This window comes from Sabethes cyaneus, chromosome 3 (assembly GCF_943734655.1).
Source record: "Sabethes cyaneus chromosome 3, idSabCyanKW18_F2, whole genome shotgun sequence".
Lineage (NCBI taxonomy): Eukaryota > Metazoa > Arthropoda > Insecta > Diptera > Culicidae > Sabethes > Sabethes cyaneus.
In genome coordinates this window covers 80317017-80389105 of record NC_071355.1, presented here as the reverse complement: position 1 = coordinate 80389105, position 72089 = coordinate 80317017, and the positions used below count along the sequence as shown (strand labels likewise).

Below are 72089 nucleotides of genomic sequence, written 5' to 3'. Positions count from 1 at the left end.
GACTACTTTCCACGAATATTATTTTCTAACTTGTTTTGTGTGTTACTTGGGTAGCCTACCGACTATCGCCAAATATACGATGGGTATCGCTACAAGCACTGAGTGTAGCTTCATACGTCTCCGCCACTCTCGGCTTCCAGTTTGTACTTCACCAAATATTGTCCGCAGCACCTACCGTTCGAACACGGCAAGGGCGCGTATGTACTCCATGAGCAGCGTCACTGCTTCAAGTCCATAAAGAACTACCGGCCTAACAAAGGTTTTATACATTGTCAGTTTCGCACGGCGGCGTATGCTTCTTGATCGGAGGTTTCGCGAAGGGCAAAGGGACCTCCTTACTAGTGTTGTTGTAGTGTTGCGGTCATCAGCGATTTCAAATACAGGAATTCATCTACCACTTCTAGTTCGTCACCGTCAACGGTTACGGTCCGTGAGAGAAATCAATACGAAAGCCTGTGTTATCGGTGACAGTCGGCGTAGCGGGATCTGGGAGAGTACCTTGTAGGTGGCGTTTACCCGCGATATGCCGCGGTTAAAGGGCTCAGCTAGCATTTTTATATTATTTATTTACTATTCGAAGGGGGTTTCATCCGTTGGTTGGTTCGCCCCAATATTTTTATATTATACTAGCTGACCCGACAAATTTCGTATTGCCACGAATTAACCTGTGTTGTACATAAATCATGAATCTTGGATGATCCTTGTCACAATATCGAGTTTTGCAAGTTTCTGAGGAGTTCAACCTTAGATGATTCATTTTGGCAGTTACGTAACTATGAAAGCATCCCAGGTATCCAATAAGCATCACCAATGCTATTCAAATGCAGGCCAATAAGCATTTAAGTCGCCTTAAATGCTACTTAAATGCTATTTTGGCAAAATATACAGCTACTTTACTAATAACCTTCTTATAGTGCTGACAATGCTAATTTACAGCTAATTACCGACACGAAGAATTTGAATACAATTTTGGATGCCAATTTACAACACCTATGCAGTCAGAAAGCTAATATACAACATCGTGCAGTATAACATGCCAGATATGCTGATTTGCTGCTTATGTTAATGCTTATTAGTTACCAGGAATGGGTAGTTTAACATACAAATTTGCAATTTTTCCTCACAGTAAAGTAGAAAACAACTCTCCTGTCCCCTCATTGTGTAGCCAGAAAGTGGATAGTAATATTCGCCATGATTGTACAACATTTCGCCGAATATCATTTTGCGAAAAACCTCAAGCGGAATGTACCATTTCATGGAAAACTTTTTCGTGGAAAGTACCATTTCGCGAACCTCTCCTTACTCGCTGTCGCTCGTTCCAGGAAACCTAGGTAGACCTAGGAAAACAAATAAACCTAGACAGTAGTAATTTCTGCGGGGAGTTGCCTCCCCCCAGTGGGCGGCGCTTCCGACGGCTGGTCGCCGGCAACACTCGCGGCCGTCTCGTCCTGAATGATCTAGTGTTACTATAGATAGTTTTTGTGGTCTTGTTATTGATTAATGTTTTATGGAAGAGTCTCGATTTTCACGAGTTTGAGTTTCGCAAAAATTTCTGTTTTACTTGTATGAGAGTCCATATCCCCCTACCACAGGGGTGAGAGGTGATTAGGGAGTGATTAGTTCTCAAGTTATAAGGAAATTTGAATTTCATTTGTATGGGATTTCTATGGGATAGGAAAATTTCTACCCTCTAAAAGCCCCACATGCCAAATTTGGTTCCATTTCCTTGATTAGTTCTCTAGATAAGAGGAAATTTGCATTTCATTTGTATGGAACCCCACCCTCTAAAAAGGGAGATGGGTCATAACTCGCTTTCTAAAGAGGAGAGGGGTCTCAATTCACCATAGAAAAATCTTGCCTCCAAAACCACTTACATATCAAATTTGGTTCCATTTGCTTGATTAGTTCTAGAGTTATGAGGAAATTTGTATTTCGTTTGTATGGGAGCCCCCCCTCCTAAAAAGGTAAGGGGCCCTAATTCATCATAGAAAAAATGGTTGCCTCTAAAAACACCCACATGCCAAATATGGTTCCATTTGCTTGATTAGTTCTCGAATTATGAGGAAATTTGTATTTCATTTGTGTAGAAGCCCCCCTCTTAAAGTGGGGAGGGGTCCTAATTCACCATAGAAAATATGTTATCGAGTTATGAGGAAATTTGTATATCATTTGTATGGAAGCGCCCCCTCTTAAAGGAGGAGGGGTTATAATTGCCCTTCTAAAGAGGGGAGGGGTCCCAATTTACCATAGAATAAATTCGTGTCTCCAAAAACACCCACATGCCAAATTTTGTTCTATTTGCTTGATTAGTTCTCGAGTTATGCAGAAATTTGTGTTTCATTTGTATGGGAGCCCCCCCCCCCCCCTCTTAGTGGGGGAGGGGTCTCTAACCATCACTAAAACCTTTCTTGGCCCCAAAAACCTCTACATGCAAATTTTCACGCCGATTGGTTCAGTAGTTTTTGATTCTATACGGAACATCCCGACAGACAGACAGACAGACAGAAATCCATTTTTATATATAAAATAAAAGTTAAAAAACAGCTTTACGTACAGATATACATGCTAATAAATCGTATTTGTTGCTCAACATTGGCATATACGTGCTATTTTAGAAACAATAATCGTGAACTAATTTATATATAATCGAATAATTATTCGTATTTCATCTGTAAACGTAGTTATATACGATAATATCCGATTAAGCGCGACTTCCGTCGTACTTCTATACAATTTTGTGCTAAAAATCGTATGTGTGTCAGTTATTACCAATATATACGATTGAAACTTACCTTGGGCGGACTTTTTTAAGCTTTAGTTACGATTCCGAATTTGTTAAGAGATATTTACGATACTTCTCGTATATTGATGTTCGATTTGGTGCTAGCTGGAGGTGTCCCACATCAAACTGCATTGCGGAAGAAACGCTGTAGAAAATTACCTATTGGGTATTTTCTCTTTAAAAATTTGGGTAGGACTAGTTTAGAGTGTATTGCTTATATTGTATTTTTGTCGCTGTTGACATTCTCCGGGGCTGTTTATCTTGTGCCACGGTAGCGGCCTCTCCGATGGCCAAGCATATTCTGCAGTGCCTCATCCAGTATTCGCGCGTAGTTCTCGGCAGATTGCAGGTTATCTAGCTGCCTGGTGTTCAACCGAGGAGGACGGCTTTGACATGTCTTGGATACGCATACGATTGACAGTATTGAACGCACATATACCGCAAATAGGTCAGGATAGGACATTTACGGCAAAATCAAATGGAAATGTCCAAAGTAGAGTACGCGCAACACCTGTCCAAAATAAATAAATCACCCTATTCATTTTTATTTTTCCACGCGGCTAGAATGTTGTCAAACTTCATTACCTTAGTCTAATTTTCATTGTGACTGGGCCATTCTCTACACAATTTAAATTAGTAAATTTGGTTGAAAATGTTGATGAAATCTGTTTTGTTTTCGATTGGAGTAGAAACTAGACTAAATTCTACAACGGGGCGGCTAACTAATTGGAGCTGAACTCTATGCGATCCCAATTATTCTATTCATAGAGCAGTGCACTAATGGTGACCTACATTTTATGAAAGCCAAACTACTCGACCTTAAAATAATGAAAATATTCCTGCTATAGCCACATGGCTTCAGCAATGTTCAGTTAGCGTGGAAAGCATAATACCAACCAGCATCCGGCTGGTCCTCTCATCCAAATGCCTGCCCGAATAGATAGTTCAAGTTAGGTTCAAGCTGTCCATTCCAGGTCAAACTGACCAAAATTAAATCTATTCATTGCTCTGTGCATAGCTGTGATATTGCAATTAAATGAGATAAACAGTACACACGTAATGCTGGCTTGTGTAAAAGTTCTGTTAATCATAATGATGTATTTTGATTTATTATTGCTAAAATTCACATATCAACTCCATTAAAATTTTCAAATTGATTGTGACAGATATAGTTTGGGGGAATCGCTTTATTAATCATTATTTTTGATTTATTCACATTTTTTCTCGCTTTGGCTAATAATTTTGCTTACATAAACTCTTCCGAAATGGCATGTTTCGTAACAATCCACAGCCGCGCAGGCCAGTTGAGTTGCAACCGTCGTCGAAATGGTAGAAATAAACCTGAATTACAGTTCGCGCTAAGGTCAACCTTTCTGGAAGCTACTGTAAACTCATTTGCAATGATAGATCATCATTTATCTAATTAGCAGCATTCGGTGGAAACTTTCGTCCAAACAATTAGATCAAGAGTCAGTCACGGTATAACCTCTCGGCGGGGATTTATGAAGCGCGCCGAACTGAACTGCTTCCTGGGAAGGGGTGTTACCAAATCGAAAATCGTGTGTCCAACGAAGAACCAGACGTCACGTTTCCTCTAGGTGCCTGTCAGTTTGTGTGAACCGCGCTTCGTAAGGTAACAGAAAAACGGTAAGATTTGTCTTTTCAGAGGGGGCCCAGGCGCCTAACTTTACCCATTTCTAGACAGCTCCAAAGTTCGGTCTGTACGTTGTCCAGACTAATAAACTACTTTTCGGTTGCAAACGGAAGGCTAACCAACTTCTGTTTAAGTGGATCGCTTTGTGCAATATTTTCAACAAATACCTATAGTGAAAACGGTAACAGTGAACATGAAAATTAACTACCTCACTAGCATAGGAAAGAACGAAACGGACTGATGAGCTCTGCTTTATTTGACGATCTTAAACGTAACCAATCCGCCGCCCGGTTCAATGTCCTCGGAAGGTGAGAGTAGCTAAAATGCGGCATAAATCAGAAGCTGCCTAGCTGATGAAGATGTCGTTTTCGTTCGTATGTGGGTGAAGCACTGGGCGGAAGTTGCGGTCGTTTGATCACGACTTCAATGAAAATGGCAGTAAAACGAAAGCTGCTGAGATTTTGGCGCAATAATTACCGGCGAGACGAGAGCCGGTCTGTTTTGTCGACGATCTATTTTAAGATATGTTTGCTTTGAAGTACGTTTCTGTGGTGGTTAAATGTAGCCTATAAATTTATTTGCTTGACAGTGCTAGTTATATAGCTTAATTGAGAAAAAATTGTGCAGTTTAATTGGGCATCGCAGTGACTTGAATTCTTACCGTAATCAAATCAATGCAAAAAGTATTCCTTTTTATTTAGCAATATACACTTTTACAAACGAGATGAAAAACCTGATTAAAGTTTCAATGATTTTCAACGATCATTTATGGTTTGCTCATTTTATGACATACATAAACTAATTGATTCCATATGGAAAGCTTTTTGCTTTCTGTTCTGAAGCACTCCATTTGGTTCGTTGACAATTGGATTATTTCGACAAAATGCGTTTAAAAATATGTGTTGCACTAGTGTAAAGCATTCTTGCAGAATTTCCGAACGAACGGAAAATATTGTCATCAAAGCTGTATAGAAAATGGTTCGATAAGTAAATATAAATCTAACGCAAGCCCTCGTGCGTCCTGCGGCGGTGACGAACATTCGAAACATTCCATTTTCGGTACTGATTCTGAAATGCGCTGCTACCCAAATTTCGTTTAAGGAGTATGTTTGATATATTTCTTCATTCAAAAATCGATAACAAAATCATGACACAAACTTTATTTTTTTTAGTATATCAACAAACTACCCATGCACATTGCAGAGCCTACAAGGGACATCAATCATCGGAGAGTGCACAGAAACTATGTCAATTTTCTAATTCAGGTCCGCGAGTTTCATGTAACGAATCCTGTAATGGTATTATCCTACGAACCGAACCGGGCCGAAACACTAGCACAATGGCAATTCTAAATCTAATTTCAAATTCAATAAAACTGCCTGCCGATACATTTGTCGGTACCACGGTTCGGTGCTAAAATATATTGACCATGAGACCACAAGCCGCCGCCGAATGGAGCCGGTCGCGGTCAGCATCCAACACGTAGTATCTACACTGGCGTGCCTAGGGTGGGGCACGCTGGGGCACGTGCCCCACTTTCTCAGCAAAATACATCCAAATTCAATCCAAATTCGATGATATCATATGCTGCTTTGAATCCAACGAACAAATGCTGCGTGGGAACTTTGCATTTACTGCGCTTTTGGAGGATCTGCCATAGTGTAAATATTTGATCCGTTGTTGACCATCCTTTAAGGCGGAACCGAAAGTGGCTAACGTTATTGTGTTAGTGCGACAAACACTGTACTGTACATCTCATGTGTTCGTTAAAAACCTAAACGTTTATTTGAATATTGCATTAGTATTGGTAATATATGTCAAATAGCGGAGCTTGCAAACTTAAACAGCTGATCCGCAGCCAACCGCACTGACTACAAACATCCCGAAAAAGGGTTTGTTTTCTTTATCAAGGCATTCCAATTCAATCAAAATTAACAGCAGCAACTGAATAATGCGTAGGATCACTAGGATGTTTAATTAATCCGCTTGCATCGGATTGCGTTTTTGATTCCTGCGTTTGCGCTTTGTTTGTTTATTTCACTCTAAGCTCATCGATGCGGGGAAAGTTGAAAGCTCTTTAAAAGCTCATTGATGTGACGAAAGTTTGATACTGTGTTGCTGCTTTTTCCGAAATCGCTAGTTCAACGAAATATGTGCGTAAACAAATATCTATTAACTAATTCCAAATTATACATTGGTCGCTTTTATGAACACGTAATGATCGATATGTTCAGTTAAATTTATTTTCCATTAGCAATTATGTTTTGCTGAGCGTTTGTTGATACACAGCAGATCGATAAATTGAATTACAAGTTTTAGGACATTATAACAGCGCTGGAAGCACTGATTACGTGGCGAAAGCGTGCTCTGCCAATACAGATGCATTTTTAAGGCGCAAAACAATACATGCTTCGAATGGTAGCCATTTATCCAGCCATCTTTGAGCCACTTTCGGTTTCCCCTTAAAGAAGCCGGCTTGATAAATTCCCACAAATCTGTACGCAATTGATGATAGTCGGCGGAAAATGATTTGGAACAGCATTCTGTAGGCGGCATTAAAAACGGTGATTGCTGGATAGTTCTCACAGCCCAACTTCCCGATGTAGATATCTTGTTTGGGGAATCAGTCGCTCCAACTGCGCATAGAATTCCTTCTTGTCGTCATCGGTACTTCTGAGGTAAGAGCTGATGACGCATGAAGAACCGGCCCTCAATTCTAAACCTATACATTCGAGAATTGATTGAACCCACCCAAACATACGTTTCCACATCTCACCCATCACTATGAAAGCTGGTCGCAGCTCTGGAAGATGAAATGTCCATCTCTATACGTTCGTACCGTTGAGCTCTTCCACTTTTACTCTTGCAGCACTACGACGTCGACATCATAAATACTTCGGAGAGCACTCGAGTGCTCGACTTTCCAACCCATAGTTCCCGCATAGTCGTCGCATGGGTTTATTTCGATTGTTCCAGTCCATTGCTTAAAAGTGTTTCATGGGGGCGGCTTGCAAGGACTGCGGTACCCCTGTTTGGCCAGAGGACCATCGAAATCCTCCTTTCATGTCAGCATAAGTCCTAAGCTTCCACCGCGGGTGGTTACCCGATCTCCGCTAAGCTCACTCGTATCCTGGCTGGGTACCACTAGGAGGTAAGGATACGAGTTGCTGAATAAGAGGCTGTGAACCATTGCAATGGTATATTTTCTGCCAACAAGGCACCGATGGTACGCATTATTCAGCCGTTTACCAACCAAAAAATGATTTTCTTGTATATTTACCCAGTTCGCAGATACATGCCTCACGATCCAAACAATGTCGAGTAAACAGTTTCTTATGAAAACGTTAGTTCGGCTGCGAAGTCTGTCGATAAAGAAGGGTAATGACTAAAGACGGTAAAAACCTTGGTAAAAACCCAAGGCTTTGATTTTTTATGAAACCGTTGGTAAATGTTCTTAGCATATTCACAGATGTATTAGCGACGGACCCAATGATAGACCGTCTTGTGCTGCTTTCCAGAAATAGTAGCAAAACAGGAAAAATGAGACAGAAGGAGAAAAAACGGAAAAGAGCGCGAAGCAAAGTATGAAAAAACTGGACAAACGGTTTGGAAAAAGAGGAATAAGGCGAGAGATAAAAAATAAAAAAGTACATGGTAAAGAAAAAAAGTGACAGAGTGGAAGAACAGACGAGACATAAAAAGAAAAAAATTAGATGGGTTGTGTACACGACCGCATAGGTGACGCAGGACTACGTAAGTCTCTTTCTAGTGATAGTAGCATGTATCCACTCATGTAATAATACGATTCTTCATGTACATCATGCTACATGCAGCATTTGTTGAGAGTAACTGCAGGTTGAGAATATAGGTTGATATCGGTTGAATGAAAGCGGTGGTTTTTCACTTCAACAAAATGGTTTACGTTCAGAACATCAAATTGGACTAGGTTTAATATTTAAACGATACCATCGGTTGAAAAAGAGGGGTGGTTTGGCACTCTGGCATACTTCCCAAGCACAGATATCAAATTGGACTAGGTTCAATCGCGTTCGTAAGCAATTTTGTTGAGACGAGGAGACTGTCACTCTTTCTGGCGTACTTCCCAAGCACAGATATCAAATTGGACTAGGTTTTTAATCGCGTTCGTAAACAATTTTGTTGGAATGAGGAGATTTTGTCACTCTTTCTGGCGTACTTCCCAAACACAGATAACAAATTGGTCTAGGTTCAATCGTTGCAAAGAATCTTCGACCTGTTGGGACGGGGAGATTTTGTCACTTTTTTTTTCTAAAAATACGTAGCAACCAATCACGAAGCGAGGAATGAATGTGCGAAAATATTCAAAATCGATCGGGTAACCGCTAAGCTATTACGGCTCAAAACGTAGCATTTTTCGTGACGCTTGCATTTTTCGATTTTTCGGAATGAACTCTATCCCAAACCTTGCCGTAAGACGTAGTCCAACGTCAAAAAAGGGGAAAAGAATACAATGAGAAAGAAAGAGAGGAAAAACGGGGAGGCCGACTGAAAAAGATGAAGAACGAATGATTAAAGAAGGAAGAAGGACGAAGATAAGATAGAAAATCAGGAGAAAAAGTACGAGAATACAGAAACAGAACAAGAAGAAAAACATGACAGGATTGACAACAAAATAGGAAGAATAAAACGGAAAACACAGGACAAAATGAGAGGAAGAACAGAACAGACGAACAAAGAAAACGAAGGACAAACAAGCGAAAATCGAGTTAGAAAAGGCGCTAAAAACGAGAAAAGACGAAAACTGAGACTGGAAAAAGAAAAAAAGTCGAAACGAGACAGAAAATGGCAAAAAAGGGACAAGAAAAGAGGAGAAACGCAGGGAAATTACGGAGAAAAACGGAAGAAGAAAGAAGAAAAGTAATGCAGAAAAGAAAACCGAGAAAGAGGAAACTGCAAGCAGAAAAAAAGATACACGAGAGAAAAAGAATGAAATTTACTCAGAGAGAATAAGAGAAACCAAAAGTGAAAAGAAGACTAAAGGGAAGAGAAAGAGAGGCAGACATACACACACACACAGACGATGAACATTACGTCTGATGTCCCACAAGGCTCCATCCTTGGCCCAACGCTCTGGAACGGGATGTACAACGGTGTACTGTCTCTGAAGCTGCTTAGAGGCGCGGTGATCGTCGGCTTTGAGATGACATCGTGCTATCGATGACAGGCGAGTCACTGGAGGAGGTAGAAATGCTGGTGACAGAGGCGATTAGAATTATGAGAACTGGATGCATGGTGCAAAGCTACAAATCGCCCACCATAATACGGAGGTTCTGCTGGCTAGCAACTGTAAGGCCGTACAACATGCAGTCGTCACCGTCGGAGAGCACATTATTACTTCAACGCGATCAGTCAAGCATCTGGGAGTAATGATAGATGACCGGTTGAACTTCAACTGCCACGTCGACTACGCTTGCGAGAAGGCGGCGAAGGCTATCAATGCGATAGCCAGAATCATGCCGAATAGTAGTAAGCGGAGACTGCTGGCTAGTGTGCCATCATCAATACTGCGGTAAGGAGGTCCAGCCTGGATCGCAGCACTTCGATCGAAGCGGAATCGCGTGAAGCCGAATAGTACCTTCCGACTCATGGCTGTAAGAGTTGCCAGTGCATATAGAACATTATCGTCGGAGACAGTATGTGTTATCGCTGGAATGATCCCCATCAGCATCATACTCGTGGAAGATAACGACTGCTACGGACGGAGAAACATCAGAGGAGCCCAGAAGCTGGCGAGAGAAGAGTCGCTAAGCAAATGGCAGCAAGAGTGGGATAGGGCCGAGAATGGTAGATGGACGGCAATGGCAATACCTACACCGGTTCGGGCACGCTGCGACACCATTCTGCCCGGAATGCAGAGAGACGGTAGAAACACCACAGCATGTGGTTTTTGAATGCCCTCGATTTGCCGTGATATGAAGGGAGATGTCGCCCCTGACGGTAGAGAACATAGTGGGCGAAATGTATCGGGAGGAGAGCGTGTGGAATGCCGTCACCGGCGTTGTAGCACAGATTATGTTGCAACTGCAACGACAGTCGAGAAATGACCATCGAACTATCAATCCCGATTATCGTTGTCTCGACAGACGCATCGGTGGAGCGACGAGCGCGACGGAGCAAACCAAGCTTGACAGAAACACTACGAAGAGGGCCGTGAGAGGATGGTTGTTATGTTGGTCGCTATCCCTGGATCGGTTCGCGTCTCGACAGGTGAAGTGGAAGTGCAGTGGCGAACTCGACGGAGCAGTGCTGAGCCTAACAAGAAACCCTGCGAGGGTGGCCGTGAGGAGATGTAAGTCATGACGGTCGCCATCTTTGAATCGGTACACGTCTCGACAGGTGCAAGGAAAGTGGACGGTGAAGGAGAATGTAGTAGCAACAAGAATGGCAGAACCCAGCGAGGGTGAATGTGAAGGAGTGGACGTTATGACGGTCATCTCCGGATCGGGGTGTACAGACTCAGCCTCCCCCAGAAATAATACTTAACGGTAGTTCCGGGGGGGTTAAGGTCACACACACACAGAGAGCGCGAGAGAGAGAGAATGAAAAAAACGGGGATAAGGTTATACGGGATATAAAAGGATATAAATGTGGGATAAAAAACGAGGAAAATAGGACAAAAAGAAGAAAAGAAAAACTAAAAACGGACGTAAAACAGAAAAGAAAAAGACGATAAATGGAAGATAAAAAAGAAAAACAGGACGGGAAAGGGAGAAATGGACCCAAAAGCAGAATCAAACCGAAAAGACAGAAAGCGGAACCGACGGAGACGAAAAGCGACGAAGAAAAGAGATGAAAAGAGATAAAAAGAGTTAAAAAAAATACGAAAACTTCAAATGAACATAAGAGAAAAGGGGAAGCGAAAAAATTGAAAATTGGATGGATTACAACAAGAAAACGAGTGTGAAGCATGAGGAAAATAGAGGACCGAAAATAAGAACAAATTACATAAGAAGCGAACAAAAGCAGGACAATAAAAAAGAAACACGAGAAACACAAAAGAAAAGAAATTGAGAGAAAAAGAGAAAAAATCGGATGAAAAAGGAGATCACAAAACAAGTAAATGGTACAGAAAATGATAAGAATTGAACAAAAAGTGGATGAACGGCACTGAAAAAGTGAAAAAGCAACAAACAACAAAGAGGTAAAATGTGTGAGAGAATAAGACGACAAATGTTGATTTCAATTTCAAGTAAAACCTCGTAATTTCATTTTCGCGCTCGGTTAAAAATAAAATTACAAGTCCAAATTAGTCCAAATTTAATTTAAGTTCAATCAAATAGGAGTTCACGCAGCGTTTTGTGAGTGGCAACAATCGTGTCTAACACACCGTAGGCTGAGTGTGAAAATCGGTTCCGAGATTTCTAACTCGTTCTGGCGTAAATATCTCTGGCGTAACACAAGGAAGCAATCTTGCACCACTGCTCTATTCTCTTTTGACGTAGGACTACGTCTTACGGCAAGTTTTGAGATAGGGTGTCATTCCAAAAAATCGAAAAATGCGAGCGTCACGAAAAATGAAAGGTTTTGAGCGCTAATAGCTCAGCGGTTTTCCGATCGATTTTCAATATTCTTACACCAGTCGATCGGAAAATCTTCTAAGAATTGCCTCAAATGAAGAAAAGTAAGGATTCTTTATGTTGAACTATTGAAAAATTGAAAATAATGAACCTATGTTTTACCAGAATTCTCGCTTCGTGATTGGTTGGAAGTTTCTATACGATGATCTAAACCTATACCAATTTGATATCTGTGCTTGGGAAGTAAGCCAAAACAAGTGACAAGGCTTCCTCATTTCAACAAGATTTCTTAACACCGCGATTAAACCTAGACCATTTTGATGTCCTTGCTTGGGAAGTACGCCAGAGAGAGTGACAAAACCCCCACGTGCCAACAGATTTCTTACAAACGCGATTAAACCTAGTCAAATTTGATGTCTGTGTTAGGGAAGTGTGCCAGAAAAAATGACACAAGTTCGTTGTCCCAATAGATCGCAAATTCTTTTCTGCGAGACGATTAAACCTAGGCGAACTTGATATCTGTGTTAGAAAAATGTGCTACTGCTGTACTGTTCGGTTATAATACGACTGTATGAATACGTATGCTTGCCGTTTCATTAGAAGTGTAGTGAAAAGATGTGCTGTTGATAAAATAGGATTACATTTGTAAAATCCCTTCAACGTGGGAAACCATGGATAATAAAAATAATCTTTAATTTCAGTAAGGTAGCAGGAAAGCAATAGTTTGTGTTCTTGATTTTGTTAAATGGTTTTCAAATGCACAATCTTTTGAGAATTGAACGTATGCAATAATGTTACACACTTAACAAAAAGCACCGAATTCGGTAAAATTTTACCGAATTCTAAACAGCTGAACGTTCGGTAAAAAATTTCGATGGTGCCAATCGACGTTTACAGATCATTAGTAATGTTTGGTGCAATAAAAAATTTTACCGAACGTTCAGCTGTTTAGATTTCGGTAAATTTTACCGAATCGTTTAAGTGTGTACTACTTTGATAAATGTTACATACAACGCATGTAGCATGTATGTATATATGTTGCATGTAGCATGTATACATGAAGAATCGAATGATTAGAAGCATGAATACATGCTACTATCACTACAAAGACACTTACGTAGTCCTGCGTCACCTATATATGCGGTCGTGTCTTGTACACAACCCCTCTGATTTTTATAAATGAACTGTTTGCTCTTTTGCTACCTGGCTGTCGGTCTTTTTATCCTGACGATGTAAAAATCTTTATGGTAATCAAGATAGATTCTTACTGCATTGAACTGCAGCGCCAAATTTGAAGATTGATGCTCGATTATCATGCCTACCCTCAAAGTGCTTCGCCATCTTTTGGCTATAACATGGCGAGACATTTGTTAATATTTTTTGAAACGATGATTCTACAATTGATGAAGGGACGGTAAGGGAAAGTAATGAAGAAGGATTTTTTAGGGAATGAAGGGGAAACAAGCTATAATCAGAGATTATAACCGGATTTGAACCCACAACTCCTGCCAGGGCGTGTGGCTCGCTGGTACCCGTGTACCTTTGAACCATAGAGGCGCTGGACAAAAGAAGTCTGCACAACCCCCCTTATTAACCATAGCGACATGGGTTGGGCTATTTTTAGACACAAATTGTGCCTCTTCCTCCACCTACTGTAGAAACCACCGACCGAGAAGTTTTAATCTAACTTGTTTTTACTTTCAGGACGACGACACTATGCAGGCCCTTACGACTTGCAAGGTGCTGCGTGTGACGTTGTTCGTCCGAAAGCGTGTTAGTCCGCGTTTCTCAGCCTATTACCCCCCCCCCCTTCGTTTCCACTCTTTCCCCTTCATTCCCTAAAAAATCCTTCTTCATTACTTTCCCTTACCGTCCCTTCATCAATTGTAGAATCATCGTTTCAAAAAAATATTAATATATGCTGTATTGCGGATTTTCGGCTTTCCAGTCAGTTTTATATTGAAAACGGCTTTTTTATACTGCCTGACGTTTCGGCCTTTGGTTTAGGCCTTTTTCAAAGGTAACTGCAATAGTTTATTAATTATAATAACAGGATATAACTTTAACACATTGAACATAAAAACATATTTTTTGACTTCTACTCACTACGGTTACGTTTTCTTGTCTAATCGTTGATTGCCAACGGAAGGAAGTTCGAATTTATACAGCTCCAATTGCATTGGTTTGGTGACAAAATAACGTACACACCTAAACCTTTTGACCATAGTGCACAACTGAATAGTTTTTAAAAAATGGTGCGCAAAAATCGATCAACTGCGGTGAGCTGAAACAGGGCTATTAGGGTTGTGGACTATGATAGACACTCATGAGAGTTGTATAGGAGACGGTAGACTTTGCTGTGCTCTTTTCGATTGCTTATTGTTTTTGATGGTATGTAAGATGCCAGCGTACGTACTGCTCAAATTGTCTACATCGCTACGATAATTAACAGTGTTGGGAGTGTTAGTAATGTGACACATCTCAAGTATTGGAAGAGCTGTGGTTCGATAACTGCGGTCAATTATTTTAGTTTTGCTTACATCGAAATTGTGTTGGTGTTGTATCATATGGTCAATTAAAGCTGTTCTGTCACCTAGTTTAGCTGCTTCTGTATTCGTTTCTACTAGTCTAGCATGTTTGCTTATATTAGATTTGTGTCCACTGAGACGGGTTTTCAGCTGATTTCTCGTCATTCCAATGTAGCACTTCTCGCAGTCGGTAGGGATGGGCGATACTAAGCAAAGTATCGAATACCTTGGTATCGGCGATACTTACCAATATTCGATACCAAGTATCGAAGTATCGGCGATAAAGTATCGATACTATCGATACCACCGGTATCGAACCTTTTTTTTCAAAATGCAAGAAAAAAGATGAAAATGTTATTGTAAATTCTCCACCTTATCGAACGCGATAAATTGTAACTGTCGCGGACGAAATCGTCGCCAAATTCGCCCCGAGCTGATCTCAGGTCGCGAGTGCAAAATTAATTTTTTTGCCTCCAACGATTTCAAGCTGCCAGAAAATTGTGCAGCGCGTTTTGTTACGGTACGGGGAATATTTTCACTAAAACGACAATTACCATTATGTGAGATAAGATTTAGTCAGAGGTTCAAGTTTTACCGAGACAATGACCCAAAGAACAAAGCACTTAAGAAACGCACGGTTGCTTTACAACTGCTCAAAACTTATTGATACTCCACCACAATATCTCCAGATATCAATCCCACTGAAAACCTTTTTGAATATTTCGACGTCAGATTTCTAACAAAAACAATCTTAGAAAGCACTATTCTAGAAAGTCGGAAAAATCGATTTTTTTTTGCGTTTTCGAGACGCTTAACCATTAAGAAAGGTCATACCAACAGGATTTTTTAATATCTGATCTTGTTGAAAACTTAAGGTAAATATTGTGGAGTCACCGCAAGCGAGCAAGTCCATTGCTCTACGAAACTTTGAACGCGTTTTCCCAGAAACCATGCTTCTTTAGCTGGCGGTACGTGTATCTCAGAATCTAGTGGACCGATTTGGCTGAAATTTTTTTTCAGCATGTAAAATGAATTATCAAAAATGTTGGTAATTTTTCGAATTTTCAAAAACCGCTACGTAACAATTTAGGTATTAACCTAAAGCTTCAAAATCATCCTTCAAATCCGTTCTACGATACTCAGTTGGTTCCCGGCACGTACCGCCATTCTGCCCTTAACTAATGTTCCGGAACCGAAGTGGCCATTAGTCAACAAAATATTCCCTAACTTACTTCGAGTGCATGTTTGGGGTCGTATCTTTCAAATGACGCAAAGAAAACGAATTTCGGATTGAAAATGAATGATTGAGCGCAAGCTCAAAACTGGTCATTTGGACCCCAATGCATAACATTTTTATAAAATTAATTAAATTAATGTAACATCAGAATGAGATTCTAGGGGCTCGCTTACTTTGCTTGATTTGCCTGTATCGTTAACGCTACCGAGGAGTTTGACCTGCCGAAAACGGTCAATGACCCGTGTACAGTCGGGAGAGGTTGGCTAGCTATATAAACTGTTCGCTAGAAGACAACTTTAATCGAAAGTACAATTTCAAGCACCGCGCAAAAGAACCTCGCGAGGCAGTTTTCCGGTTACCAAGGACGGTCCATCTAAGGATCACCTTGCCTTGATCTTTTACTTTGATGTTACCTGTGAAAGAGGCGAGTGGCCCATAATTTTGTTCACATCGTGATTAATGCATGTGCAGTAATGTAATGTGATGAAATGCATGAAGATTTGTCACAAGTCTAGCTTAGCAATCATCTTTTCCCTTAAATAGGCAGTTTTCCCTACCACAACTCCCGTATTTCGAGCGGACAAATGTGCTACCGTCTTCCGGGGATACTTGCAATACCGGGGTTACTTGCAACACTTCTGCGCATCGCGCTTTTTGTGGGGGTTGAATGCCCCCGGTACAGAATATCGCTTATCCCAGCATCAGAAGATGCCTCGCGCAATATACCATCTCGGCAGCAACACACTGTGCGACCGATGCAACGAACTGTCTGAAGAGTTCGGTGCATCATCGTATCGGCAATCGTCGGTGTCGTCTAGATTCCGACTGCGTTCAAAGACCTGACTGCTGAGCAGCCAGTCGCATTCGGTGGGCCAAACATCCAAGACATAGACGATTCTTCGTAGCAGTAATTTAGGCTTTGCACACTTTTGACAGCTCTAACGCATTTGTTTGTTAACATAACTATTTGTAGCCAATACCGTTTGAAAGAAGAGACGTTTAGTTACTGATTAGTTAAGTTTAATCCGTTATATCATTTGTTCGCTTGTTTTTATAAGATTGGAAAGTAATTTCACTTTCAGAGTAGGAAAAATGAATGTGCAAAGTTGCGTCAGTTCATTGACATTATTTTTTATCGTTTAGTTCCTGTATACAATTAGTGCATCATATCAGCTAAAAAATAACAACTTTGAGCTTTGTTTATGTTTTGAACTTGGAGAAGAAACGATGAATTCGTGATGTTACTTCCAATATGGCGCAGCTTTCAGCACTTGTAAAATAGATAATTATCGTAATAGACTGTACGTACAAGCTAAGTTTGCGTCTGTACGATGTAATTTTATCTACTGCGTCTACAGAAAAATTAAAATTGTGAAAAATTCCACGTGCCTTAAAACGGCAATTTGGAGTTCGCCTACATGCTGAATTTTTACCGAATATCTTTAAAAAATGAGATAGACGAAATTGGGAAGCAAATACGCCTCCAGTACCACTTGTTTTACTGCAAACACACTCAAAATATCTAAAAATAGTCATTCGCGGTTTGAAATCAAATTTAAAATCATAAAAAACGCAAAGTCATAAAAGTGTTGCCAGTAACCCCGTTTACTGGGTTCATTCTACAAATTCACTTAGTTGATATTTTTTCTCATAATCATAAATCAAGAGTACTAACCACTATACAAGTTTTGGCTACTTATACTTGGACCTAAACAGTACACTTCGAAAGTTATACCAAGTCAAAGTTCAAAAGTGTTGCAAGTTTCCCCAGATGACGGTACGAGAGGCATGACACCTATTATTGCCAAGAGGCGGTATGTTGAGATACCACGTATGGGATATCTTTCAGTTGAACAGATTCGTCACGGAACACACTATTGTACCAGTGTGTGTTCTTGTTCCGTTGTTCAGTATCAAGATTTCCCTGTATGATACAACACCGGACATAGCATCCGGTTGCATCCGTCAACTTGCGCCCTGTACGAGATAGGTTGGCTTTCGGTAACATTGAAAGAATTCGGTAACATTGAATAACATCAAACAGCAACAAACATCGTCTAATAACTAGCCATTAAGCTCAACCGCCTAAGCCAATGAGCTTAAGCAACCATTGAGTAAACCAACAAATTTAGTGCACACTGTGCGCTGTACGCAGGAAAAGCAGTATCGGGATCTGCGTGGCGCGGATGTTAATTTCCCACACCAACAACCCGCAGCAACGGTAAACTTCAAGTAAAAACTCGGGTATTGAATAAGTACATTTTTCGTTAATTTGTTAATGCGCATGCGACTTAAAGTTTTCCACGACCGTATTTTGTAGCTAGCCAGTGAAAATAGAAATGGAAAAGGATAGGAAAAATTAGGTCTAGGCAAAATGAAAGTTATTAAAAACCAGTGAAAAATAACTTATACAATTTAAGAGCGAATAGTTTCGTTAAGGGCCGATCTTAAATAATTCTAGTTTGCTAGTTTTCTAGTTTAGAAATAATGCGACGAACCTCCATGCGGGGGTTCTCATGTCTTTGGTTGGTGGAGTTCTAATAGTTTGAGTCCTTTTCCTACCAGAGAGGTTGACTCCGGAATCAGCTAGAAACACTAATCGTTCACAATTATTTTCATGTGGAAGCTGGACTTAGCCACTGATGAAAATCTCGCGTCATTTTGTCTGTTGTAGCAAGATCAAGTACTGTATTCAAGTATCAGGTCTATGCGTAGGTATGGTGATCCGACGTTTCAAACCGAGCGCATGGTGTTTTAAATCTGTCAACATGCTTCGCTTCTCGAACTCGAGATAAAAAGAACCTCTCTCTACGAGGGTCTCATGCTGGGCAACCGTAAATGTTGGTGGGTGCAAGGATGGGTGGCACGGTTAGTCTAAATCAGCCTTACGACGGGTTAGAAAAAAACAAACGATACCTATAAGTATCGCTTGAAAAGTATCGATACCACTACTCATTGGTATCCGGAGGTATCGATGCCAAAATACTCGATACTTTAGGGTAAGGTATCGATACCGAGTGTATCGATTACTAGTATCGCCCATGCCTAGCAGTCGGCACACGGGATGCTGTAAATTACTTGGGACTGCTGCAACGGTGGTACTGGATCTTTTATAGGTGGTAGCAGGTGTTTTGTCGTTTTTATCGGTTTGCTGGCAAGTTTTACGTTAGGATAGCTGGCTTGGAAAGTTTTGTTTATTCCTGTGCTGAGTTGAGGAATATACGGAATTGCGCGATACGTGTATTGTTTTTGGCTGGACGGTGCAGTGGTTAGCTGTGATGGGATATGCTGTTCGATTTCTGTACCGGCAGCTTCATCGGATTGGAGCGGCGGTGGTGGTTCTGGCTGAGGAGTTTCGATGCGATTTTGAATACGGTTTAGCAGTCTGTTGATCAATGCTGTCGGATAATTATTCTGGCGTAGATGTTGAAAGATGACATGTTTTTGCTGATCGGATGATTTGTTGGTGGTGATCTTGATGACACGATTGATGAAATTGGTTGCAACATTGATTTTCATGTGCATAGGGTGGAACGAGTGGTAGTTGAGTAGCCGGCCGGAGGCGATACTTTTGGAATACCATTGAGTAGTGATGCTTTGGTTTTCATTCCGGATTACTAGTGTATCCAAAAACGGGAGGCGGTTTTCGAGCTCTGTTTCTTTTGTAAACTGTATGTGGGGGTTGTAGTTGTTGAATGCCGCTAGAGTGTTATCAACTTCGTCCTCTGGTAATGCAAGTATGAGGTCGTCAACATACTTTTTGAGCACTGGAATATTGTATTGTAGGTTTCTAGTAACAGTATTTAGTAGGGTTTCTAATACGAATTCGGCTAGAATGGGAGATAAACAACTTCCCATTGCGGTTCCGAATGTTTGGAGGTAAATTTTGTCACGAAATCGGAAGTAACTGGTGTCGATGCAAAACTCTATGATTTCCAGGAACAGATCGAGATTGATATTGGTGTTGCTGCGTATAGTGTCCCAACTCATGATTATGTCGTGCATAACCAAATCCTTAGGAATGTTTGTGAACAACGATACTACGTCGAAAGAAACCAATACGTAGTTGGTCGGAAGGGTTATTTTGTTTATGTACTGGACGAAATCGAAGCTGTCGATGATGTTGTATTTGCTTTTCATGCTTTTGGAAAGGATGTTTGCAATAAACTTCGATAGGCTGTATGTTGGCGATGTTATAGTCGGTACTACGGGTCTAAGCGGAAGTTGTGGCTTGTGGGCTTTAGGTTGTCCGTAAATCGATGGGCATACTGCTGTGGTTGTTTGTAATCTTTTGGCGGTGCTCTGATCGATAAGTTTTAAGTTGAGCAAGCGGGAAACTATTGCATTATTTTTTCTCTGGTACGTGGTGGTTGGATCTTTGGTAAGTATTTGGTACGTGGGGCTGTCGAGTAGTGCCAACATTTTTTGGTCGCAATCCGCATTATACATGATGACAGTACGTTTTCCTTTGTCCGATTCCAGGATGTATACGTCCTTGTGTTGTGTTAAGAACTGTTTTAAACTTGCGGTTGCACTGGTGCAAAAGTTTAGTAGCGGTTCCTTAGACTGGTTTTTGTTGTCACGACAGAGGTAATTTTGTATCTGATTCACTAGCGTACAGCGGGTTACGTTTTGAGTTTGTTTGTCGTCAGTGGTGTGTAGTATGGACTCTATATCTGCTATGATATGATACAGCGAGATTTGGTTGAGACTGTGTACGGGTAGTGCGAATTTGGGCCCCAAGCTTAGCAACACCTGGACCTCCTGTGGTATGGTGATTGGGGTTGCATTGAATATAGATCGGTCATTTAGCGTGGGTGTTGTATCTTCATTGTTGATGGTTTTTGCGAGTAACCTGGTGAGTTTATCATTTGTTTTACGTTTCTGTGAACTCGTTCTTTTTTCAAAGGATCTGAGTTGGGTTTCCTCAAATTTGTTTGTTGTTCTTTCATCAGTTTTCTCCACAAGGAGTTCTTTAACGTTTTGTAAGCCTTTTTTGTGCATTTTGATTGAGTGAAAGGTGTGTTTTATCTCAATGTTCAGGAGTCCTTTTTTAAAACGTTCTATTAGTCTTTGTAGTTGCTTGGTGTACGGACTACCATCCTCCAGGAGAGGATTAATGCACTTGAGCGAGTTCACAATGTGTGAAGGAAATATTCCTTTTTTGCGACACTGTATTAGGAAATTTTTGCGTACTAACATGTTGCATAGTTTCATGTTATGTGTCGCATACTGTTTGAAAAGTTGTGTAGTGGAATGGCCATATTGCGTTTGTATATTTAAAACTTTAAAAACTATTCAGTTGTGCACTATGGTCAAAAGGTTTAGGTGTGTACATTATTTTGTCACCAAACCAATGCAATTGGAGCTGTATAAATTCGAACTTCCTTCCGTTGGCAATCAACGATTAGACAAGAAAACGTAACCGTAGTGAGTAGAAGTCAAAAAATATGTTTTTATGTTCAATGTGTTAAAGTTATATCCTGTTACTATAATTAATAAACTATTGCAGTTACCTTTGAAAAAGGCCTAAACCAAAGGCCGAAACGTCAGGCAGTATAAAAAAGCCGTTTTCAATATAAAACTGACTGGAAAGCCGAAAATCCGCAATACAATATATGTACTTCAGTCGATCCTAACAGCATTAATATATGCCTGACCGCATTTCAAGGTCATGACTAAAATCACGAGTTTGGTTAAGAGACACTTGTTGCAAGGCGTTTATCATATTCGAGATCTTGGTGTCGCCCTGGATAGCGCATTAACTCTCCATCACACTACAACTATATTGTCTCCAGAGGCAATAAGCAGCTCGAATTTATTTAAATTTATTAAAATTGCTAAAGTACTAATTGCTAAAGTTGTACTATTGTACTGTGTTACTGCGTTGTACAGTGCTGTACTGTTTTCAATCACTATATTAATCACTGGTAAGGTCTGTTTAAGAATTAGAATCTGTGATCTAATGTCTTAATTAATACATTTGGATCGCTAGAATCGAAGCAGTACAGAAAAAAACCCTAAACAACACCTCAGAACTAGATATTTCCTGCACTAGTAAGGACGAAATAGGTACAAACAACGGGCTGTACGATCCCTATCCAATTTATGGCAATGCGGTTCAACGAACTCTATGGTTAGATCGACTTCAACTTTTCACGGCTAATAACTTTCAGCGACAATTCTCTCGTAGATGATAAATTTGTAATTGTACTATTGAATGTATTTACTGTCGTATGTGATTATATCTTGAAGACCGCCAAGAATCCGATGATTTTTGTGCAAATACACAAATAAATCCAATTCCAAGTCTGATTCAACTCCTATATAAAAAAAATCAAGTCCAATTTAAAGTAAAAATTCCAAATTTTATTTTAAGTTCAATATCATGTTTAATTCCCGGTGAAACTACCAGCCCCGATTATTTCATATGTAAATCTAATTCTAATTCGAATTTTAAGTTTAATTTTGAAATAAAGTTTCAAGCCCAAATTGATCCAAATTTAAGTCTAATTAAATGCCCTGTGTCAAGTCCGATTCCAAGTCCAATTTTAACTCTAATTTCTAGTCTAGTTCCAAGTTTAATTTCGAGTCCAATTTCTATTCTGATTATAAACCTAGTTACACCCGGAAGTTTGGACTTTTCAACATAATCAGCCGGTAGTTTTGTGATAAGTAATAATGATAGATTCACCCTACGATGACTACTCTGTTTTTCCAGGCCAAAACATTCCTTGCAAAGGTCGGATGCCCCAGCTTTTGTTTATGTCTGGGCACGCTAGTGCGTACCTATCGGCATACACAGACGTGGTCCAGTGCGAGTAAACTGGCCGAGCGCAAGCTTTTGACCGAGTTGTAAACTAATATTTGATTAGTTGGAATTTGTTTGTTCTCTAGCAACTATTTTTCAGTCATTCGGTTTCGATGCAACTGTATCCAGTTGTTGTTCAGTAAATGTTACTTAGTTTTTGTAACCATTTCATTTATTGGCAGGATTAAAAACTATTTTTCATTCATTTTATAATTGTTCAAACTTGATGTTTTATTTTTATTCAAAAGCAAATTTATTTCTTGCTCATCTGAAATATTTTTATTTGTTGAATCCCTTGAATTTTTCGAAACTCTTCAATTATTTCATATTACAGAAATTTTTATAAGGCTTATTTATTCAAGCAAAACACGTGCGGGCATGTTTTTTTGACGTAGGACTACGTCTTACGGCAAGTTTTGAGATGGGTGTCATTCCAAAAAATCGACAAATGCGAGCGTCACGAAAAATGAAAGGTTTTGAGCGCTAATAGCTCAGCGGTTTTCCGAGCGATTTTCAATATTCTTACACCAATCGATCGGAAAATCTTCTAAGAATTGACCCAAATGAAGAAAAGTATGGATTCTTGATGTTGAACTATTGAAAAATTGAAAATAATTAACCTATGTTTTACCAGAATTCTCACTTTGTGATTGGTTGGAAGATTCTTTGTGATGATCTAAACCTATACCAATTTGATATCTGTGCTTGGGAAGTAAGCCAAAACAAGTGACCAAGTTTCCTCATTTCAACAAGATTTCTTAACACCGCGATTAAACCTAGACCATTTTGATGTCCTTGCTTGGGAAGTACGCCAGAAAGAGTGACAAAGCCCCCTCGTGCCAACAGATTTCCTACGAACGTGATTAAACCTAGTCCAATTTGATGTCTGTGTTAGGGAAGTGTACCAAAAAAAATGACACAAATTCGTTGTCGCAACAGAACGCAAATTCTTTACTGCGAGACGATTAAACCTCGGCGAATTTGATATCTGTGTTGGAAAAATGTGCTACAGCTGTAGACACATTCCAAGCGCATCTATCCCATGAGAGCAAATTTTGAAAGTAGTAATATTAAAAATATTTGTATGTAGTATGTTCAAACATACTATAAAGCTTACAAAAATCCTGAATTGTCATATTGTTTATTGACAATTAATGCTAAAATGCACCTTGCAAGTGGGAGGTTAACAATATAGATTTTTTCATCATTTAGGCAAGGCTGAAATTAATTCTCTGTCAATAGTTTTAAGCCAAAATAATTTAAAACTGTATATCGTCAAAACATGTTTCATTACTAGGGTAACATTTTGTTTATACAGAGTTTTTTGAAAAATGAAAGCATTTTCCAGATAAGCGGCCTTTAAAAACAGGTACTTTTATAATGGTGTCCCGTAACGAAAATTTTGCATTTATTTCCATATACCAGAGAATTTAAATCCGAATTTTTTGAAACTATGGATTTTCTTTAATCATATATGTACAATCAAAATCGCGCTGTGCTTGACTTTTGATAAGCATTTCTATGTAAAATAAAATAGGTGCTTCAAAATGGTGTCCCGTAACGTTTTGTTTAACGCAAAAAGTAATTGAATGAAAAAGCACTGATCACATCATGTTTCAACTAATCTTTATCGACGACAAAAAATCTATTATTTTGATGACCGAATGCAAGTAAATATGTATTTACTATAAGTATGTATAAATATGATTACAATATAATAATATATTGTAATATTAGGGAATGTGCGGTATAGACGGGCACCTCAAGATTAAAATTCAATATCTATACAAGTATCTCTGTTTGATATAGCCATACTACTACTAAATTTTGTTCAAAACTTATACTTTAGCATCAAAAACATTACCTAGTAATCATATTTTTTAGACATTGTACAGAAAAACGGACACATTATATGAAAGTTGGACACCGCAAAAAAAGGTGTGATGCCTGATGAGTAATACCTAAGGAGGTATGATACCAGTCGTCGTATGTTCGAATCTCGACTGGATGGTGCTGCCAAAGTCAGTACGATCGTTGTACAAGCCCCGTAGAGTGATTTAGCTATTTTGGGCAGACGTTGCGCGTACGTTATTTTGGACATTTACGGCAAAATCAAATAAAAGTGACCAAAATAAAGTACGCGTAAAGCCTATCCAAAATAGACAAATCAACCTAATTGTTTTGTACTCTAATAACTAGCTGCAGAGTCTCTCGACAAAGGGTGACTCCAGGCAAAGGGTCAACATGTGCATTCCATAACCTCTGTTTACTAACTTCTACCCCTACGTCCACGTGTTGCCGGCTTGGGTACGCAATCTCGGTTGCTGTAGGCTAACAGTGAAGGATACAGAGTGGCTTTCTCCCACCTTAAGGTGGCAGCCACGTCAGTGTACCCGAAAACAAAAAAAAGTTAATGAAAAAGAAAGAAAGTCTCTCGATAAAGAAGAAGGGTTAAGTCTTAAAGACATTTATACCTAACGCCGTTTTAGACTAAAAACTAAAAGCCGTTTAAGACTAAAAATTTGGAATTCCGTTTCCGAAAGTTGTTTAGTCAGCTTTTTTAGCACACTAGCAAGAAAGCCTAGCCCAAAGAACATTTTTTAGCTTGCAAGATGCATAGTAAGTCTCGTACTTCGAACGGTATCATTTTCAGCTACTTTTTTTAGCGTTTCTTTTTTGAAAGTTTTCATGACCCTTTTCAACTGTTTTATTTTTTATATTTTATATAACTGTTTTATGACTGTAGAATAATTTGCAAATTATCAACAAAGTTATTTTAAAGAATAGGCAAAACTAGTCTGTCATAGCAACTTATGTTATAGTTACAGTTATAGTTCGCAACATCAGTTGTTAATGTTGCATGAAATAGTAGAGTTGCTTAAAAACTTTTAAATTTATGCGTTATGATACGTTAACTGATACGTCTGAAGTAAAACAAAACACCTAATTTTCGAATATTTGCTATTTAATACCATTTTGGCGTGCAGCGCAAATAAAGCATACCTTTCGCATCAAGACGAACCTTATTTGCCGTTTTAAATTTTTTCAAATAAAATTTTTGAATTTTGTTATTTTGGCCAAAATCATGCAAAATCTTATATAGGGGGAGGGGGCGATTAGTCAACAATGGGGAAAACTCGTTACATAATTAATCCATAGCCCCTACATTTTAATTACTAATGTGTCCAAACCCTAAGATTAGGCAAGCATTTTATTATAATACTTCAGTAAAGTTCTCACATGGGTATTTCTCTTTACCTGGAAGTAAACTTTACCTTACATATACTTGGTTACGTATGTCTTATTACCAGACAATAACACACCAAATCAGTACACTATTGTTACAAAATATAGTGAATATAGACCAGATATACAAAATATGACGGCCTGAACAGAAATCTAGAGAAAATAAACCATATAATGCAGTTTACTTTTTTCGTTACGGGACACCATTTGCAGAATACCGTTTGGCCAACAGCGCATGGTGTCCCGTAACGAAATGATTTTTATTATATCTTAAAAACTAAACAAAAACCTGAATATACTTTTACATTTTGAGTTTCAGGCAGCCTTCAGCTAAAAATTTTCGGAACATGTCGACTTTGAAAAACTTGAAACAGAGCAGAGTTTTGCAAATGTTTGAATCATGTTCAGAATACGCATTTTCTGCGATGGTGTCCCGTAACGAAAAGTATTCCGCCACTATTCAATGATGCTTATTATAATAAATATTTCGCCCTCGTATTGAGAAAGTACTACTAAATAGCATCTCAAAACACCTATTTTGAAAGATATTCGTCAGACTGTTGGTAACATATGAACAAATTTGCTTCGAAAAAACGGTTGCTCATGGTGTCTCGTAACGCTGGAATGTGTCTGTAGTGTTCGGTTATAATACGACTCTGTGAATACGCATGCTTGCCGTTTCATTAGAAGTGCAGTGAAAAGATGTGCTGTTGATAAAATAGGATTGTATTGGTAAAATCCCTTTAAAGTGGGAACCATGGGTAATAAAAACAATCTTTAATTTCAGTAAGGTAGCAGGATAGCAATAGTTTGTGTTCTTGATTTTGTTAAATTGTTTTCAAATGCACAATCTTTTGAGAATTGAACGTATGCAATGTTACTACTTTGATAAATGTTACATACAACGCATGTAGCATGTATATATGTTGCATATAGCATGTATACATGAAGAATCGAATGATTACAAGCATGAATACATGCTACTATCATTATAAAAAGACTTACGTAGTCCTGCGTCACCTATATATGCGGTCGTGTCTTGTACACAACCCCTCTGATTTTTCTTTACAATGCAACACATAATCGCATTCCTCATCCACGGTCCACCAGCTGTTTCAGCCGCCCAACCTGCGAAATTCCACGAAGAACTAAACTAATAAAATTTCACGCATTTTCCCTGTCCTGCTGCACCCGCACGGGCTTGCTTCAAAACGGTGTCATAAAATCCACACCCTTCGGTTTAGTTTAGGTCCGCCCGGCCCGGGGCTGCGAGAGCTCGGCCGGCAAAAGTGCGCAACAAGAAGCCGCCGCTCCACTTTATTATGCGCATTCCATAGGTCCTAGGAACTTAATAAGATTTTCCCCTCCGCTAACGTGGCGATGGATGTGGTAGCCGAACCGACTGCCGAGGGTAGAAATCATGCCAATCTTATGGCCAGTTTCGTGTCAGTTGGGGTGAGTTGTATTCAGACATTTTCTCTGCTAAACACTGCCTGCTAGGTAGGTAGAGGTACAGCAGTTCCTTTGAAGCAACCTGCGAATTTACGTAGGCTCATGCCATGTGCACGAAATAGCATTGCGACTGCCGTTTTCCCATTAGTCATAGTACCAACGTGCGTGCAGTCTATGAAGCAAAGCGAAATTTTCATTCGAAACACCCAAAATGAGGTTGTTTTGTGAGCCACGAACAATTTTTCTGAACCGATTCCGGCTCCTTTAAATGGCGAGCTCTTTCTAACTAGATTACACACTTTTGGTGCACAATCTTGGCCGAAATTAAAAATTAGTCTTGGTTATATTTTGGGTGCCCGCTGGAACACAACACAATCTTCAGTGGAATTATTTGAGTAGCTAAGTTTAACGCCAAAACTTACCGAATATCAGCCAGCCAGAAGTTGGGCACAGTAATCCCAGGGGGAAATATGATGAACCATGCTCTGTATATTTTTATGGATGGTGCATGGATGTAAGAAGTTATAGCTCATAAGACCAGGGGGGTCGTGCCTTTGTGTGTACTGGTATAAAGTACACTCAAGATTTTTGCAGCAATGATAACTGTTATTCTAAGCGGAAGATGTGCACAGACTAATCTTGTTTTATGTTGCATGAAGTTAGTTGTAAATTTATTGCAATGTTTAGAATCGTCATCCCAAGCGACTTTTGGGACGAAATTATGTTTTTCCTAGGATACAAATATAAAACTATCGCAAACAAACTGACCCAACTTTAATGGGTTGTTATAAAGTATAAAGTTATTGGGAATTTCCGACGACATTTGTCACAATTATTATTTATAAGGTAAAATTTCCTTATAGAGCTAGAATTTCTTTTCTTGGTACACTGTACACACACAACTGTTACATGGGGATTATGTGCCGTGGATTCAAAAAGCGTGTTTTCGTGAAAGTTATACAAGTAAAGTACAAGTAATCATATAGACACAGAAATGAATATCATCTTCGTTTCAAAAACTGGTTACAAGCCAGTGCATTTTCGGCTGCGATCTAGTGGTAACAGAAACGCTTTTTACACGAAAAATCTGACTGTTAACGCAAGAACATCAACAAAACCAACAATATTTTTCTTATAACAATAATGTTTATCAGCCGAAAGCTAGGCTAGTTTGCTCTATATTTGTACATTCGAATACGGGCATTTTTTACAGACGTAACCAATAATTAAATTTCATCATTCTCTATTAACATAAGATAGTACAACTACATTTTGGGTTTACAGACTTTGAGCAATTAATAATTAGTAGTTGATCAAAATAAGTGTTGCAAAGATAACTTAGCTTAAAAAAAGTATGAACGTCTGTGCCCATGGACATGAACGACGGACGTAGGACTACGAATGCAGGTTCAATTCGACGAAGTTTGACATTTTGCCAATGTTTTTCACAAAAATGTTTAATGTACCGTAATAATAAACGCTCTGAAGCGTTCCATTATGATCGAAAAAGCAAAAATCAATATCTTGAAAACTATTTATAGATTTAAATACAAAAGATTTTATTTACAAAAATAGACCTACCTTTTGGTCACTAGGGTGATTCACTTTAGCTCGTTTTAAAAATTTGAACTTTTTATTCTTTTGCTATATTTTGTACTATAAAGTTGTGGATAATTTATTTTCTGAAGAAACAAAAATTTTATCTCGTCTGGGTATCGCTAAGGCCATTGCAAATTATTTTTAAAATTTCTGTCACCAAGAAGGGAAATTGGTTTGAAAAATCGGGGGGCAAAATAATTATTTGTAGGATATGTGTTTATTTATTTATGAAATCAATTGTCTTTGGGCTCTACAGTCTGAAAAAGTCGAAAAATGAGAGTACGAGTTGAGTTAACGCTTCTAGCACGAAACAGAAATGGAAATTCAAACAATGAAATTTCCGAAAATCGTCCAAAAAAAATTTCTTTCGTTTTTGTCTCTTTTTCGTAGATATTTGCATGGAAAATAATAACGTATGTATTAAAAGCAAAAATAAATTTGGTTTTCACATTTAAACTTCAAGTAAAAATGCTTAAAACCCATATTTTTTTGGCTCGATTAAAACCACAAGTTAAAATTTGCCTCCAAATACCCTACATGCTAATTTTGGTTCCATTTGCGTAATTCAATCTTGGGTTATGAGGAAATTTGTGTTTCATTTGTATATGGGCCCCCCTCCCTTGTTGAAAGACGGATGGGTCTCAGTACACCATAGAAAAAAATACTGCCTTCTAAAACCCCCTCATGCCGAATTTGGTTCCTTTTGCTTGATTAGCTCTCGCGTTATGAGAAAATTTGTATATTATTTGTGTGGGAGCCCCCCTTCCTAAAGAGGGGAGGGGTCTCAATTCACCATAGAACAAATTTTTGCCTTCTAAAACCCCTACTTGCCAAATTTGGTTCCATTTGCTTGATTAGTTCTTTAGTTTTGAGGAAATTTATGTTTCATTTGTATAGGAGCCCCCCCCCCTTTTACGGTCTCCTTAATATTGCTCTCTTACCCCTCTATAAAATTGCTGGTCATTTTATCTATCCAACGACATATAAATTGTTCAGTTGCGTTCAGTAGTTTAGTAGTTATTAGCATTTGAAATCTTTCATTCAAACGTTACACTTCTATTTTCGTTTTCACAAAGTGCTACTCTGTCCCAGTATAGTAAACTAATCAAGCAAATGGAACTAAATTTAGCAAGTAGGGGTTTTAGAAGACAAAAATTTGTTCTATGGTGAATTGAGACCCCTCCCCTCTTTAGGAAGGGGGACTCTCATACAAATAATATACAAATTTCCTTATAATTCGAGAACTAATCAAGCGAAAGGAATCATATTTGGCATGTGGGGGTTTTTAAAGGTAAGAATTTTTTCTATGGTGTATTGATACCCCTTCCCTTCTAAGAGGGGGGTTCCCATACAAATGAAATACAAATTTCTTCTTAACTTTAGAACCCATCAAGCAAAAAGCAAAGCCTGGGTGCTAATTCCGTTATCGAAATTTGAGAAGGTCAAATTTTTATACGACCGACTTCGCAGCCAGCTGTTAGAATACAGGACAGTGCGGGGTCAGTGCTACGATCCTATTGACTCTAACAGCCTCTCCCAGCCGAAATCCGAACATACGACGACTGGTAGGAAGATTTGTTTTCTATGGTGAATTGAGACCCCTCTTTAGGAGGGGGTCTCCCATACATATAATATACAAATTTCTTCATAACTCTAGAACAAGAACCAAATTTGGCATGTGGTTTTTGGAGGTATGAATTTATTTTATGATGGTTTGAAGCCCCTCATCCCTGTGGTAGGAAAATAAGGACTCTCATACAAATAAAACAGAAATTTTTGTGTATGTGCCATATTTAGTGCTATGTAACAAGCGGTAAACTGTAAAAGTAAACTAGTAGAACCTTCTCGGAGCAAGAGACAGTGAATCGATGCCGCTAAGTAATGTGCCTGTTGTCATTCATGTCGAAAGACAAGGATATTCGAATGACACGTCATATTTGCGATGAATTTGCTTTGGCTTTTATGTTATTTGTAACCATAGCCCTTTTAAAGACCACAAGCGAGTTAAAGTAATATTATTGAAACATGTCAAACTACCCATAATCATATTCAATACAATAATCTGATCATCAATGAAATGAAACGAATAGAAATGAATGATGAATGGGCTGATCATTCATTTCTATTTCAACGTCTATGATGCACCCAAGTGATTTTTAAAATAAATCTCTATGTCTCAATGATTGCAGGCGTTGTACTTATGAACCCCCGTCCACGTGTTTTCAAAGCCACCATTGCATTCAATGAAGAATTAAATCTGAATATTTCGCTCTTCTCTTTTAAACATGTACTTGAATAACGGCACTCACAGATTCTTATAAACATACATATGCCAGAAATGCAGTTTACATTAGTCTTTGATCTAATGATCTGATATAGTCCTACGGCACCCGTTCTTACAACCCTTAGGGCTGTATACCTTGCAGTTTTTATAGCGGGAAGTCCTCCAGCTCCGGACACTTCCCAATACCGGACACTTCTGACTTTCATAGTTCAAATGGTGCACCTTAGTAGACAATATGATAAAATCAATAAAAAGGACAAAAAATTGCCATGTGTGATTTTATAGGTCAGAATCGTTCATGAAAACAGAGATTTGTTAGCTTTTAACTACCGCCGATCGAATTGTTATGTTTCGCCTAAATTTCGGATCGGCATTACAGTATTACTCGGTCGCATAAAATTGCGTTTTTCATGTATAAAATTTCTTTCATTGAATAGTTTTCAACCTCAAAAGTTCATTTTTCCACAAAAAAAAACAACAAGGTATAGGGTATTGTCGTTATTGCCGGGCCACTGTTATGGTCGGGCCATCACGATTTTACAGTTTTAGTAACTCATGATATCTATGATACAACCATTGTAAAACTTCTCTCTGTGATAGCTAACTTTTCACAATATTGTGTGTTTAAATCGTGTATTCAAAACACCCGTACTGAACTCAGTGACTAAATCTTACAAAAAAAGTTTTCTAGGCGCAATGAACTTTTCTTCAAGAAATGATTTATGAAAGGCAATTATCGAGATAAATTTTGAATATGTATGAAGTGTGTTGTGCTGCACACGAAGACTATAGACAAATCCCCTCCAGTAAGGTGCTTGGGAAGGCTAAGGTGAAATACTAGAAAAGCGCTATTTGTAAAGGTCGGGCCACTTGAGTAGTCATGGTTGGGCCACCATAATTTTAAGCGAAGAAGCGCAATAATCACTAGAGAATCTCAGTCACGTGAACTGTGATGAAATAAAGCAAAATTAATACGATAAAACCCTAGATTTTGGTTGTTATTTTCATTGTAGTTGTACACTTCGGAAAAGGCGATTGTATTGATTTTACAAGATCGCCAAAATTTCGCAAAAATGCAATTAAAAATAGGGTATTTGTACCTATATGAGCCGTTGTTCACGGAATTCATTATTTTCATGTTCTCTATATAGAATTTCAATACGTATGTTTTAGATTTTCTGCGGTGGCCCAATCTGTACGACATGACCCGACTATGACAACATTTTTTGTCTTCACGTAAATGCCTATAACTTTTTTATTTTTCAAGCAATCAGTTCAAAACTTTCCTGAAATATACCTTATTCTTAGACCTTTGCAACAATGTATTTCGATTTCCAAAATTCCTTTTGAAACGAAAGTTATGGGCGAACTCCAAAACGTGGCCCAACCACGACGACACTCCTCTACAGCCCTAAGGGTTGTACGAAAGGGTGACGTAGGCCTATGTTAACATTGTATTGTATTGTATTGTACATATTGAATACATGTTTTACTCGATGAAGTATTCCTCTATGTCAGATCATTAGAGCAAGATCTAATGCAGACTGCATTTCAGGCATGTGTATGTTCATAAGTATCTATCGCCTCCAGCTTGGCTCATCAAAACAGTAAGCAGATGCGCTACGGAAACCGCTCGTGAGGTTCAGATCTTCGTTCGTTTATTGTTTGTGAATGATCTAGTCAAAATGCCGTCCCAGAAGGCACAGAATTATCATGTCATTCGAGCTCCTAGTAAATGTTTCAAGATAAATGTGAATATCATCCATCAATCAGCCTTGGTGGCCTCCAACATCAAGTAATAATTGAAGAAAAAATTGAATTTTCTTTCAGTTAAAAACATATCTTTGATGTATCAGCAACAGCAAAAATTGTTTTAGGGAATTTTACAGTGTTGTAGCTAGTAGTTTGAAGTTGTCGTTGTTGTTTTATATTAACGACACTTTACACAGTAGTTTGAAAAGAACGCCACAAAAGTAGTATATATTTAGCGTTTTAGGTACGATAAAGTAAAGATTTTTACAAGAAAGTCAATTTGCAATTATAAATGCGAAGTGCAGATTACCAAGAATTTTATTTAACCTTCATTTAATTTGTTGGTAGCCCTTAAAAGGGCCATTGGTTACAAATAACATCAAAGCCAAAGCAAGTACTATTGGTTCTGGTACCTACTTACTGAAAAAACAACTGAACTAATCAGAAAGCATTTAAACACAGTCTATTAGCCATAGTTTAACTATTACTGGCTGTTATTTTCGACATGAAGGCTACTTCAGAGTTGTCGCCATCAGTGAATGTTTAGTCTACCAAATTATGACAATTTCACACCTCTGATGGCAACAGGCATGTAGGTTATCGGCATCGGTTCATTGCATCCTGCACCGAAAAGCTTTTACTAGCCGCTATCACAGTGGTCTGCTCCCGTTTGTCATTCCTAATTACCGCTAGCCTTCCATGTTAACGAAATATGATCTCGTTTTTACATACATTTTCACTATTAAGCGTATGAAAGATTATTACAAGTATGTTACTATAAAATTGCTGGACATTTTATCTTTCCAACGACATATTAACAGTTATGTTTCGTTCAGTAGTATAGAAGTTATAAGCATTTGAAATCTTTCATTCAAACGTTACACTTCTATTTTCGTTTTCACATAGTGCTACCCAGTCTCAGTATAGTAAACAAAGACGTAGTCCTACGGTAAAATAAAAGTTGTACTCAGTGATTCCCGTCACCCGGTACCGGACACCGAGCCGTCCGGTTATAATCTCAGAGTATAGCTTGGTTCGACCCATGCACCTTCCAGCATTGGACAAAAGGTAGGAGTCCCAACGACAACTCGTTAAGCGTAGCTACCAAGAACCCCCCCCCCCCTCCTTCACCTTTCCACTCTTTCCCCTTTATTTCAAAAAAACTTTTCATTACTTTCCCCTACCCTTCATCCATTGTAGAACCACCGTTTCAAAAAATATTATGGAAACTATGTGAAGAATTGCCGGCAACTAACTGATGCAAAGCAGCATATGAAACGTTCAAAACTATTCTCGGATAAGAGAGTGCTCACTTTCCTCGCATTGAGAATTCTGCCTTACGTCACATGCACAAATGCAAGACCACAGTTTCGAACAAATTCCTGCAGTAGGGGAATTGTGTATAACGTGCCCCCCCCCTCCTGGCCAATGTGCCTCCCCTTCGTTTTTCGCTAAACAAGCGAAATCTAAATGCAAAACCACCCAGAAACCAGAGTATTTGATGGAACTTGTAGCATTACACCTAGTTAAGTAAATTTAGATCGAGCAGCCCCTCGTTTCGATGGTCTGCTCAGAATTAGGCTAGTTGAGTCGAAGAGAGAAAGAGTACCACCCTTGGTACGTTCAGTAGATGTGAGAGCTTGAGTGCCATTGAGTTGTTCGCCCACTGGAACTCGAGATAGGTTGGAAAGTTATGTGGGAGCGGGTGGTTGCGACGAGTACGCACCTCCCCAAGATGATTTAACCCTTGTTCGGCTATTTGCCCAAAGAAAGAAGGAGGACTCGGGTTCGTTTCTGGCGTAAAGAGAAACGGTTCGGTTGGATCCGAAACTTCGGATGCAAGAAACCAATACTTTAGAATGCTTCGCGGTGTCTCCGTCGTTAACAAATAACTTCGGAAAAACGGACTTTCGTAAATGATTACGTAGTTCCGGTTAAGATGTATTTTTACGATGCCTCGCTGATCTGAGGGACAGCAAACTGTTACTCTGCCACTTTGTTCTAGACCGTGGAAGAGTTCGGCAGTGGTTTAAAGTTTCTTGCTTCGCGCCGCGTAGTGATCCAAAGGTATCACATGTAAGGGTAAAATAGTTTAGTTAGTGATTCTCAATATAGTTTTTCTTTTAGATAGATTAGCTCGTTAATTCGTCTAGTGGCAGCAGTTTAGTGCAGATTTTTTCAAGTCGGAATATCGGGTAATCCGAATTCCTGTAAAAGGTATTGTTCAGCGTTAAATAGGAAGAGTGCAAGTGCGTGAGGTTAATTCCGACATTACGATGTCGACCGTATCTTTTGTGCAGGTAGAAAGTTCTGCAGACGCCATCGATCCGAGCTACATCGACCGTTCCCGTTCAGCTGTAAGCCACGTCGTTATACCACGCCGTCTAGTGACAAGATTGCCTGGTCATCCGTCATCCACGACCAGAAGAACGCCGTCCACCAAAAAAACCACGCGCGTTACCTGGAAGCCGCGCTCGGGTCAGCACGTTCCCGCCTTCGCGGGACACCGAGCATACCACGCGGATCGCAGCATTCACAGGAGGTATCACGTAAAACCATGGTAGTGAGTACGATTTAATTCTTTTGTCATGCGCATGAACAAAATTTCCCCCTCCGCATATATTCGCCCGGCGTCGCTAAGAGCGGCCGGTTCAGTGCACTGAATGTCTCGGAAAATTCCCTGCTAAAACTCATAAATTGAGTGATGAGTGTTCGAAACCACCACCCCCAGTGACAAACGTACTTTTTTATGCCAAAATCCTAGGTCAGCGATGCTATCGCTGAGTAACCGTTGCCTCACGCACTCAAATCCCCCACGAAACGAGCTGTAACTGCAGATAGGCCCTAAACAAACGCTTAGCACAGATAAGCGGATAGCCGCGAGAGCTAAGGCACCAGTCTAATGTGAATTGCATAATTTCGCTAGGGTTAGTCGATAGGCCTGGGTTCGAGACCCGTAAAAACCGTTACTGTATGAATTTTTTTCCTTTTTCTGCAATGAATAAATTATGTACGTACAAACAGATTACAATTAAAAATCTATTAGGAAGCTATTTTTGAGTTATTATTTCGTTAAACGATTTTGCCCTTCGGTTACCGTTTTAAGAGTATCTTTTTCGATTGTGATATTTTGGGTTGGGCTGACTCAGAGTTTTCAGCCTGCACTGTTGGTCCCTAAAGCGTTCGATGAGGAAGTGGGTAAGGAACAGACCCTGTGATGATAACCGGCAAGTAAGGTTTACTTAGCCACCCCGAGATTTTTTTTTGAGTAATGGTCGGCTGACGCCGCCGAGTTTTTTTTTAGAGTCTTTGGTGGATTGCTGAGGTAGTTTCCGGTACAGTTGAACCGTCTTCGAACCGAAAGTCAGAAACAAACTGAACCCGCCCGTAGGAGTGGTCTCATTTAGCTGGGCAAACCCAACAAGGTGGATGGTCTCTTTCGGGAGTGGCGCTTAAGCCATCCGCTCACTTTTGCATGACGTTCCGGTTCCAACTGCCCCGGGTTACAAACTAGCCTACTATGCAAGTATGACAGTTGTCACATGCTGTAAAAACAAAACAAAAATAAATTTGTTTTTGAGCAGCATCCGATGTAACTTTTGGTGTCATTTCCATAAGCTATTTTCTTGTCAAAATCTGTAAATAACCGGTTGTTGCCATTCGATTGCGTAAAGTAAACTTCAAAAAGACATCCCTGCCAAAAATAACGGTATGAAACGCTTGATTTGCTTTAGCATTCAATATTTTTTCAAATAAGTAAAAGTAGGCCAATATGCCCCACTTGCGGTGGTGCAATTTGCCCCCTTTGATGTGGCTATAAACATAAGTAAACAGATCTAAGTTGAAACCAATTGCCATTATTTAATTCAATTAGTATTGTAGAGCAACCATGGTGGGAATAATTTATTATCAACGTCCAAATTCTAGGCAATTCAACTACCCGGTACAAAAGGCCACAGCTGCAGTATAATGTGCCCCATACAGAAAAGAAAAAGTGCACTAGAAGGCCGAAACTAGGTTTATTTTACATAAAATAACGATATTTTGCAAAACAAAGGAAATAGTTTTACTTTCTACAAAATAGAGTTGGTCTGTCACTGGTAGAAATACTCAAATTACCGCATTGAGCATATTATACCGCAGGTGGGGCATTTTACCCCGCGCAGACGAGAAACACAACATTTAGGTGCTTTTATTAAATAATTCCTAGCATGTTTATTCCACAATACTAAATGTAATAAATAATTGCAATTGGTTGTCAGCTTAAATACCAACATATACACGTAGTTGTAACGTTAAATTGGGGAAGTATAACGGAGATATATCCATTTATTCTTAGGGGGGCACATTATACACATTTCCCCTACCTGTTTGAATACAATCTGGCAAAAGGAAAGGAAGACCGTTCACTTTTCGATGACGTTTCATCTTCAGGACGTCAATTTGGACTAATTTCAAGCTTAAATGTTAAAGACGGTTGGAGAAAAGGGATGGTTTTATACTTTAACAAAATTGTTTACCTTCAGGACATCACATTGGATTAGGTTAATGCTGAAATGACAACATCGGTTGAAGAAGCGGGGTAGTTTTGGACTTTAAGGTACTTCCCAAGCACTGATATCAAATTGGAATAGGTTTAAGCGCCGTAAAGAATTTTCGACCTATTGAGATGAGGAGTTTCTATCACTTTTTTGCAAAAAAGACACGTGCAAACCATGATGACGTCTTTTCTGCGACCAATCAGAATGCAAGGATTTCTAGTTGGACAATGCTTCATTTTTTCAGTTTTTCAATAGTGTACACTTGCGAAACAATAGCGTTCTTCATTTGAGTCAATTCTTATTCCGATCGATTGGTGCAAAAATATTGAAAATCGATCGGGAAACCACTAAGCTATTAGCGTTCAAAACCTGACCACTTTTCCAGAAAGATTTTTTGGAATGACACCCTACCCAGCCAAGCCTTGCCGTAAGACGTAGTCCTTACGTAGTCCGATTCGTAAATACGCCACATATAGCTGTCCATGCGAGAAGCATGGATATTCATGGTTAATACCACAAATTTCCAATAATTGACCTTGCGCTTTATTAATTGTTATCGCAAACGCGAGACGAACTGGAAACTGCAGTCGTTTAAATTCAAACGGCAGATCGATGGGCATCATGGGGATACGTGGAAGTAGAACGTTGTCTCCTTTATATTTTCCTTTTCGTATTGTTGCTTCAGTAATGTTGTTCATCAACTTTTGCACCACCAACCTGTTGCCATTACATAGTTGATGTTGATTAATATTCCTCAACATTCTAATTACTGATCCTATTTTTAGTTTTAAATGGTATGGTGGTAATCCAGGTAATTACAACGAATTTAAAAATTCAGTTGGGTAGTTTACGACATCGTCTTGGTTTGTAACAGAATCCATCGATTTGCACGAATATATTTGGCTCTCAATTTCGCCTTGAATTATATAGTTTAATTTGTCCGCGTCTTTGTTTTTTTGCAGCCAAAATCGGTCGTTCGCTTAACCATGCATGGTTTCTGTAATTTTGACTAATATTCGGGAATACTTTTTTGATTTCATCCTTTGATGCAGTCAGCTGACAAAAAGGTACAAGTACCAGCGAACCACATGCCCTGGCGGGTGTTGTGGGTTCGAATCCGGTTATAATCTCAGATAATAGCTTGGTTCGTCTCATGGCACCTTCCAGCATTGGACAAAAGGTAGGAGTCAAAATGACTACTTGTCAAGCGTAGCTACCAATATCCCCCTCCCCCTCCTTTCCTTTCCGCTCTTCCCCGCTTCACCAAAAATTTTCATTTCTTTTCTCTACCGTCCCTTCATCAATTGTAAAACCATCATTTAAAAAAATATTAATACATATTTTCATATTTTTGCCTTCCCTCGTCAGTGCTTCCCTAGCACGAATGACAGAAATATATACGATATAAGCTATGGGTTAAGCTTCCTTATGATTGTATTTATTGTCGCCCTATAGAATCCGATCGAAAATTGGGTAGCTTCAGCTGTTGCTGCTTCCCACGGATAAGGCAACGAAGACATGCAAAATCACCAAGCGAGGTGTTGGAGCTGGAGCACTCGTTTCGCTGCCGTGAAGGAATATCTGGCTGCTGAAGTTCTGGAATTGGCAGGAAATATGCTGCTCGCGACAACGAAACGATCAGAATTATCGTCACTTGCAGCAACATCCGCAACAACGAAGAGTTGAACAAATTGCTGTCCCGTGTCACCACTGCTATGAGAAGTGTCTTTCCGAACATCCAAACTGTTTTGTTGCTGCCCAAGAAGACGGAAAAGAAGGCTTTAAATTTCCAGCATATCACGCCGAAAAACCGTTCTTTTAAGAACGAAACATATGTTCATGAGGATTTGAGGAATTTTCACTCACTGATTTTAATTCTATTTAATTTAGATTGATCTAATTGCTCGCTTCTTATCAAATAATTTTAACCGATCACCTCTCGCGGTTTTGTTCGCTTGTTGCTGGTGGTTCATACTCCAATTTACCGAACAGAGAACTACGTTAAGTGCGTTAGTGCAAGTTTATTGCAAGCTGGAGTTATGATAATGAAACAATCGGTCCTTTCAAGGGCCACACAACGATTGAAGAGTTTATTATATTTTCTTGTCCAGTTAATACCATAATAACACAGGAAACGAGGGAAAAGTTGAATTTTTCGCCATTGCGGACGACCGACAAATGACGGAAATAAGTTTTCTGGTCACAGGCTACATTTTCTGCGACTAGTGATGTCTGAAATTTTCAATTATTCGATTACCGATTAATCGGTGAGCGTTGTCTGCACTTATCGATTAATTTAACTATTTGTGCTGACAGTATTCGATTAAAAATTAGTCGAATATTCCTCTTGTTATTTCATTAGTTGAATTAATTGAACGATTAACGGACATCACTATCTGCGACTTCCAAAACGTCTGCAGGTTGTAAATGCTTTATTATGAGTGTTCTTTTGTAAGCGGCAGAAAAGTTGCGCAAAATTTTCAACTTTCTGAAAACTCGCGCGTACCGTCTACCGATTACCCGAGGAAAAGCACTATTCAACGTAGAAACATCATAAAAAATTATTTACTGTTTGATTTAGTTACTGGCTTGGTTTCGTTTTTATAAAATATATTCGATCAATTCATGGATATAGCTCCAAAATCGGTTGACTTTGACCATAGAATAGAGAATGAAATGTATTGAATTACATTAAATTTTGAAATCTGATACGGTGTACCCTGGGTCCTCGATTCATTCCCTGACACAGATATCATAATCCAAAAGGAATTGGGACAAAACTTTCTCTAAATTCCCGTTCAGTATTAGCAGTTCGTACTTTTATTAGTGACTACTTTTATTAGAGTGTATAAAATACTAAGAATTATAATGTCTCAGTATATGGCAGCGAAATATGTGCGCGATTTCCGAAAGCGCACAAAGGATCAACTATCCGAAAACTCGGCTAAACAACCAAGGACCGATGCCGAGCGTGCTCGGTGTTATCGGGCCAATACAATAGATTCAATCAATTCATGGATATAACTCCAAAATCGGTTGAGGATTCAACATATACAATGTTTCTACTTTGATAAACGTTACGTATGTAGGTTGTGTACATGAAGAATCGTATTATTACATACATGGATACATCCTACTATCGCTACAAAGAGACTTACGTGGTCCTACGTCACCTATGCGGTCGTGTCTTGTGCACAACCCCTCTGATTTTTATACAAAATGCTATAAATTATAATAACAATAATCAGGTACGGAATTTTACTCTAGGATTTTCTTTTCTTTTTTTGCAGGATGAAGAAACTGAAGAAACTACTAGCCTAAACGAGATAATTAATATATTCGTACAAAAACAATAATCTCAGGAATAAGTTGTGGGTACAACTGTCGGTAGACAGCAACATGAATGGTAAGTTTGTTATGATGTTAAGTAATTCAGCAGGGAGAGGCTGTTATAAGAATGATCAACTTACGAGCGCAGAACGCAATTCAATTGAGCTTAGACGAAATTGATATCCTGAACGTAAACGGTGCTGTGAAATTGCATAGCTTTTCACTTCGATAGATTTGAGTGATACACAACTTAATATTAACAAAGATATTATTTATAATGAAAGTGCACGTACAAATGACTTCTTAATGACTACACGTGACAAATTAAAATCAAAGACATCTGAATAATGATTAAACAAACGACACATACTAGTTACTGGCACATTATACGCATAATTTGCTCTTGCTGCTGGAGGGCGAAAAAATGGCGGATAACGTAAATTGTGACGACGTATATCATAAGCAGTTGAGCCCGAATCTTACGATCTGGAAAACATAAATATCTGTTCAGAATTCAGAAAACTGAGGATACATTCCATTGGCCAGTGTTTGCGAAGATGTTTAGTCTTTGTATTACTATATTTCTTTGAGTTCTTATACCGTGGACCCCCGTTCGTTTGACCGTTTTTAATCTGAACACTTTTTAATTTGAACCCCGTTGGTTTGCACGACATGCAAATTAAAAATGTCAAATGTTCAAATGTCATTCTCAACATGGCATCATATCCTAATGCAGACAATGCACATGAACACAATTTGTTTGTACTGGTCTAGCATGTTTAATCAGTTTCATAATCTGTTTCCCAACGATTACGATAGAAATTCGATCGGAGAATGAAATATTCGCTGCTTGCAACTGCTAACTAAATCAAACCATCAAAACAATAACAAAGAGCAGGGCGGCCAGTTCATACGAGTTTTCGCATATTTAGGGTGGCCAGTTGTTCAAATTAAAAAGTAACCCCGTTAGTTTGCATGAGGAATCGTTCAAACGGACGGGGGTCCACTATATTGCATAATATAGCTCCAAGATATTGTACATAAAAGAGTCATAGCCGGAAACTGAAACAATTTTTTTATGGTCGTATTTAATTTATTTAACCTATTTTCCATTGATTTCAATAGCTGCTTAGCCAGGTCGTTTCCTGCTGCAGCAATGGCATTTAAATGCGCTAGACAAACCAGCCAATCCGTATTAAACTGGGATAAAGCAACATGTATCTTTTGTAATTTTAATGTCAGATTAAAAGAAGGTTCAAACGCTTTGCAAAAATTTTCTATAAAAACCGAATGTTGCGAAAAATCTGAAATAACAAAATATAATTAAATATTGGTTTTTATAATTTAAAATTAAGAGCATTTACCTAAATCTTTATCCGGATTTTTAAGCAATACCATAAGCTGTGTATCTTTTATTGCCTGTAGGTACCTTAACAGAATGAACCACATGTTCCACTTCGTCTCATTCACTTTTGGTGGCAATGGAGTTTTATTTAGTATGAATAGCTTACGTGTTGCAATATGTCGCATTTTAATGCATTTTTAATTTAAATCGGAAAGAGTTGTTTTGTATTTTTTAATAACATCCCACACTGCCAACTGTGCAGTGTGGGCTCCACACCTTACGCTCCCTAAAATCTGCTCAGTCTCATCGTCATCGTTAGGATTTTCAAAATCAGACGCATCATACGAAAAGTCAGGTTCTATTTCAGTTTCAGTTTCAGGTTCAATGTCATTTTCTTCCTCAAACTCAACATCATTAGAAGCTTCGCCAAACTCCTCATCGTCATTTTCGCTATCGTGAGTTTCTTGGGTTCCAACTGACGATATTGCAGCAAGCTCCTCTGGAATAATCGAACCTAGCGATACTGCTGTTTCGTCTTTCGTTGCCATCTTCATGTTTTTGAAATAACGAGCGGCTGCTAACATGTTGTTTCCGTTATCACTAGTTACGGATAATACCTGCTTCAAATCGATATTAAATCCGGCCAATTCTTCCTCAATGACATTTTTCAGATTTATCGCTGTTTGCCTCTCATTCATTTCATGCATAGCTATTGATGAAGCCATGCAAATTTAATTAGAAGTCTTATTAAATAGAAGTTTCTGGGTGGCCGCACAGATGCCTGAAAACAAAATTCGATTTTCCGCATCCAATAGGATGCGACTTTGTGCCTTTTTTTTATATCATTTTTCAGTTATAGAATAAAATTTAGACAGGTGTAGAAGGAAGCGAACTCCAACCTGCTGGATAGGGTTCAGATCCATTGTACGGAACTGGCCACCCTGTAGTTTACAGATAGAGGTTAGAATAAGCTTACTCATCGAGATGAATAATTTCAATTTCTTCTTCGTCAAGCAGTCGAGTCAAGTAGTTCAGTCGAGTAGTTGAATCGAGCAGTTAAGTCGAGCTGTCGAATCAAGCAGAAGTCAAGCAGTTGAGTTGAGCAGTTTAATCGATCAGTCCAGTCGAGCAGTTTACTGGAGCAGTTGAGTCGAGTAGTCTAGTCGAGCAGTGGAATCAAGCAGTTGAGTCGAGCGTCGAATCGAACAGTTGAGTCGAGCAGAAGAATCATGTTGTCCAGTCAAGCAGTCCAGTCGAGCAGTCGAATCGAACAGTCCAGTCGTGCAGTTCAATAGAGCTGCTCAGTCAAGCAGTCAAGTCGATCTGACTTTAATTTTTTAATTTTTATTTTATTTTTATTTCATTTCCAGACAAGCCGATCTGTCCAATCAAGCAGTTGAATCGAGCAATCGAATCGAACAATTCAGTTAAGCAGTCCAGTCGAGCAATCAAATCGAGCAGTCCAGTCGAGCAATCAAATCGAGCAGTCCAGTCGAGCAGTCTAGTCAACCAGTTGAGCTATCGAGCAGTCCAACAGTCGACCAGTGAGGTACAGACATAAGCCTCTTATATAAATAGATTGAGACAATGTAACAAAACGGGACAAGCAATATGTGATTGCAGAATATTTGACATAAACGTTAATCTGACGATATCACGACGAAGAGATAAAGAATCTAATTCTAGCAGCTTACAACGGTGCGAGTAACTTGGGAGCTTCAGAGGATTTTATCGATATACAGTAGTTTTGAAATTTCTCGACCAACAATTGAAAAGGTGCCCAAGTCCAAAATGTAAACAAGTCGAGTGAGAGTTATTCCTTGCTGGACTAGCATAGAAAAATGAACCCTCACACGGATTATTTACATTTTCTACTTGGGCCCTTTTCAATTGTCGGTTTTCAGTAAAATCAAAACTGAAACCATTATTAATCAGATTGTTTCAAACGTAGGCGACAGGATTCCACATTTTTTGTATTTTCACACGATAACTCATACCTAGCAAGGAATCACACTTAAAGGTTACACTCTAAAATATCGGCTAGTCCCTTCCACGTGAAAAATCGCGTGAACTTCTGTATCAGTAACTGACATGGACCTCAGTTGCTAGTTAATGCTAAAGTTGCTAAATTTTACTGAAATCCCATGATGCTGGCAATATCATAATTTCAATCATATTGCATCTATTTCTTGCAAAGAGAACTTGTGACATGCAGTGTTCGTTCGCTAATTGATGATCAATATAACTTCGAAATTCGTTAGCTGAATTGTTTGTTAGCCAAAAAGTAATTATTTTTTGGGAAATGGAAATGGAGAAATGGCTATAAACAATTTTATTTTAGATATTTAACCATTTTTAGTGTTTATCATTTACTCACTAACTAATCTGTCCGTTGTCTAAGGTACACCGGGGCAAGTGGGACCTAAAAAATGCATAGTTTGGGTTTATTCCACTGTGTTTTCTATACCTATGATTATTTCAAAATTCTTTTAGCACAGAAACTCTTCAGTGGTATCACTTCGAAGGATTAATTACGAAAAAGGCCTATCAATTTACATGAAATGAATTTGGAAAAGAATTTTCAAAATTATGGCGATAGGTCCCACTTGCCCCATTTACCGGGGCAAGTGGAACCTATATTCAAATTTGATTAAAAAGCATAAAATAATAGTAAATTGTGTAAGTTAATATACAGCAATGTTAAAGCATTGCAAGAAGCCATCAAAAACAATATTTGTACGAAAGGTTCATTCAAAAATAACGTAACAAAATCCGATCACAACGGGCGACTTTATAATTTATATAAAACACAGATCGTGAGCAATTACGCTGTAAAGTATTATTGTAATGAAATGTAGTTGAATATGTCGTTGTATCCAATTATTGCGAGACGTAATTTAGGATTAATCATTGTTTAATAGCTCGAAAATACGATTATGATCTGTTTATTCTACCATGTCCAATTCGGTAGAGCTACTCATAAGAGATAGTTACGTTTTAATAATCACAACACTTTATTGTTTCAATTCCAGTTGCAGATTTCCTTAATTATATCAAATTTGACTTTCCAAATTCAATTAACATCGTTTAGGTGTAACCAAAATGTGACCAAACTGTTTGTTCCCTCACAAGCTGTGCATGTGGGCTTCTTTTTTAGGGGCGCTTGGTTTAGCCTTTTTCGGTTTTATTTTAAAGTTTTTTTTTATTTTATTTTAAAGACAAATAGAATTGAGGCTATCCAATCTCGGTTCGTAAGATTTGGTTTACGATTGCTTCCGTGGAATGACCCAACACGCCTGCCACCGTATGAGGATCGCTGTCGTTTATTCGGAATGGAGACCTTACAGCGTCGTCGCAACTCAGCCAGAGCTTTATTTGCGGCCAAACTACAGAACTACGGTTACAGAACCTGATAGTTCCTCCCAACAACTCGACTAGCTACTCAAGCTCACTGTTCGTTAGAGGTGTAATAAACTATAACGCAATACCACCGATTGTTAAACGATCAACTTCTGAAACAGTTTTTAAGAGGGGCTGCCTCGATTATTGGAATCGCAATTAATGTTAGTAGTTAAGTTTTTTTGTTAGAGTTAAGTTTTTGATGTACAATACTAAGACATCCGCAGGTAGCAAATTTGAAAAAGGTTTACCTTTACGCTACTGGGTAATAAATAAATACTAAATACTAAACTATTGCTCGGAGACATCGATTCACCGCCACTTCTAGAGCAGATCAATCTGAACGTGCCAGTTGTACTCCTAAGATCCAGAGAGTTCTTGAGACTGAATTTCAGACGGACGAACTACGGTAGAAATGATCCTGTTTATGCTATTTTTTGTGAATTTAATAATGTGTACCACTTGTTTGATTTTTCTCAATGTGCGTTAAGTTTCAAAAAAACCTTGAAGAATTTTAACTTGTCCGTGTGATGTAAATAGTAGTAGTTCTAGCTTTAATTTTTATTCATGTAGACGAGACTTGTCCGATGGATTAATAAACAATAACAATAACAATAACAAAGCTTTACTGGTATAAATATTATGCAATTGAACTGAAAACGTTCGATAGTTCATCTAAAAAATGTATTAAGGCAGGAAGTTTTGTGCTGAAACACTTTATTTTTAATAGGTCCCACTTGCCCCGGGTGCTTTCAAGTGCCGACCTTATTTTGACCTATTTTTTTTAATGCCGTTTGTCAAATTAAACAACTAGTTTTCGGGTGTAATTTGATATACACTCATTATGTTTACCTACTGGCAGAAAAACATGTACTTTTACGTAAAGCCTGTGTCCAAAATATCATTCATAAAAAGGTGCGTCAAACTTACAACGCAAATTGAAAATAACGCTCAAATTGAAAGTCCAATTTTGATGTTTGGAATGCCTGTTATAAATAATCTATAATTTTAATACATGCGTTTGAGTTGTATCTTTCATTTCTAGAAAGGTTCGGTTGGAGAAAATGAGGTTGAGGAGAGTTATGAGCTCCGTTCCCACTTACCCCGTATTCCCACTTGCCCCGGGGTACCTTATATGATTTTGTCTGAAAATTTCTAAAATTATCACTGTTGTTGTATGTTTCCACCTTGGGTTCCTGTATATGGTAATTTTGATTGTAGATTTTGTTGTTATATTCAACTATTTCTAACCTTCTAACGACCCAACGCCTGTGTCCAATGTTATAGAGCAGCTATGGGTCAGAATCGCTACGTCTCGTCGAGTTGTGAGTGTGGGTGTCATCTATTTGCCCCCGGATCGACGTAATGATATTAACAGCATTCATGAGCACGTGGACTCTATCGGTGCTGCTTGCTCCAACTTGGACCTCAGTGACTATGCTGTGCAGTTTGGGGACTATAATCAACCTCAGCTCCGATGGTGCAAGTCGAGTGACGGGTCTTTCCAGGTTGACTCCCTAATGGCTTTATCTGCTGCCAGCTCTACACTTATCGACGGTTTTGCCCTACATGGGTTGGTGCAAGTCAATGGTATTGCCAACAAAAACGCCAGATTTCTTGATTTAGTCTTGAGTAATGAGGCCGCAACGCCAGTCTGCACCGTTTCGGAAGCAATTGAGCCTTTGATCACTCTCAACGCAGACCATCCTGCTTTGGACGTCCTGTTGAATCTCCCAACGCCGATCATTTTTGAGTCTGCCTTCGGGAATGATGGTACACCAGACTTTCGCCGAGCTGATCATGATGGAATCAGATCCGCTATCTCTCGCGTTGACTGGCAGACAATAAACTCTGCTACATGTATTGACGACGCCGTCGATTATTTCCAGCGAACAATCGTAAACCTAATTAGTGAATTTGTACCCGACGCCCACCCGCCTTTAAAACCTCCTTGGTCGAACAATCGCCTACGCAGGCTAAAACGGCTGAGGGCTAGAGCTCTACGAAGATACTGCCGGAATCGTTCTCACCTTACAAAACAGGAATTCAACCGTGCGAGTAACTACTACAAGAAACTGAATAGATTTCTGTACCAACGCTATGTTCTCCGCACACAGGCATCTCTGTGCAGGAATCCAAAGCGATTTTGGCATTTCGTAAATTCCAAGAAAAAAGAGGCTGGTCTGCCAATGTCGGTTCACCTTGGGGAACAAGTTGCTAACTCTGAACTTGAGAAGTGCGATCTTTTCGTCCAACACTTCAGGAATTCGTTCAACGAACGTTCTGCCTCACCTGAACAAGTCGCCATTGCCATCAACGACTGTCCTAGTGATACTTTTGAGTTCTGTCCATTTCACATTAGTGAAAAAATCGTAATGTCTGCACTCCAAAAGTTAAAGCTTTCTTATGCTGCTGGTCCCGATGGCATTCCAGCGTCCATTCTAAAGTTGTGCTCGGAGGTGTTACTCCACTTACAAAACTGTTTAACAGGTCACTGCAAGAGAACAAATTTCCTGAACTATGGAAATCCTCATTTATGTTCCCTGTTCACAAAAAAGGTGATAAGAGAGACGTTGGGAATTACAGAGGCATCACCTCCTTATGCTGCTGTTCTAAAGTTTTTGAGATTATTATCAATGAGGCGCTTTTCTGCTCATGTAAGAACTACATTTCAACTGCTCAGCATGGATTCTATCCTGTTGCGACAAATTTGACCGAATTTGCATCACTATGCGTTCGCACAATGGACAACGGTGGACAAGTTGATGCTGTCTACACTGATCTCAAGGCAGCATTTGATCGAGTGGACCACGAAATACTGTTAAGGAAACTAGAAAAACTTGGAGTCAACAGATCCTTAGTCGCCTGGTTCAGATCCTATCTGATAAACCGATCGCTTCGCGTTAAGATCGGAGCTTCTAGTTCCGAAGTGTTTACGAATGTTTCGGGTGTCCCCCAGGGCAGTAACCTTGGGCCACTTTTGTTCTCGTTATTTATCAACGAACTTTCTGTCATACTGCCATCTGGTTGCCGCCTGTTTTACGCCGACGACGTCAAAATATATAACATCATCAACAGTACTAATGATTGTGGCTACTTGCAACTAAGTGTAGATCGTATGCAGAGTTGGTGCTCCCGGAATTGTTTGACACTTAGTATCAACAAATGCAATGTGATAACCTTTCACCGTAGACAGAAACCGATCATGTTTACTTATTCAATTGCTGGACACAGACTTCAACGGGTCTACCAAATTAGAGACTTGGGAGTTACTCTTGACTGTGAGTTGACCTTCAAACCTCACTACAACGACATTCTGACGAAAGCCAACAGACAACTTGGTTTTATATTCAAAATCTCCGAAGACTTTCGCGACTCGCTGTGCCTACGGGCGTTGTATTGTGCACTAGTCCGCTCAGTTCTTGAGTTTAGTAGTGTGATATGGTGTCCATACCAAGCGTGTTGAATTGCTAGATTCGAGCGAGTACAAAAATCAGAGGGGTTGTGTGCAAGACACGACCGCATAGATAGGTGACGCAGGACTACGTAAGTCTCTTTGTAGTGATAGTGGCATGTATTCATGCTTGTAATCATTCGATTCTTCATGTATACATGCTATATGCAACATATATACATGCTACATGCGTTGTATGTAACATTTATCAAAATAGTAACATTGCATACGTTCAATTCTCAAAAGATTGTGCATTTGAAAACAATGTAACAAAATCAAGAACACAAACTTTTGCTTTCCTGCTACCTTACTGAAATTAAAGATTGTTTTTATTATCCATGGTTTCCCACGTTGAAGGGATTTTACCAATTCAATCCTATTTTATCCACAGCACATCTTTTCACTACACTTCTAATGAAACAGCAAGCATGCGTATTCATACAGAGTCGTATTATAACCGAACACTACAGCTGTAGCACATTTTTCCAACACAAATATCAAGTTCGCCGAGGTTTAATCATCTCGCAGTAAAGAATTTGCGATCTGTTGGGACAACGAACTTGCGTCATTTTTTCTGTCATACTTCCCTAACACAGACATCAAATTGGACTAGGTTTAATCGCGTTCGTAAGAAATCTGTTGGCACGAGGGGGCTTTGTTACTCTCTCTGGCGTACTTCCCAAGCAAGGACATCAAAATGGTCTAGGTTGAACCGCGGTGTTAGGAAATCTTGTTGAAATGAGGAAACTTGGTCACTTGTTTTGGCTTACTTCCCAAGCACAGATATCAAATTGGTACAGGTTTAGATCATCGTAAAGAATCTTCCAACCAATCACGAACCGAGAATTCTGGTAAAACATGGGTTCATTATTTTCAATTTTTCAATAGTTCAACATCAAGAATCCATACTTTTCTTCATTTGGGTCAATTCTTAGAAGATTTTCCGATCGATTGGTGTAAGAATATTGAAAATCGATCGGAAAACCGCTGAGCTATTAGCGCTCAAAACCTTTCATTTTTCGTGACGCTCGCATTTTTCGATTTTTTGGAATGACACCCTATCTCAAAACTTGCCGTAAGACGTAGTCCTACGTCAAAAGGTTTGTTCGCTACGCACTTCGTTGGCTACCATGGCGTGATGCTACGAACCTGGCTTCTTACACTGATCGCTGTCGGCTACTTGGAATTGATACCCTAGAACGGAGAAGATTCATCGCACAAGCTCTCTTTGCTGCTAAGATCATCACTTCGGAAGTCGATTCGCCTGAACTACTCCGGCAGTTTTACTTCTATGCTCCAGAGAGAGTTATACATCAACGCAACTTTTTACAGCTCGCAGCTCGTAGTCGACAATACGGACAAAATGAGCCAATCCGTGCCATTGCCAGTGCATTCAATCTCGCTTACAGCATTTTTGACTTCAACATTCCATTGCATGTTTTTATGAGAAGACTATCATGATCCTGTGTTCGTTTTATTTTTCATTAAGACAATATTTTGTCAGATGAATTTTATTCAATAAATAATAAATAATAAATAAAATAACCTGTAGTTTGTCATTTGCTATGAATTTTTAGTATCGTTTGTCACTATTGTTTTTAGGATTTTGTTCTGTTTCCGCACTACTGGTCTAAGAGTCACCTAGTTTTACAATTATTGTTCATGTGTGTGGATATACTTGATTAGGCAGTGGGGGTGTAGGGGTGTTTTTGGTTTTATTTTGTATAGAAAATAGTATTCCAGCATATATACTATTTAATCCTTCTACGTCTGTTCTTTTGTTGATTGCGTTTGGGCTGTACACATTTCTAGTATGGCTAGTGACGATCGTTTGTAGCTTCGTCTAATATTTTGCGGATGTGAGGTTGTTCGTCTATGCAATGGGCGATTAAAGCTGTTGTTTCCTTGAGAAAGTATGGTAGGTTGTTCTCTTTCTCCTCTTCGCACGTGAATTGTAGGCTGGGATGGTATTTGTTGAAATCGTCGATTAGCTCCTGTATTTGATTTTGGTGTACTGCTAGAAGGGGTCGTCCACCCCAGCCTACAATTCACGTGCGAAGAGGAGAAAGACAACAACCTACCATACTTGGACATGCTACTAATTCGACTACTAATTCGTGGCCCAACACCGGAGGGACAAAAACTTTTTAAAATATTTGTAATGGCCTAATCAATAATATCATAAACTTTCGAAAAATATTCTAGCTTAGGCTAGCGGAAGAAATGCACCTGTTTATTTCCATTTAAAAGTTTCAAGGTATATTATTTCGTTTGCCTATCTGTTTATAGCAAAACATCAACTTACGCAAAATGGGCACTAATTTTCCGACAAAAGAGATTCACATCGCGATAAAAACTATCAATTCCGTAGTCTGTATAACATACCTACAAGAAATCTATAAAAGGCATTATTACAAAAAGTTCGGAATCGAACCCTAAGAGTTATGATTCATTTGAGCATCTACTCATACGCTTCCCTTTTTCAACCTAAAGCTCAGAATCCGCTTACCTTTCTATTTCTACCCTATGTACCGAGTACAAATCTCAAACCCTCCTCTGCTCCTGAGGTAACGAACCAAAATGATAACGGAAGGGGAATCAACAGCAGTTGATTCCTAAATCTTCAGTACAAAAAACAAGAATAATGCGCCGGAAAAGGTAAAACACTGCCAAAGAACATAGACGAGCGTAAAATTTAGATCTCAAGAGTGAGATTAAGCAGCATTCCCCGCCGAAAACCCTGCGTTTGCAACAGAAAACTTCAATTAAGATCGTTGTAGCTCGATAGGAAATCCGAACTTCTATTATTGTTTTGTACCAGGCCACCCTCTTTTCTTTGCACGCTAGGTGTTTCCCAACAACGCACAAGCTGCTGGCCGGTGGCTTCCTTCCTGATTTTTTACTTCTCTCCTGCCCAGCCAGCTGAGTGGAAGGTTTCCCTAAATGGATGTTTATTGTCAATGACAAGAACTTGCAGTGGCCAGCTTCTGAAAGTGAAAGTTGCTCTATTTACACAAGGGAAAGGGCGGAAGGAAGGAAAACGATTGTCACCCGACTACGCGTAACGCCTCAAGCAGTGAGGGAAAACTTCTCTCCCTTCAGTGACGTTTTTCGTCGATGTCGGAACGGAATGAAGGTATAAATTTATTATGAAGCTATTTATTGAAAATTTTAATTAAATTTTCATTTTTTGGATCCATTCCCCGCTCCATACAGGTTTCACGGGCTAGTATAGATAGGTCAGCGCAAACAAAATATTACTGATGCCTGACGGTCGCAACTTTTACGCGTTTTCCTTGCCGTTAAAATGGTGCTGCCGTCAGTTGCGAGGCACAAGTTGATACAAAAAGCAAAATCACGGAGCACAGCAAAAAACCACCCACCTGGAAAGAGATGAAAGATGGCCGAATGCAAAGGATACGCCGTTTGGGAAGTCAAATTGATTGAAAATTTAATCATCGTTTGGAAAATTTCCCCATTAGGCTATAGGCTCACGTTTCTGAGCATCAATGGACGAGATCGGTTTCAATCACTCGTCGCAAGGGCTGCGCATTACCTGTCAGTTTTTCAGTAAGGATAGTTCTAGCTGATAAAATTAAAAAATCACACATTGCTGTTCGCAATTATCATCAAGTGAGAAAGGCATTGCATAATCGCCGACTCCAGCCCGGAAACCCACCGCAGACTAAATGTGTGTACGCTACGTGTGCCTGTTTAGAGGTGGCCTCCAACAACGAGCCGAGGCGTAGAGCTACTCGACCGGCGCTATTTTTCGACGGCATCTCCGCAAACACTCCAAAAGAAACCCGGCGAATGACGGCCGCATTCACAGTCCGGTTCGTTGAATCCGTTGACTACAATAAAAAATAAACGAGCGACCACTTGAATATGTGAAAAATTAAACTCTTGAAAGTGATTGAAGCGCCTCTTGAGAATAATGTAATCGTTGAATAAAAGAGCTCGTTTCACAAATAGTTGGACAGCCTGCTCGGCATAAGAGTTTCCGCTATGGTGTCAGACCAACCGGGTTTCTAGCTATTACCTGTAGGTAGGTAGGTATGGTTGATGGTTGATAGGTAGGAAGCACACTGAAGAGTTGTTACTTTTTCACTTCGTTCCTGCAAGTCAGCGCTTAAGTCCGAAAATTGGCCCCTGGGACTAACAACGAAATAGTATGTGAAATGGGAAGGAAAGACTGAGAAATTCTTCGAGACCATCAAAATGCGTGTTCTGCTCTGCGTCGGCATTCTTCATGCTCGAATTGGGTGCTTTTCTGACTATTTTAAATTGTTTATTTACATAGAGTGCCGAGTGTTTATTGTGCACCATTCGAAGGATTATATTCTATTATTCTGCTTTGTAAATTTGGTCGCAGAGCTTTGCAATGCATAATTTTTTCGTTTGCAACGTTGATAAATCATACTAAATAAAACTTTCGCATTTCGCAGTTCACGCAAATTTCACGCATTTCAAGGTCAAAGACAAAAAACACGAGTTTGGTCCAAAACTACTTTTATTAAAACTACAAAATACTTTTATTGGGTACCAACTTCGTTGGAAAAGTGTTTCGAGTTGAGCATTTTTCAAAATTAGGTTTGGGCCCAAAATATCCAAAGTTGTAAATTGAACGTTTAAAAAATATTTTGTCGTATGCCTACGTTTTTCTACCCTTTCTCGTAGATTACTAATTGCCTTGATAATTCCTTATTATGATGTACCATCAACGGCAACACGAGCGGCGCCGCAGATATTTTAATTTCAATTATTGTTACATTGAAACATTGTCTACAGTGAACAAGTGAAAGCGACTACAACCAAGTTAACACCAAATTAGACACTAATTCACCGCAACACATTAGCATGAGCATATGAGGCTGCACACATCGTAGGTGGCTATATAATCGCATTACATACCTGGCTACGTCCGAACAACCGCAGGGGAAGTGGACAGGAATGTTTATTTATTGTCAGATATATGGGCTTTGCCCGTCATCTAATCTAGGATACAAATATAAAATATAATACCAAATACAAAATAATATAAAATGCAGTGGTTTTAGTGTACATGTAATTGACCTCTCAGCAATAGCCTAAATTTTTCCTTAATAGTATCAGTCGACATATTTAAATTTAGTACTTTTCTAAAATTGTTCATTAGCTGCATAAAGCGATAGGCTGGATCATTGCGCGCGTAGTTAGCTCGATGGTGTTCTAGAGTGAAAGGCCTTGGTCTCCGTAGAACTACTGTACTCTGGTTAGCAGTTATTCTGGATTTCAAATAATCGCTGTCGTATCGTCGTCTCTGCAAATTGAGAAAAAAGCTAACGTCCACAATCTGGTATCTATTTTCCAGAGTATCCATATCCAGCAGACAGCACAAATCTTTACTGAACTTTACTTTACTTTACCTACTAAATAATTAAAATAACATATTAGGCTTACCTACTACCAAGCCCTGGTGGCTCAACCATCTGTGCAAAATCTCAGTTTTAAGGTCTGGGAACCACGCAGCATCGCACCCCCTAGCTTAGCTACTCAATAGAGTATTACCGGGTATGGCCGCGTGGAGGTGTTAGGTAGGAGCTTGGGCTGGCAAAAGCTATATTGATCGCTTTCTCGTTTACCTTCCCCATTTCATACTCAACACTAATACACTGAAACACATGCACAGAAAAACGAATTCATGCTAAACTCAATGTTTTGTTTTAAGGGTACATAAACAACTAAAGTTTTTGAAAAATTCATTATTTTTTTGTTTCAGATTTTGATTCTGCAGTCTTTTTTGCTTATTTTGATACTAATTTTGAAATGATCCGACCACGGAAAGTGGCCGAAAAACGATCTCACACGTAAGCATTCCAGTGCGGCGTGGAACAACCTCGACGGAATAAAACGCCGCTCCTGAAAAACCACGATTTTCAAACTTTATGTACCTTTTTCTCAGAAAGTACACAACGTATTACCACCTATATAACATATATACTGAAGTAACGAGCGGCTGAAAAGGTGGTAACTACGAAAAACAGAAATGACCTTTAGGGATTTAGCGCTCTCAATAACTTCCTTGTTCGTAGCCGTCGCTTCCTCCCCGACCTATAAAAAGCCGTCGCCCACGTTACTTGGAATGTGCGGCAAGGAGGCCGACCATCTTACGCTATGGTCTGAGATACTGGAACGTCGGCCGCGGTCGGTCTGAGGCCAGGGCCTTGGCTGGCCACCAGTAAGCCGGTGGCCTCGCATACCTAGGTCGGCTTTTCCTAGGCATGGTGGCGTCACACGCTCACGACAGTACCTCAACGGATCGGGCATACCGCGATCACCGCACTCTCTTCGGATCGCTTCTCCAAATACTTCTGGATCGAAGTATGATGTCTTCCATCCACGAGTGGTTGGAGTGTTGGCTCTACCCGCCGCCTGCCGCCTCGTTATCTGACCGGCGCCATAGCGGACCGCCGGATGGTCATTGTAAGTGTAGCCATTGTCTACCCTTCAGTTTCCTATCAGACCAGGACTGCCGAATATCACGTCGATGATATACTCCGCACCAGGGCTTGAAAAGGGATCGCAAGTTGAATGTGACTGCCGTGAATGCGAACTTTCCGCATTCAAACTCCGCTTTTTGAACGATCATTTGACTGTTTTTCTTATCCAGTCATTCTGCTGCGTGCGCTGCTGTCGTCTTACAATTCATGCGGCATCTCAGCAAAAGCAAACAGTCAATCTCCCGTTTTGCTTTGCGCTTTGAGAATATAAACTGCAAACTGACTGGAAGCATACGGTGACGTATTTTTTCGTTTCTCTTTTTGTCTCCAAATCGGCTGCTCACAGTAATAGTTTGTCACCCGGACGTCGGTCCGACGCAAGCAAAATATTCGTTTGTATTGGACGGAGTCCGACCGACTTCTTCCATGCACATGTAGTGGTTGTTTTTTTGTAGTATTGAATCAAACGATTGTGCGGTTGCTTTTCGTTCGCGTGGTGATTGCCAGTCATTTGACTGTTTTGCAGTCATTCGCTGCTCCAAACGGTAAAGGTAACTTGATCGAAACGAAAATGTCAAAAAGCGTTCATTCTGTTGCGTGCATTCGGCGTTTGACTGAGCAAACTGCCAGTTGTTTTATGCATAGCGTTCGTATTCCACCTCTAAACGGACGGTGTGAACTTGAATGCGCGTTGGTGTGACTGCGGTAGAAAAAAAGGATCGGTCGAAGCCCTGCTCCGCACCATTCCTACTGGAGGTACTTATGGTACCGACGTTGGCCAGATCTACGCAAAGCTTTGCCAAAGCCTCAAGCAGAATTCAACCCCTATGGTTCGTGTCACGACTTTTCCACTCTACCTCCCAAGCGTTAGAGTCGCCTGCTACAACCACCGGCCTTAGACCAGTCAGCACAACGGATACTCGTTCTACCATCCGCGTAAACTACTCGATAGATCAACTCGGCGGAGTATAACAGCTGCAGTAGAACACTACACCCACTTTGGCAACCGCACATCTCTCGTCTGTGGTTGACACAACCTCTTGAACCAGGAACTTGCTTGTCATCCATAAAGTCGCCGTCCCGGTCCTATCCGAGACCCAGTTTCCGTTTCCAGTAGGGACGCGATATGGGTCCAAGATGATCGCAATGTCCGTTGCCGTCTCGGAAACTGCTTGGTGTAACAGCTGGTGAGCCGTACTGTAGTGGTTCAGGTTGAGTTATGTCACTTGCGCTATGAACGTGTCTTGGTCGCCGGCACACCGGTTGGGCACTTTGGTTCTCCCGTTACGTGCTTTGCGACTCGTTTACCGGTACAGATCAAGCACTTGGGAGGATCCGCGCAGTCCCTTGCTTTATGGCCTGAACTGCCAATTCTCCTGCACAATTGACTCCTATCTGGCCTCTTGCAGTTCCAGGCCTGATGCCCATGCTCGAAGCACCAGAAGCAAGCCTCCGACTGCTTGAACATGCTTAGTGGGCATACTGACCACCCCATTTTTAGCCTAGCAGCTTTCAGGGCTTCGTTTCTGTCCGCCAGCGGAAGTCGTATGATGGCTACCTGGGTCCCGGTCTGACCCTTGCGCAGGCGAACCGCCTCGGTTTCCACCACCACTCCACTTTGTTCTTTGAGAGCCTGTACGACCTCGCAAACTTCGGTGGTCTCATCCAGGTTTTTAAGCTGGAGAGTCTTTTCTGGTGTGAGTGCACGTATCTGCACTCCATCCTCCGCCACTCCTTCCGCTACCGAACTCTTCTTGGTGGTGTCCTTCTTTAATTCAAGGCTCATATCGCCTGTGCCTGAGCGGCGGATACTCCGCACTTCCGCGCCCAGATCCTTGAGTAGGGCATCTCCTCTCATGACCTTCAAAACCTCCGAGTATTTCTACCCGCCGGTTTCCTGGATAAGAGCGTCGCCCTCCTTCGCTCGCTTCCTCGTCGGTTTAAAAGGAGCTTTCTTTTTGGTGGAGCAACCCGTCTTGGTGCTTTCCGCTGGCGATCGGTTGGCTCCGCCAGTCTAAGGGCTTTTACCGATCAGTCGTATTTGGTCCACTAGGGGTGCCATCCCCCGGGGACTATTTCGGACGCTTGGCGGATGCCTTAGCGCTATTGGTAGCGCTCTCCATGGCCTCCTGGGCCGCGTTGCGGGCAGCATCTGTCTGTACTGACTTCGACGCCCTCACGGTCTCCTCCTTCGTCGTTATCGTTTTCGCTGAGCAAGCTCTGCTTCAGGTCTTTGGAGAAATTGCCGCGACCTGACGTGAACTCGGTGATTGTATCGAACCGCTGTGACGCTGGTAGGCCACTTTAGGTAGTGCGTCCCTTTTCTTTCCCGTCGCCGTGATTAACGCTGGGCCGTTCATCGCTGTGTCCGACGTAGCAGGCATACCGCTGCCATGGCCACCCACACTAGCGCTTCTAGTTGCATCCTTCTCCACGCTTGGTCCTTCCCCCGCGAACAAGTTTGCTGCATTTATTAGCGTCGGGCCGTTCATCGCTGCGTCCGGCGTGGATGCAGTTGGAGCGACAGGTGTGCCGCTACCCTTTCTGCTTACGCTGGCGCTTCCACTTATATCTATCGGCGGAGATCCCTGGATACTCTTGTAAATGGATTATCTAATCTGTTCACGCTCACTGAAGTTAGATTTATTATGTCTTTATCCATATGAAGTCCCGCGAGTTGAGGGGAAAGAAGAGTCCGCCGCGTCAGAGCCCATCATGATGCGGTAAGAGCAGATTACTGTGGAGGGTGCCCTGGTACTCCGCAGGCTCCGTCTGTGGCTGAGTATTTATAGAACCCCTCGGCAAGGGTCGCATGACATCTTGGATTAGAGGTTTACGTTCACGTTTTGACGTAGGACTACGTCTTACGGCAAGTTTTGAGATAGGGTGTCATTCCAAAAAATCGAAAAATGCGAGCGTCACGAAAAATGAAAGGTTTTGAGCGCTAATAGCTCAGCGGTTTTTCGATCTATTTTCAATATTCTTACACCAATCGATCGTAAAATCTTCTAAGAATTGGCCCAAATGAAGAAAGATATGGATTCTTGATGTTGAACTATTGAAAAATTGAAAATAATGAACCTATGTTTTACAGGAATTCTCGCTTCGTGATTGGTTGGAAGATTCTTTACGATGATCTAAACCTATACCAATTTGATATCTGTGCTTGGGAAGTAAGCCAAAATAAATGACGAAGTTTCCCCATTTCAACAAGATTTCTTAACACCGCGGTCCAACCTAGACCATTTTGATGTCCTTGCTTGGGAAGTACGCCAGAGAGAGCGACAAAGCCCCTCATGCCAACAGATTTCTTACGAACGCGATTAAACCTAGTCCAATTTGATATCTGTGTTAGGAAAGTGTGCCAGAAAAAATGACATAAGTACGTTGTCCCAACAGATCGCAAATTCTTTACTGCGAGACGATTAAACCTCGGCGAATTTGATATCTGTGTTGGAAAAATGTGCTACAGCTGTAGTGTTCGGTTATAATACGACTCTGTATGAATACGCATGCTCGCCGTTTCATTAGAAGTGTAGTGAAAGATGTGCTGTTGATAAAATAGGATTGAATTGGTAAAATCCCTTCAACGTGGGAAATATGGATAATAAAAACAATCTTTAATTTCAGTAAGGTAGCAGGAAAGCAATAGTTTATATTCTAGATTTTGTTAAATTGTTTTCAAATGCACAATCTTTTGAGAATTGAACGTATGCAATGTTACTACTTTGATAAATGTTACATACAACGCATGTAGCATGTATATTTGTTGCATTTAGCATGTATACATGAAGAATCGAATGATTACAAGCATGAATACATGCTACTATCACTACAAAGAGACTTACGTAGTTCTGCGTCACCTATATATGCGGTGTTAAGAAATCTTGTTGAAATAGGGAAACTTCGTCGTCGTGGTTTACTTCCCAAGCACAGATATCAAATTGGTATAGGTTTAGATCATCGTAAAGAATCTTCCAACCAATCACGAAGCGAGAATTCTGGTAAAACATAGATTCATTATTTTCAATTTTTCAATAGTTCAACATCAAGAATCCATACTTTTGTTCATTTGGGTCAATTCTTAAAAGATTTCACGATCGATTGGTGTAAGAATATTGAAAATCGATAGGGAAATCGCTGAGCTATTAGCGCTCAAAACCTTACATTTTTCGTGACGCTCGCATTTTTCGATTTTTTGGAATGACACCCTATCTCAAAACTTGCCGTAAGACGTAGTCCTACGTGAAAAGGGAGGACCGGAACTGCGTTCGAGAGATCAAACGCAAACTAACCTAATAAAAAGTTTAAGAGTTACAAAATAGATAACAACTAACACTATTTTTTTAAAATTATATTTTTTCCCAAATTGAAAGTTCCATATACATTAAAATCTGTAAGTTATGCCCAAAAATCTAGTTTTTCCTTTAGGATTTGTGACTACTCACAGAACTTACTTTTCAAAAAAAGTTAAGCGATGCAATCCTTTTTCGATTATATTTTTCAGGATTCCACCGTGCATCTCTATTTCAACAACATATTTTACGTTCTTGGCAGATTTGAGATCATTCATGGCGGAAAATCATGGTTATTTCCTGTACTTCAAAAGTATCGATTTAATTGACACTAGGTACTTACCAGCAGGCAATATATTTCATGAACCTATGGATATGAGTCTCACTCGACTCTGCGGTGTGGCCTATGAGCCCTGGGGTGATGCTTAAAGATATACGCACTAGAAATAAATCGGCACGAGCTGCGAGCTCGACCATGACGAAGCCCATCTGACATTCTGCAGAACGCATACGACCGTCTACCTACCCATGCCGTATGTTTGCCATGTCGACAGATCGTAAATCGAACGACGACTCCCACTCATTAGAGGATCAAGCTTGTCACAGCCATACAACGGCCACTCGGTGGAACGAGAACGAGGTGGGTGCGACATTCCCTCCGCACGGGGACGACGACGGTTTGAAGACTCACTCATCGCCCTATAATCGCTGGGTCACATTCACCGATCCTCTGGCTCTTCGTGAGGCCGGAAAAGATACCGCGACGCCGCCGCTTTGATGTTGACACACCGATAAAGAGACAGAGCGCAGTGCAAAGTTGCTTAACACGGGTTGGCTGGTGGTGGGATTTACTACAAAACGGCTGGAATTGACTACTCACGGTGCGGTTTTACGCCCTTTGCGCTTCGTAAGCATGAAGACTCACCATTTAGTGATTCTTTATTATCCCAGGCATGTTGACAGGCTTTGGACAATCTGTTGATGTTCGATCTTTTGTAGTTGGATTTATTTTTCAGCCAGTTTTGCTTTCCACTTCAACGGAAGCGTTACCAGCTTGTGGTGACAACTACAGCAATAATTAAACAATTACGATGACTGCGACGAGAATACGAAGTGTGTTGTTTATTACAAGTAATTATTTTGTATGATCACTTAACGAAAGTATACTTATAAAATTATATTTAATAACAATGCAAAATTACACGGAAAACTGAACCACATGAAATATCATTATCATTAAACATCTATTTAAACCGCTAACAGGAAATTTTTTAATCAAAATAGTACTTTCATTGCAAAACGCTATCACAGAACAGCATTGGGTTGGCAACATTACTGATTTACATCATCGTCGATGAGTTGCGACTTCGCTGTGGAGCATCGCGATTAGGTTATGCAGCGTCATCAACAATAAAGTTGATATAACAGCGAACCTCTTCAATTGGTCTGGGGATAATAGCGTTGCTGATGAAGACGATAATAATCGACCCAGAGCCAGTGGGGACAAAAAGCCTTCGGTCTCGTTTACGGCCATAATTATGAGGCTCAAACGGTGACTGGCTATTTCCTTTGCCAAAGGCTATTCTAGGTCGATTGGCTCGGCCATTCTCGGGTGAATGAGGTGTGGATAGATTCGTGGTAATAATTTCTGGCTTTTATTATCGGGTTGGCAGTGCTTTGATGTCACTAGAAGATTGCAAAATTAGCGTAAATTAGGATGCGGCATGTATGCGGGTCGCTATGCTATGAATAACAAACGCCAATGGACTGTTTACCATACTTATTGAAGAATTCGAAAGGTAACAAGATTGTTGAGATTCCATTAAAAATTCATCTTCTCTTACATTGAAGACTTAATAGTTAGACATTAATTTCACCAATCTAAGCTGCTCTGGGGTCTCCACGCTACTAGCGCGTACGGCGTCTTTTGCAAAAATTGACGATTCTTAACTGTACCTCGTATAACCAAGAAGAATTTACGATCCATTCACTAATGAGCTGCATCAGGTGAAACCGGAGAGAACTCGACGCAATGAATACAATCGAGCAGGCTCATCCAAATTCATGCTGATTGCAAATAAAACAGTCAGCCGAACATAATGTTTCTCGCATTTGTTTACTTTACGGCCTGTCGTTTAGGTCCACACTCACTCCACACCCGACCGCGGCCACAAGCATGACTGGTCCCGAAAAGGCAACATCGTCGAGCATTAGCGGCGGCGGCGGCTTCCGCGCTCTGTCATTGTCGTGAGGAATGCTTTCTGCGAATTCAAAATTACCGAAGCTCCCAACAGCCTGGATGATTTGACGTGGGCCAGGGGGGTCCAACAAGATATGCTGAACGAATCTGTTGGGCGTATTTCCTACTTTTTTACTCGCTTCGTCTTGCATTCTGGCTCCGCCACTGTAACTTACTAACAATACAGAAAACTAACGATGGGTTAACGGAAGGAGAAACTACCAAAAACAGTCATTTATCCGCGAGCGCTAAAATGCGCTGTTCGTTCATTTCTTCCAAAAGAACAAAAAGCGGGAAAAAACCATTCTCGTTTACTCCGTGATCCGTGTGTAAGATCGTTTAAGGCGTTCTCCTGGTCCAAACACAGGGCAAATGAAACGAGCGAGAATACAAATTAATGTACATTTTTTGATGTCTTAATTATGAAGCAGTTTTGGCCTGGATGGGGTAATTTTTTTCGCTCTTTCATACATTGTCTTCCTTCCTTTTGGTTCTCCCAAGTTGATGTTCCCGGCCTGGCTGACGGTCGAGACTCTCGAGAGTGATTGACTGACTGACTGACTGACTGCTCCGATTCAAAAGACTGACTGACTGCAGTTATGGACATATTGGATGCGATCCCTCGGATGCGAATTACATGCAGAAAAGGCAAATTTAGTGGAAAAGTTTACAGGATGTGACACTACGTATGACCTGTATCGTTAGTTTAATGGGATTAAAATAATGATGACCGACAGATAACTAAGATTTCTGGTACCTAAATTTCCAATTTAGTAAACCGATTTCATAATTTGATTTATACTTGATGTTAATATGAATAAAGGGTGTCCACAGTAAAATTGCAGCACACAAAATTAATTCGCAAAATTTGAGTTTTTATCCGATTGCCATCAAACTTTCAGGGCTTCAAACGAAACAACTGAACTTAGTTTTAGCGTCTTTGTTTTATTAAATTTCGCCTCCGAATCCGATTGTCTGTACTTTGGCCTAAATCCTGCCCATGAGATTTTGTACAACCTCAAAATCGACATGTTTTGCATATTTACCCATACTTTCTTCAATTGTTTTGACTACTTTAGAATGTTTCACAAAATTCCGCTTCATAATAGCCCAGTATTTCTCGATTGACCGTAGAACCGGTGTATTTGAGGGGTTATGATCTTTTGGCACGAAATCGACATAATTTTCCTAATGCCACTTCAGCACGGCCTTTGCGTAATGGCATGAAACCAAATTCTACCAGGAGATCGTAGGACAGTGGTGAGACTTCAGAAGAGGAAGAACTCACTTTTGGAGACACTCTTTCAAATACAGCTCACGCTATGTCCGAAGACATTTTTTATTGAACTTGAATGCACCTCCGATTTTTCTTCACAGGATGTTAGTATTGGTCCAAACAATGAATTTAGTGAAGGACTTAAAATATTCTATCTTGGGTTTTTCGAAAAATGTTGTTTTGAAGTTGGCATAACTATATGGTTGGCATGGGACGATCACTTCGCCCTAACTTTAATTAATATGGCAGTACCGTCTCAGCCATGCAAAATTTGAAAAAGCTATGTATAGGACATTTGTAGAAATAGTTATTATCTACAACATTGCTGAACTGACTTTTGGTGCATTTTTTATATTTACGGTGCCATACGACTGCTACCTCGTTGGTAATCAAATTAATATTTACTCGGTTACTAACGGGGTAGCATCATTATAGCACCGTAAGTATAAAAGATATAGCCAAACTTTGTTCAGCAATATTTTTTTGATAATAGCTAGCTCTATAAGTTTCTCATACATAACTTTTTCAAATAAGAATTTGCTGAGACAGTACTGCCGATTAATGAATAAAGGTAGCTCCATTTTACTGTAAAAAAATAAGTATTGATGGAGTATCTCTATTTTGAACTCGTTGAAAAGCGTCAAATCGATTTATGTTCCAAAGCTTACTTTGTGCAAAGCTTACTTTGTGTTTTTAAAGAGGACAACTATGGAATTGCAGTAGGCATTAATGTATTGCCACGTGTTTAGTATTGTATCCGGTGTTGTATTCACGTTACGTTGTGTAGTTTACCAAACTGTGAAAATGAAGAAATCTCACGAAGAAAATAGAATAAAAGTCTGTCTTTTGTGCTTTAGAAAAGCGATTCCAGGAAGAAAAGTGCACGCCACGTTAGTTCCTGTTATAGTAGATAATTTTCTACCGGATTATAATGGGGAAGATACAATGTATCCGAAAGTGTTGTCTTGCCAAACTTGCTACACTGCTGTTTATCGGTGTAAAAAAGATGGCAAATTAAAAACTACAAGGTATACAGCCCTAAGAGTTGTACGAAAAGGTGACGTAGGACTATATCAGATCATTAGATTAAAAACTAATGTAAATTGTCATTCTGGCATATGTATGTTTATAAGAATCTGTGAGTGCCATTGTTTAAGTGAATGTTTAAAGGAGAAGAGCGAAATATTCAGATTCAATTCTTCATTGAATGCAATGGTGGCTTCGAAAATACGTGGACGGGGGTTCATAAGTACAACGCTTGCAACCATTGGGGCATAGTGATTTTTTTTAAAATCACTTGTGATGATGCACGCAAAGATTGAAATAGTGACGAATAACCAGTCCACATATTATTGTATTAAATATGATTATGCGTAGTTTGACATGTTTCAATATTCTTACTTCAACTCGCTTGTGGCCTTTAAAAGGGTCATTTGTTACAAATAATATTAAAGCCAAAGCATGTTCATCGCAAATATGACGAACAGGCACGTAAGTTAGCGGCGTCTATTCACTGTCTTTTGCTCCGAGAAGGATTTACTAGTTTACTTTCACAGCTTACCACTTGTTACATAGCAGAAAATATGGCACATACGCAAAAAATTCTGTTTTATTTGTATGAGAATCCTTATCCTCCTACGACAGGGATGAGGGATCTCAAACCATCATAAAATAAATTCATGCCTCCAAAAACTCCCACATACCTAATTTGGTTCCATTTGCTTGATTAGTTTTAGAGTTATGAAGAAATTTGTATTTTATTTGTATGGAAGCCCCCCCCCCCCCCCCTCAGAAAAGGAAGGGGTCTCAGTACACCATAGAAAAAAATCTTATCTCCAAAAACCCCCACAAGATAAATATGGTTTCTTTTCCTTAATTAGTTCTCTAGTTATGAGGAAATTTGTGTCTCATTTGTATAGGAGCCCCCCCCCCCCCCTCTTACGCTCTCCTTGAAATCGCTCTCTTATTCCCCCATAAAATTGCTGGACATTTTATCTATCCAACGACATATAAATTGTTCAGTTTCGTTCAGTAGTTTAGTAGTTATTAACATTTGAAATCTTGCATTCAAACGTTACACTTCTATTTTCGTTTTCACAAAGTGCTACCCTGTCCCAGTATAGTAAACAAAGACGTAGTCCTACGTCAAAAAAATTGATGTCCACAAATACTCAATGGAAAGGATTTCCACGCGAAATTCCGGTCATGTCGGTTGTGAACTTTGACGGGTTGCTCAATTAAAATGTTTTAATATGTGCAAGAAGAAAACACCAAAGAAGAAGAACAGTGACATAGTTAAAATTTGCAAAGCCTGTTTGACACAGGTATCTCCCGGAAAACCACATAAGTGTAATAATAACAGTAAGTTTCAGAATCTATCTAAATTGGAGAACAAAACCAAAGACCAATTTGTTGCTAAGCGTATTCGCGAAGTTTCTGGTGATAAGCTAACTGACATCAGTTTTTCGAACTCTCGTAGAAAACCAACATCTTTGAATTTAAAGCGGTCGAATCTACAGTTTTCCCATGAAAATTTGCTTGACATAAAAGTAGATTTAAACTTAAGCGTAAATAAGGTCAGTATTAATCATAAATTTATCTCGTAATCATATTTCAAAATATTCTGTTATATTGCAGACCTTAAAACTGGCTAAGCATCTTAGAAATAATGGCAAACAAATGATCCAACCTGGACTCAAACCGGCTATAAAAAACATGTTATCAAAACTTGACGACTTCTTTTCAGTCGTAAAGTTTGACATGTTATGGTACAAAAATCACAATTTCAAAGTAGAGAACCGTCCCGTTGTGATTTGTTCAAGCGTTAAGGGATTAATTGAGTACGTTAAAGCCCGTCGGAATACTGGAGAGATAGTATGCAAGATAGGAATAGACGGTGGTCAAGGCTCCCTAAAAATCATCTTGAATGTGGAAGAAGGTTTGTGCTCCACGAGGCTTACGTGCCTGTTGCCATTCATGTTAAAAGAGAAGGACATTCGAATGGTACGTCATATTTGCAATGAACTTGCTTTGGCTTTAATGTTATTTGTAACCAATGGCCCTTTTAAAGGCCACAAGCGAGTTAAAGTAAGATTATTGAAACATGTCAAACTACGCATAATCATATTCCATACAATAATCTGTGGGCTGGTCATCCATTAGCATTTCAACCTTTATGATGCACACAAGTGATTTTTAAAAGAAATCTATATGTCTCATTGGTTGCAGGCCTTGTACTTATGAACTCCAGTCCACGTATTCAATAAAGAATTGAATTTGAATATTTCGCTCTATTCTTTTAAAAATTCTATTGCACAATGGCACACACATTTTCGTATAAACATACATATGCTTTCGTACAACCCTTAGGGCTGTATACCTTGTAGTTTTTTGTCGTATATAATGATAATGACTGACATATATACAATTTTCAGCACAAAATCGTAGAATAGTACGGACCGACTCGCGCTTAATCGGATATTATCGTATATAAATACTCATATAGTCGTAACGCTCAAAATTATTCGTAACCACGTATATCGCCTCCAAAATGGTACGGATATGCCAATTTTGCGCATGAAATACGATTTATTTAGCATGTATATCTGTACGTAATGCTGATTTTCACCTTTTTATACATATGAAAATGCTAGCTGGGTAGGGCAAATTTTACCCGTTGATAATAATAAATGATCAGAGTGTTACAGTTTTAAATGCTCTGCAAAACTTATTGATTTATTGCGGCTTGACAAGCAACCGGAATTAGATCAATTTTGATTGGTGCGCTATATTGTATTGCTACGCCACACGTACGGTAAGTTTATAAGGAACGTGGTGCAGCCAACTAGTTTTATCGTGGTAATATAAGAAACCATAATAAATTTGCTTTATTAATACCTTTATTATGGTTTTATAGCTAACTATAAGTAGGTTTTGACTCGTACCAACTTGGTGTTGCGTGGAACCATAATAAAACCAGAGGTAATGATCAATACCGCAATAAAACCTTCATAAAATTCGAGTAAAACTGAGTGGCTTTCTATAAGTTATTTGGAATATGTCATCGATGATAGGTATGTGCTTTCGCGCCCACTGAAAACGTGTTCGAATTTGGGGAAAGCATTTTCTCACGTAGGCGTACTAAAGCAATTTATTAAAATTGCAATTGTATAAAATCCTTAGTGCTCTGATAATTGATGTCAATTGAAATGAATTGTCATGCACTATATGCAAGACAATTTTTATAATTAACCAAAGATATACCTTTCATTTTTGAGAGAAGTTAAGCAAAGAAATTTAAAAACAAATGTGAACAAAAATCATTTATTGCCTGTTGCCATCACTGCAGATAAATCCGATCCGCCAAACTGTTCCGCTGAGATAACACCACATATAATTGCGAATAACATTTTATTTTAAAATAAACTGAGATCAGTCAAAATTCCCAAATGATTCCCCGTCAATGCCGCTTTGTAGCATTGACTACCACACTGGTAATTTAAAAAAGAAAAGCTTTCTAGCTACCCTGGATAGCATTTTTTCAGGTTTTATCTTGCCGAATAGCCATTATGTATTTGGTTGCTCAACATCGTTTGGATGCGTTCTGTGCGAAGTGAAAAGTGTATTACGTAATAAATATTCGCATCACGTCGCATGCGTACAGAAAAAATGGCATTCGGGTATTGGACCATAATTTTCATTATATCCTTTCTTTGATAAACCACCTAAACTTGCCAACGGAAGTCGTTTTTGAACTATTCTAAATAAATAATGCTAACTAAAATATTATTAAACACAGTTAAAAAATTGATTTTATATATCCCAAGAATCCACCAGGGTCATTGTTGACCCAGTCTGTTAGTAAATGGAGTCCCATTCTAAGCGTACGGCGAATAAATACGGAAGACCTAGTCCAATTTGATGTCCTAAAAGTGAACAATTTTGTTAAAGTGTGAAACCAACCCTCTTCTTCAACTGATTTTATCTTCAAACATTGAATCTAGTCCAATTTGATGTCCTGAACGTGAAACGCCATAGAAAAGTGAGCGGTCATCCTTTCCTTACGCCAGATTGCAGCCATATAGGGTAAAGAACTAGTTTTAAGCAGTCTAAGCGGGTCACTGATTGTTTTACCTTATTACAAGCGATGGGTTTACTAAGTGGGGGATATCAGCATACCAATCTTCTTGCTATCTTTAGTTCTTCAAGCTGTTACCATTGGAAGACACTATTGTTGAGCTAAACTTTTGATTTTTCGCTTTAAAAGTTGGAGCGGCGGAACTAATTTTGAACACACCGAACCCATTTTCACCCGCAAGGTGCTATTTTAAGCAATCCTGAAATCTGCATTTTTTTACGTCTCGTTAAAAAGTCCCTCGAACTTTTCCCCCTATTCAGTAAGTTCGCGTTCCTATTCGCGACCTACTAATCGGCATCTGATGCGTAATCGGCATAGCGTATCGGCATAGATGCGTAAAATGCCATCTATCTAAATTGTTTATCGGAGCATACACTCACCGCACCGTTCGGCAAACGGTATTCGTCGTCTCTTTTATTCTCTGGTGTTCTTATGGGAAACTGCGAGTTTGACCTCTCACTCGCTGTTCATAAGGATGGTGGGAGAACAAAAGAGGCAAACATAGAAGTGCACACGGTCTAACTTTAGAACAGTGTTGTCAAAGCAAATAACATTGAAACACATCGTTGCTTTATTAAATCACTGAGAAAATCTTCGAAAATTATTGAAAAAGATGTCTTTTGTGTTGTTTTTAATAAAGAAAAATTAATTATGAACATATATTTCTCTTGAAAGTATTGAACCACGTTTTCACCATAGGAGGTTTCAGTTAATTTCAAACTTAAAATTCTTATTTCCAGAACCGAAACAGTGTCTTGGCAACACGATAGTTCATCAGTTGTGCTGCAGCTGCTGCTAGTGGTGAACAGGTTCCGTCAATTCAGAATTTGTTTTCAGTTTTGTTAGAAAATAATAAAATTTTTGGCTAGTGACAAAGCCTTAGATAATAGAAAAAAAGAGACTGAATAATATGGTATGTGACAATTGAGTGCTTGACTTTCAGAGTGGTTGTAATCAGTGCTGAAAATTTGATGAATTCGTTAGTAGCGAGGTGGCGATTGCTGAAGAGCAGCTGAAAAATGTACGTTTTTGGACAACAATTTTTAATTCATCATATTTCTTGTCGGAAACCCAGTAAATTGTATTTGTGTGAATCAAATGTATGGTTAAGTGATTTGTGAAGATAATCCTATCAAAAGATTTTGAAAATATGAATAAAAAAGTGCATTTTCGGATCATTTATGTTCAACTGATTAAAATAGGTAACACTGCTCAACTCGTTCCTTACCCTACTACAAGAATTTGTTCGGAACTGTTATCTTGCACGGAAACAGAATTGAATGGATATTTGTGTATGTGACGTGACGCAGCAATAGTTTTTAAGCGTTTCATTTGCTGTTTTGAATCAGTTAGTTGCTTGCAATTATTTACATTGTTTCTATTGACTTTTGTCAAGTATGCAAATAACTGTAAAGTAGCGTGTCGAAAGGAACTAGTAAGGTGCATAGGACGTTAGTTAATTGATATTTTAACTGGCTGTCCACATGTTAGTTGTAAAACAATTATACTTCATAAACATACACATGCCAGAAACGTAGTTTACATTAGCTTCACATTTTATCTAATGATCTGACATTCATAAAGTGATACTTCATTGAGTAAAACATGCTATGAATGTAACGCCACTCTTTCGTACAACCCTTAGGACCTTGTAGTTTTTCATTGAATTCGTAATTTTTCATTGTGACAAGAATATCTTGCATAAAATCTGTATGTAATGTAGAGAAATGAAAATCAATTCTTGATTCCGCACCCAGGAAAACATATCCATAAACCGAATGGTTAGATGGTTTTCTGATCAACAGTTATCTTTTCGCTGACCTGTGGCATCAATCATGCTCACGCGTGAATACTGAATAATAGCTTTAAAATGATTTAATTCATTATATCCTTGTAGTTTCCATACAATTCCTCAGAATGTGCCGAAAGAAAATTGAAAAATATTCCATCGACCGCCCGAGGTAATGTGGCCTTTTCGGCAACAGTAGCGCTGCCCACAACATAAAAATGCCCAAGTACAGCAATAAACGACGGTGTGCAAGTAGTAATGAGCCGAATGAATTGGTATTTTAACGGGTAAATATTTTAGTGCACTTTAAAAATTCATAACGCTTTCATCAATTTTTCGTACCAACGAACGACAGCGGTGAGCTCGTGTTCGAAAAAAATCACATTATGTTAATTTTGGCAAGCGTATGTCACCCATCTGCCAACAAAATATTAACTATTTTGTACCGTTCAGTGAGGAAGCAGGACATCGTTCAAGAATGAATGCAATTGCATAAAAAAGTAGAGTAGGTCGATGAAATATCGATAAAACAAGGTTTTAAGCCTGGGACTAGGATATAAATGATGTCTCTTAACATAAAAATTAAAAATACCATCGCATAATGTCATAATTAATAATCGAGACTGTCTTGATAAAAGTTTCAGTGCAAACGAAATGTTTCATCAGTTTAGTACATTCACAGCATCCGGATGGCAAGATTAATCCTACAAATGTCATCGAAGAGATTGTTCCAGTAGAAAAGCTGACTGGTAGAACACAGCTGGAGTTTGCTGCCATAAAAATTGCGTAAACTCGTCTAACGAAGAAAAAAAGTTAACTACCTACGGATCTAAGTTTAGCCATGAATGAATCGATTTTCCAAAATTGATCATGCATATTTTATCCGATCATAAAGAACAACTTATTGGACGCAGTCTACGTGGTACCATTAAAAAGAATATCTTAAAGTTTGACCAGTCTTAATTTTTTGTTTGTCTCCGAAAACGCGAAATCCCGGTGGTTCGTCCAATTGCCAATCGGTAACATCTAAATGTAGAGGATAGCCGTTTGACAGAGAAGAAGAAGAACGTTCCAGCTTGATGACGAACCGGTTAGGATGCCGAAGTAATCTCTTACCAGTGTTCGTCACTCGAACGACAGTGAAGTGTTGTTAAAATTCATGACCAATTAAATTTTATGGAGCAATAAGATAGATAGGCCAAACGATAGTTGTGAGAATATTTCGAACGTAAAGCGCGTTTTGATTCGGCCCGTTCGCGCTCTGCTTGGGTGCGATTTTAGTACGCGCCGAGGTATTGTTTGGACGATAGCTTTGCTGATTTCGACTTTTTATGCGATTATGTGAATAATACACAATCTCGCTGATTGGATTTAATAGGATTATAAACAGTTATTACACCACAGAAAAAGTGATAATGGAGAATAAAGGATCACGGTTGAGATAGCACGCGGGTGACACGGGATAGAGCTACATACCTACGATTAGCACATTTTTAAAGCCTATGCGGAATGTAAAGATGTCGTCTTGAAAGGATTGTCAATTGCTCGTGTGGCCAACCAAGTGACAAATTATCAAAGTCTAACAGAGCAGATTTTTATACGTAAATAATAATGCTTCCTCTACCTTTTATATTCAAGTGTTTAGTAAAACCATCCAATCGGAAAGTGAAAATATTTTCCTTTCCATTTGAAAGAAAACTCCTCACCGAAATGAAGCGAACCGTAAGGATCAAGTGGCGCATGAAACATGCAAACAAACAAGCACGACACGGGTGCCTTAGAGTTACCTAGTTGATTTTCACGCTGAACATTCTTTTGTGCAGGCAGTGCTTTATTTTTGTTTCGTGTTTGACAAGAATCAACTTACGGTAAGTGGTTCAAAACTAGACGCAAATTTACAC

The 72089-nt window shown here is 39.4% G+C and overlaps 1 protein-coding gene across 1 annotated transcript; it reads right to left on the bottom strand.

Moving 5' to 3' along the window:
* Positions 1–18802: 18802 nt before the first annotated feature.
* On the bottom strand, positions 18803–57238 carry LOC128739774 (uncharacterized). The gene is made up of 3 exons (XM_053835277.1): positions 57028–57238; positions 42399–42826; positions 18803–20521 (listed from the first exon to the last, which is right to left on the bottom strand). The coding sequence occupies exons 1-3, from the start codon at positions 57236–57238 to the stop codon at positions 18803–18805; spliced, it is 2358 nt and encodes a 785-aa protein (XP_053691252.1).
* Positions 57239–72089: the final 14851 nt, after the last annotated feature.

Excerpts from the sequence above, each read along its gene's own strand:
- LOC128739774 (XM_053835277.1), bottom strand. The coding sequence starts at position 57,238 with ATGAGCCTTGAATTAAAGAAGGACACCACCAAGAAGAGTTCGGTAGCG. Across the intron at positions 42,827-57,027 it reads GGCGGTTCGCCTGCGCAAGG|CTATGCATGAAATGAATGAG; the intron begins GTCAGACCGGGA and ends CTTCATCAATAG. Across the intron at positions 20,522-42,398 it reads CTGAGCAGATTTTAGGGAGC|GAGGTCCAGGTGTTGCTAAG; the intron begins GTAAGGTGTGGA and ends ACCATACCACAG.